The sequence below is a fragment of the Callorhinchus milii genome, unplaced genomic scaffold (genome assembly GCF_018977255.1).
Source record: "Callorhinchus milii isolate IMCB2004 unplaced genomic scaffold, IMCB_Cmil_1.0 Scaffold1, whole genome shotgun sequence".
NCBI classification, from domain to species: domain Eukaryota; kingdom Metazoa; phylum Chordata; class Chondrichthyes; order Chimaeriformes; family Callorhinchidae; genus Callorhinchus; species Callorhinchus milii.
The window spans coordinates 75,148,226-75,220,314 of record NW_024704742.1 but is presented as its reverse complement, the minus strand read 5'-3'; the positions used below and the strand labels follow the sequence as shown (position 1 = coordinate 75,220,314).

The 72,089-nt window shown below is 42.4% G+C and overlaps 1 protein-coding gene across 1 annotated transcript; it reads right to left on the bottom strand.

Moving 5' to 3' along the window:
* Positions 1 to 23,139: 23,139 nt before the first annotated feature.
* Positions 23,140 to 58,253, bottom strand: LOC103177732 (CXXC-type zinc finger protein 4). Its single transcript, XM_007892046.2, has 2 exons — positions 57,426 to 58,253; positions 23,140 to 25,245 (listed from the first exon to the last, which is right to left on the bottom strand). The coding sequence occupies exons 1-2, from the start codon at positions 58,251 to 58,253 to the stop codon at positions 25,198 to 25,200; spliced, it is 876 nt and encodes a 291-aa protein (XP_007890237.1). The 3' UTR covers positions 23,140 to 25,197.
* Between the last annotated feature and the right edge of the window lie 13,836 nt (positions 58,254 to 72,089).

The following is a 72,089-nucleotide window of genomic DNA, read 5'->3' as shown; positions in this document are numbered from 1 at the left end:
GGTTTTTAACACAACTATTCTTGTATTCAAAATTAAAAGCATTTCAAGAATACCTGTTCAAATAATGTTCCATTCCTGAATATAATTCATCAGCTACATTCTTTTTTGTGAAACAGACATTATTTTATTACTTTTGCTTGCTCATGCAGAGGCAAAGTTAGTGTGGAGATAAAGTCTAAGCATATTCAAGGCCAGGACAAATCATCTCTTAGCTGAGGGGCAAATGTAATTGACAAAGTCCTGCAAAGCATTTTGCACAACACTGCTTCAAGATAAACTGCAATCCATCTGAGGAAAGTGATGTGGTCAGTTGGTGGAAACGAGTTATAATAATAATCCTTGCATTTGATATAATGCTTTTCACGTCTTCTAGACATCCCAAAGCGCTTCACAGAATATACTGTAAAGTGAATTGACTGTATATTTGTGGGGAAACGCGGCAGCCAATTGCGCACAGCAATGTCCCACAAACAGTCGTAGATTGAAAATGACCAATTTATTATTGTTTTGTTTTTTTGGAGGGATTATTATTAGGCTCTGTGTGGAGTAAGGAAACTTGCCCAAGGTTTCGCCCTGCCTGGAATTGAACTCAGGTCTCTCACTTGCAAAGCGAGTGCTCTAACCACTGAGCTACAGTGCAATGATGCCATTAATCCATGTGAACCTGTCAAGTACAGAGATCAATTGGGCACTCCTCACACAATAGTGATCAGCAGAGCTGGACTGTATCCAAAATCCTACTTCACCCAATATTGGGGACATTGATCTAATACACCAATTCTGTTTTTCACTGCTCTTGTTTCCTGTTTGTTTTCACACAACACTGGCAAGATTGAGAATAATCTTACCATTTGCGAGTAAAGGACCAGTGATCATAAAGGCAATGGAGCTTCTTAGGGAAGGAGTAACGTTAGTTATATTTTTAAATTGAAAGAGTGCCCCACATTTTTAAACTCTGGTTCCAGTAAATAACTCCAAGTATGTCATGTCCACCCATGAGACCTCAGTTCCAAGGCATTCTCAAATTGGATCTGAGATTTCACAGGTTAATGAGGTGTAATTTAGTTTTTGGTCATTTAAAACCTATGCTTAGAATATCTAACCACATTAAGAGATCTACATATGTATGCACCTACAGATGGACATTTTCCTGCGTCTGGAATGGAAGTGGAGTTTGTCTGGAGAGAATTATACACAAGTTGTTTGGCAGGAGCCAAGGACCCCAGCGTATGTGCTGAGGTACTGCTGGAGATAAGCCCCATTTAACCAAATAAAACCACATAGCTTACCATTGAAAGCACTGTCTAATAAGCTTCATGCTGATTGCCCAGATAGCACCATCCAACCTGTTAGGGTTTGGGCTTGCAAGGTTAACTAACAAGAACCAGGTGGAAGGAATCGCTTCTCTCACTCTACCCCTCCTAGTACTGTTATGAGCCAGGCTGGTTGGTCTGTTATAGGCAGTGCCCCCTGATTCCAGTAATTAACTCTAAGTAGGTCATGTTCACCCATGAGACCTCAGTTCCAAGGCAATCCCAAGTACTGCAGGACTTGAGATTGCCTTGGAACTGTATTGCAGACCTGCGTGGCTTAGGAACCAGATACTCAAGACCAACACAGAGAATCAGCTTGATTCTAATATTTAGTTGCCATGCATGCCACTTTGGAAACAGCTCAGTCCTACTTACACCAGTGGGATGTATAAGAAGTTTCCTGCTTGAAGTGTATTAGCTTTTTTTCAATACATGTGGGATGCATGGAAATCTCTGTTTAGTCTTGATGTTGTTAAGTGTTTGATACACAGCCCTATCACGTCTTTGAGACATCACAAAGCGCTTCACAGAATATACTGTAAAGTGAATTGACTGTGTATTTTGTGGGTGAAACGTGGCAAGCCAACCACAGCAGTGTCTCACAAACAGTCGTGGATTGAATGATCAAATGTTTTTTAAAATGTGATCTGCTAATCGACTAATGTAAGTTTTTGCCCTGCCCGGGATTCGAACTCAGGTCTTTTCGCTTGCAAGGCGAGCGCGCTAAACACTACGATACGGAACTGCATAAATTATTGCCTTTGCAACAGTCACACCTTGGCCAAGGCTAGATAGAAAGGACTGCATTTCCTTCTTAGTAATGGGGACAAGCCATTTTTGTAGACCTCTGACCTTCCCTGAAATGGGTTGAATTTGCTGCTCCACACAATGTGGCTCAGATCATTACTTTCTGAATTTGCTCTTTCCAAGGGTACATCATCAAATCTGCCTTCTGCAGCACCAGGAGAATATCCCAAGTACTTGGTTTTGGATTTCCCCTTGCTGGGGTTTGCTGTTAGAATGGGCTGCCCTTAGGTAATCCAGAACCACAGCCACCTGGAGCAGTTGACAATCCCAGGTTGAACTATAGATCACAATGTCATCTAAACAGACTGCGGCATATCCTTGGTGGGGGTCCAACACCCAGTCTTTAAGGCATTTGAAGATTTCTGGAGCTCCATGGAGTCCAAAGAGCATTGTAATGAAGTGGGGTACAGTCCAAATGGGGTGGCAAATGCAATATTTTCTTTCGACTGGAATTTTCTTTCAAAGGAATTTGCCAATTTTGGTCAAGTCCAGCATCAAAATAAACTTAACAGATCCCAATTGGTCCAACCGGGGAACCATCGAATTTTGAAATTGCATTGACTTTCCGACAGTCAGTGCAAAATTGGATACTTCATCCGGTTTGGGCACCATGAGAATTGGGCCTTCAGACGCCTCAATGATTCCCAGCTCCAGCACACCTTGCAGCTCCTTCCTCACCTTACCCTACCCTGCTCCCGGGATCCGCTAAGGACGGGACTTCACCGTCACACCTGGTTCGGTGTCCACTGCATATTCTACCAGTTCAGTCCTCCAAAAACACATCTGGGTATCGGTATACCAATCAATCTTCCTGTGCTTTTTGGGCCCTGGTTATAATAATAATAATAATAATCCTTGCATTTGACATAGCGCTTTTCACGTCGGGAGGACATCCCAAAGCGCTTCACAGAACACACTGTAAAGTGAATTGACTGTATATTTGTGGGCGAACGCGGCAGCCAATTGCGCACAGCAATGTCCCACAAACAGTCGTAGATTGAAATTGACCAATTTATTATTGTTTTTGGTTTTGGAGGGATTATTATTAGGCTCTGTGTGGAGTAAGGAAACTTGCCCAAGGTTTCGCCCTGTGCCTCGAATTGAACTCAGGTCTCTCGCTTGCAAAGTGAGTGCTTAACCACTGAGCTACAGGACTCCACCTGTGTTACATAATAGTTACATTATTCCTCGTGGACACCAACACAGAGGAGTTCTAAACTGGGATTTGGGGCCATAAATCTACCTCCTGCTCTATAGGATGTACAAACAGGTTATCATGACTTCAATAGGTTTACGTGATAAATCTGTTTTTGTTTCCTTTTCCCTGGCTGGTACATTTCATAATCTACTCTTTCAGTACGACATACTATTTTGAAGGGCCGCTGACATTTAGCGGTAATTTACTCTGATGATGGGAGTAAGAGCAGTGCCCTGTCTCCAAGGCAGTACTCACATGGCTGAGCCCCTGATTATAATGCTGCTCTTGGGTTTGCTGTGTGTTCAACAGTTTTACTTGGTGAATTCCACAATAATATCTGGGCTTTCTCTGGGCTCTAGGACATACTGCAAGATATTTTCTGTGTGGGTAGGTTGTTCTTCACATGTTTCCTTAACCAAATTGAGTATTCCACGTGGCTGTGTGCCGTACAAGAGCTCAAAAGGAGAAAAGCCCTTGTAAGCCTTGGCACAGGGAACAGAAAGGGGAGGAGCTTGTCCCAATTTTGATTTTCCAATATTACAAATTTCCAAAGCATCCCCTTAAGATTGTATTAAACTGTTCTACCAGCCCATCCGTCTGTGGGTGATAGACCGAGGCCCGAATGGAGGTTATTTTAATCTTCTTAAGAATGGACTGTAGGAGGTCAGACATGAAATTTGTTACCGTGGTCCATCAGGATACCTTAAACCGAGGTTCCGTCTTCCTGTTCAGGTGAATGTTGAAGATCCCAAGGTACTATTCAAAAAGAGAAGGGAGTTTTTCCCAGTGTCATGGCTGTTTGTGGGAAATTGCTGTGCACAAATTAACTGCGTTGTTCAGCTACATAATACGGGTTACTATACTTCACAGTAGAATCCTGTGAAGCACTTTCAGACATTCTCTGACCTGAAAAACATTTATCAAATGCAAAGATGATTACTATTATGACAAACAAAGTGGGCTAAGGGTGGCAATGACTGAGATGTAACACAAATTGCAAGCACTAATATTTATTTAAGTATTCTTGTCACCGCTAAGGCATCTACAGTTTTAGACTTCTACACATCAAGAAGTTTCCCAGGAAACATGCTGGAAATTGCCAGATGCCTATTCAGAATGTCACACAGCATTTGTTCACAGCCGCTGCTGCACAGTGTCAGAGAACAACAGCTGGCAGCAGCAGCAGCTTGGAGATAGCAACATTTACATAAGTTGCTGGAAACCCCAGAGCGTCACTGACTGTACCCATGTGCCCAACTGAAACCCAGTGTTATTCTATTATTGGAAAGCATCTCATGTACAAACATATAAATAATCTGTGAGTACAGCAGAAGGATTTTTCATGAGTGTCCAGTAACAGGGAATTATTTAACAACAGCAACAACTTGCATTTATATAGAGCCCTTCATGCCGAACGCTTTCTTGGAGCGCTTAACAGTGGCAGAGCCTGTGCCGAGCCAGGGGAAGGGGGAAGGTGACCGTAGGCACGGTCGAAGAGGAAGGTCTTCCAAGCGCAACCTGAAAACGGGGAGCAAGGGGTCAAGGTGAAGGGATTGTGGGAGAAAGTTCCACAGCTTCAGGACATAGTGGCTGAAATCAAGGCTGCCAATGGTGGGGTGGTGGTTTTGGGGGACAAGAAGGAGGCTGGAGCCAGTCGAGCGGAGGCAGCTGGTAGTAGTATAGGGAGAGAGCAGGGTGGAGTGATAAAGGGGTGCTAGGGCGTGAAGAGATTTAAAAACAAGAGCGAGAATCTTGAAATCGATCCACTCTGTGACAGCTAGTTTGATAAGAACTGGGGTAATGGAGGTATGGAGTTTAGTGTGGGTGAGAATGTGGGTGGCAGAGTTTTGAATGAGTTGAAGTTTGTGAATAGTGGAACAGGGGAGACCAGCGAGGAAGGCATTTGAGTAGTTGAGATGAGAGGTAACGAAGACGCGTACAAGGGTTTTGGCTGCTTTTATTGTGAGATACGGACTGAGGTGGGCAATGTGACGGAGGTGGAATAAAGCAGTCCTGGTCAGGGAACAGATATAAGGTAGAAAGGAAAGCGGGGGTTCGAACCCGACGCCTAAGTTGCGCACAGGTTCGGTGAGTCTTAGGGAGAGATCGGGTCGAGTGAGGAGGTCTGAACCGCAGGAGAGAAGACGCTGACGGGAACCAAAGAATATTGCTTCCATCTTGTCAATGTTCAGCTTGATGGCTGCATCAGAATCGCTACGGGTGGAAGGTCGGAGGAAGAGACGGTCTGAGGATGAAAGGGCTTTTGTGAGGAACTCGGGCGGAAATGTTTTCCATGGGCGGATAAAGTCAATGGAAGGCTTGGAGAAGGTGAGGGGGATACAATAGGAGAGGGAGATGAAAAAGTGGTCAGAGGTGACCTTGTCCGTGATGGACAGACCAGAGATGTCTAGGCCATGGGTGATAATGAGATCAAGGGGATGGTCACAATTGTGGGTCAGGGAATTAATATGGAGGGTGAGGTTTATGGAGGAGAGGAGGGCAGTGAACTCAGAGGAGGTGGGCCAAAGGGAGTTGAGGTGAAGGTTAAAGTCACCTACGATGAACAGGTGTTCAGTGCAGAGGGTCAGAGATGAGAGGAGACAGGAGATATCAGTGAGGAAGGAGCCAGGAGGTTTGGGGAGCTGTAAATTAGGAGAATTTTGAGGGAGAGAGAGGAGGGTGAGGTGTTCAAATGAGGGGAAACAGCCAGAGGAACAGGGGAATAGACCAAGGGAGGTTTGAGAGATGAGGGCCACCCCACTGGTACAGAGGTTAGGGTGGGGAATGTGGTGGAAGTGTAGCCGGGGTGTGGGGGGCGAGGCTTCTATGAGGGGGATGGGGTCATCGAGGGACAGCCAGGTTTCAGTCAGCCCAGGAGTCCTGTAGCTCAACGGTTAGAGCACTTGCCTTGCAAGCGAGACACCTGGGGTCAGTTCCAGGCAGGGCGAAACCTTGGGCAAGTTTCCTTACTCCACACGCCTAATAATAATCCCTCCAAAACCAAAAACAATAATAAATTGGTCATTTTCAATCCACGGCTGTTTGTGGGACACTGCTGTGTGCATTTGGCTGCTGCGTTTCGCCCACAAATATACAGTCAATTCACTTTACAGCATATTCTGTGAAGTGCTTTGAGACGTCTAGATGACGTGAAAAGCGCTATATCAAATGCAAGGATTATTATTATTATTATTAAAAGCGCTATATCAAATGCATGGATTATTATTATTATTTATTATTAAAAGCGCTATATCAAATGCAAGGATTATTATTATTATTATATGCTCATCCAGGTTGAGGTCATGGATGGTGAGGGCTTTGTTTGAGAGGGAGCGGATCTTGTGGATGTCGGTGTGGGTAGAGGTGCTAATGGGAGAGGGTGGAGGGGCTGAGGGGGGGAGGGGTTTGGGGGTTTGCAGATTGTGGGAGGAAAATGGCCATGGGATTTTAGAGTGGAGGTGAGTTGGGAACCCCCACTGATTTATGTTTGTATGGAGGATTAGTAGAGAGAGAAAAAGGGGAGACAGAGGGAATCGTGGAAGAATATAATATCTATTCAAAGTGATAGCTATGTGGAAGTCTGTATCAAATACTGTGAGACAGAGAGGCTTTGAGTCTTCAGGTTGTGTTCCATCCATGGCATAAGTGGAGAGAAAGGAATTCATAGTGCAATTTCCTTGTTTCTCGCATCATATTAGGAGAGGAAATACTGAGTTTTTCAAGAATTAATTGTAGTATTAATAGCTCTGACAGCGAGAGCTATGCTTAAAATAAAGCTCTGTACTTTGAAACAAATGCTCGTTGTACCCCATGTGTTAAAATCACCCATCCATGTTGGGAACAAAATGTTGGTGAAGGTGTTAATAAATTAATATAGATAGCTGAATCAGCAGATGCACAAAAATGAACCAAATGTACTAGTTTTACTGTTCAAAGAAAGATCAACCAATTTTTTTTTAAAATGTGAAGGTTACTCTGAGTTTCTGTATAGTGCTGTTGGCCAATGTTACTCTTGGGAAATCATTGCTATAAATAGAAGGAAGTGATGGGAATGTCAAGGAATCCCCTACAGCAGACTTCACGTAGATAGGTTTCAGTTCAATAGAACCTGAACTCAGGATGTAAAGGCAGAATTAACTGTCACTTTGTTACCCTGTTAGCCTGAATACTGTATATTATTAATTGCCTGGATTCACAGACTCAGTGTAAGGAAGTTACTTTTTATAAATGAAACCAAGCCAAGAGGAACTGTGAAATAAGAGGAAGCACAAAGTGAGTATGCACATGGGCTGGTAAAAATCAATGAATTAGAAAGTAAGAATAGGAAATGCATGTACTCCATGGATATGATAGAAGTTGCCCAGAGGGAAGCTGAAAGAGATCTTGGGGTGTTAGTTGACTCTCTCACAATGTCATAACAGTGTGAGGAAACAATAAACAAGGCAAATAGGATGCTGATCACTCAACTGCTCCTCCTCTGCCCCCTACTGGTGGATATAGTCAATTTGTCCTCTTTATAAAAAATAACATTGGGAAACAGTTTGCAGAGTGTTCATTACATGTTCTGAATGTTAACACGACCAATGTGTCATTGAACATTGACAACTTTATTCCAAAAAACAATGTTCCACTAACGACTTACACAAGTTTAGCATTATAGTTTCGGTTTTATATCCTATACCTCTTTTTATAAAAACTAAGATTCTATTTTCTTTCTTGGTATCTTTCTCCATCTAGAAGTTTCAGGATTTATGGATGCTAACCTCTCCGTTTCTTCACTCTTACACAACTTTTAAAATGTTACCACCTAGCATATATTTGCTCTCCTTATTCTTCTTCATGTAATGCATGTAACGAATAAGGGTAGTTCCCGACCAAAATTTTGGAAGAGAGAGCTAAGGTTTAAATATATTGATTTTCAGTCTGAGATGCAGAAGTGCTCTTAAGAAAATGATAAGATCCTGCTTTTGAAGCTTCCATGAGTGTAGGTAGCCTAGAATGAGATTGATTAATTTATTTAAGTTGTTTTCTTGTAAAGTGGTATTTGAAGACCCCAATCCTGCATTTTTTTTGTATAAACTGGCATGCAAGAGTCGACTCTCAACCTCTAAAATCTTGCTAATTACTAATTCAAGGGTGTTTCTGCCCTTATCATTACAACTGTGTTATGCATTCACTCACAAGTTCAGTCAATAGACGACAGTAAATCCGTCAAAGCAGTTTGAGACAGTCTCCTGACATGAACAGTACTACATTAAATACCAGGATTATTATTTTTATTCGGAATGCCATGTTTGGTTGGTAAAAGTGATTAATTTTAACCCATGATTTGATGTCATTTCCATTTTCAGTTTGATTCTCAGAGATAGATGAGGATCAACTGAGTGCAGACAGGTCTTCAATATAGACATGATGGTCATTGCTTTCCTAGTGACATTTTGTCAACACATGTATCTGATGTGTAGAAGGACTGTTGTGGGTACCAGAAGGGATGATTCATGAAATTGAAGAGATACAAAATTTGTTTGCAGTGCAAAGGACATTTTGTTTATTAATAATCCTAGCAATTGAGAAAACACCTAAAAACTCCACAAAGGTCTTTACAGTAATTACTCCTAAGTGTAGTAAATAAATATTTGTATGTGAATACAGCAGCCAATTTAATCACAGTCAACTCCGTTCTCTATTCAGAGTTTGATGGGTTCTTTAACTTCCATCTGATTTTTTTTCTTTTTGTCAGCCGGGTGTCTGACCCATGCAGGAACCCATTCCCAGGCTTAAGAGTGTTCAAACCAAGCTGAGATTTCCATGCATCCCACCTACATATTGAAATCCCAGAGATAGATTGTTGGAATGGAATGCATCTCTCCCTGGAGGGACACATCTTGGTTACCTAATTCTGGAAAATATTACACGCAGATTTACAAGAACCAAGGCTTGGGGACTCCAGATTGTGTGTTGGAGACTGATGCAGTCTAACCAACTAAAACTGCATAGCTTGCCATTGATATTGTTGTCTGGCAAGTTTTTCCACTGCTTGTTCAGCTTGGACCACCCTAACCATTAGGACTTCGGCTTACAGGGTTAACTGGAGCTGATTGAGATGACTGCATGCGTTCAATGCCCTGCCGATGAGCCAGGCTGTGCTGTCATCAGCAGTGCCCTGGAACACTGCGGATCTACCGGACTCAGGATCCAGACTATCGAGACCACCACAGAGGGCTGGGTTGATTCCGACGTTCTGTTGCCAAGCATGTCACCTGGAATTTCGGAATCGAGCCAGACCTCCTCCACGAACAAACAGATGGAACCTTCATTTAATGTTTCATGCAAAGGTCAGCGCCACTGGCTGCCTCAACATGCAAGTATCAGCTTAAAATCTCTGATGTGGATTTAGGCCACAACCTTCTGATCCAGAGGCAAGAACGCAACCAACTGAGTTTATTTCAGGACACAACCTCTTTGCAGAACATTTAAGGCTAATAATCAGTTTATAGCTGTTTTGCAAGACTGCAATTTTGAATATATGTTGCACTCGTAGATTATCACGAAACATGATTATTTTCAGTCTGTGTGCGTGGTTGTGTGGTTTTTGCTCTAAGGAAAGCATCTTACCTTTTTTCACCTAATGAATAGTTACTGGGGTAATCTTTGCAGTTTAGTTTTAGTCTACAAATTAAGGCTATGCCAATAAGGAATGGTACATTTATCATATTGGATGGACATTGGAAGTAAAGGTTTATGGTTCAAAAAGCATCCTCATTAATGTGGATATCACGATCATCAGTGACCCAAAATATCCCCAAGTCACAAAATGGAGTCACTGATAGGTCAGACACTTTTTATCTTAACAAATATAGGGTGGAAAATTCAGACAGCATAAAATCAACAAAATAATTTATTTGGGCCACAATTCGGGTGGAGAATTTACCAGCATTTGGAAAATAAGTCCATGGTATTTTCACAAAAATGATGAGCGAATTATATGCAAGTAAATTATAAAAACCCTGATCTTAAATTTCTTGAATCTCAACAGAGCAGGTTTTGTGATTTAATTATCCTAGTGTTCTGCAATCGGAGACCTGCTCTCTTAGCACAGAGGGAATAATACCATCTGCTTTTCCTGCTGTGTATCAGTGATTTCAGACATAAGGGCATTTCCCGCAGGAAATGTCAGCAGATATTGCGAAACTAAAAGAATCTGAATGATCCTGCAAAGCAGACCGTATTCTCTTGCTGACGGTGTCACTGTATTTCAGTAGGTCACATTGCAGATATAGTAGTTAAGATACAAAGTGGTATGACACAGTGAATATTTCTAACCACAATCAAGGAAGGTGGCATCCCACCATGTAATAATAATACTTTGGATATCATGCCTTTCACATCTGGAGGACAATTCAAGCATTTCACAGGATTTAATTACAGCACACCTCCAGCAATGCAGTGGAGTGTCAGCCTAGAGTGTATGAATTCCATGTGGGGCTTGAACCCCAAACCTTCTTACTCAGAGGCGAGAGTGCTAGCAACTGAGCCAGGCTGATGCTTGATTCATGACAAAAATAAGGTCCATAAAGCAATATTTGCAAATAGCATTTAATGTGACGTTTAAATGCAAACATGGCAAATTCGGAATAAACAACAACAATTTACACTTATATAGCCCCCATCCCCTCGCAGGCAGCGTCTCAGAGTGCTTGAGGCCTCTAATCAAAACAGTCAATGATTTTTGCGGCTTTGCCAGCTTGAAATTTGCAACTCGTCATTTGCAAATCATGGCATGAGTCATTAATCTGAATTTACAATCAACAAAACAATTCAAGATGAAAATATTGCATTTTAAATCCCAATATGTAGACTTTTATAAGTCTTCAGTTTATACCAGTTTACTTTCACCTGTTTATTGATATTATTGTAGGCATCTCAGAAGTACATGCAGTTTTTACACATGAATCCATCTGTGGTGGGGATAAACCTTGTCACTGCTTTTTATGGTTATTGTTGCTCAACCTACGTGTAAAGGAGCATTTTTTTTCATGTGTGACTCGGGAAAAGGGTGCCACAATCAAGGGAGCTAACAAGGGCTGCAAACCATATCAATTCCCTTAAAATGATCCTGCCTTTTACCAATGTATGCGCTGTTCTGTGGAAATTGTGCTTATTTTTCTGATATAAACAATATCATAGAAATATATATGTTATTTAAATATAATTTTAAATGATTAATATTTCAACATTTATTTGTGATTTTTCCTTTCAACTCATTTCAAAATTTGTCAACGCTCCATGTGTTTTAATCCCTTGAGTAAATTTCTAGTAAAATGTTTGATTGTGGATTGTTGGAGGGAAAAATGAAAAATGACTAAATTGAATGCCTAATCGCAGGAGGCAAAACTGCCAGCAAATATCAATATCAGGTGCAGAGTAATAGCCAAATCTTTAACGTTTGGAAATATGTGTGCGAATCTCACAAGCATAGCTATGGAGGAACGTGCACCTACATTCCATGCTGTAGCTGTCCAAAGCTAATCTTTATTCACTCCATGACCTCGACACACTGATCCTTGCTAAATTAAAACATTCCCGAGGGGCTTTCACTGCTGCTTTGTGTCAAGAATCAATATGTATGAAGCTTATGGCCTGGAATTACAAATAGGTCTCTGCACGCAGCGCTCTTCAATATATGCTTGAGAGTGTTAGTGCCAGCTTGCTGCCAATCAAACAAACAAGCTGCAGTCTTAAGGCAGTGCACTAATAGAGTCTCATATATCGTAGGTATCTAGACAGGGATAAACTCAGTGATAGCAGTAAAATAATTTTATACATGTTAGAGCAATTCTGGTTTGTCACTCTAAAAGATGTCTATATTTTCTAAATATAGAAATATATAAGAAAAGACACTGACCGTTTATCTGGCTTGTTCCAAAGTTTAAACAAAAAAGCTCCATATACTGCAATATTCTTGTTCTCTAATTCTCAATTGAATTCTAATTTCAACGTTCTAATTTCCTCTTGAATTTGCCTTCCATTACTTCCACATATTCATCACTTCCTCTGTAAAATATTTCAATCTTGTTACCTTTCCTTTTCTGAGTTTGAGTCTGTGTCTCCTCGTTCTCATTTTTTTAAAACCATATGAAGCATATTATTAGATTTGGTTTAACTATGTCCTTTAGGACTTTGAATAATTCAGAAGATCTCCCCCGAGTCTTCCCTTTTCACTATAAACATTCCCAGCTTCTGCAGCCTATCTTCATAACTCAGGTGTTTAATTACAGCTATCAATCTAGGTGACCTTTGTTGTACCCCCTTCCAATGCCAAGATATTTAATGTAATACTGCCACTAAAATTGAACGCAGTGCTTCAGGTGGGATACATTAGTGCCCTGTAGATCTTCAGTATCACTTCCGGTGATGTATGTTTTCTCTCTTTAACTGTCACCCCAAAATCTTGTTTAACTTATTTAATGCGCACACTGTACTGATGGTTTCAGTAATCTATCCACTTGTATCCCAAATCCTGTTTTTGTATCATGGCTTGTATACCATTTAGTTTGCATTACCTGTGCTGAAGAACTAATAGCTGGGATGGTCCTAGCTGTGCAATAATAATAATAACCCTTGAATTTGGTATAACCACTTTCATGTCAGGGAGACATTCCAAAGCCCTTCATAGGATACATGGGAAGTGCAGTGAAGCCAGGACACCTGGAGAAATTCCTTCTCTTTTTGAATTGGGATGTCTTCCTGACGTGAAAGGCATTATACAAATGCAAATTGTTGTTGTTGTTTGTTGTTGAAACCACAACCTTCTAATTCAGAGGCGAGAGCGCTACCACTGAGCTGGGCTAACACATGGCCTTGACGCTTGTGTCTAATAACTTTTGAAATAGTATTCACTAATTATCTGTCTCCCAAAATCCCAACTCCCAAATCTTTCCTGATCCCTCTGTTTTACCTTATTACTTGTCGGAGTTTACATAACTTGTTTACTACCTTCACTTCCAAAAATTATTTTCTGGCTAGATCTTTAGAAGACTTGCATTCATGTCAGGAGGATTTGTCAACATGCCTCACAGGATTTACTGTAAAGTAAAGAGACTGTTTATTTAGAATGTGAGTACAGTAGCCATTTTGCTCAATACAACTTCTCACAAACAGCCATGTGGGGATTTGTGACCAGGACATCAGGAGAAACTCCCTTCTGCTTTTCAAGTAATGTCATGGGATCGTTAACATCACCTGAGACATGAGCCATTAAACCTCAAAGTGCTTCACAGAATTACTATAAAGTAATTTGATTGTATATTTTATATTTTGTGAACGAAACGCGGAAGTCAATTGCACACCACAGTGTCCCACAAACAGTCTTGGATTGAGTGACAAAATAATAATTATTATTTATTTATTAATTTTTGAAGGGATTATTACTCCCAGAAAATGAACTGCTAATTGACAAACAAATGGGTTCCTACTTACTGCTTATTGCTAGGTAAACAGAAGCATGTGGAGTAAGGAAATTTCAATCCAAACAAGTTATAGATTGGTCACATAATTTGGGAAATATATTAAAATGAGGTTTGTCTAAGGTTTCGCCCTGCCAAGGAATTGAACCCGGGTCCTCTCAATTGTGAAGTGAATGCTCTAACCATTACTCTACAGGACTTCATGTAACAGGCAAACGCTTTCCAGAGACGAAGTTCGGATGGGACTCCAGTGCAGTGTCCCTGGTTGCTCTGGCTCCAGTCATCGGTTTTCCCCACACAGGCTGGCGGCCCACCATCGAGGAAAGTGCGTTTAACATCCATGGATCCAAGCGCAGAGCAACACAGGAGAGGGGAATGGCGTCAAGAGAAGGAGGCTGCTGAATGGACCAGTCGCTTTGCTGGCACCAAAACAAGAGGCAAGAAGAGGTCAATTATGAAGTTCAATAGGGAATGTCTACTTTGTTACTGAACCTGGTTCATGTGTTTATCATTTGTTTTTCTTGTGGCTTTCCTGCTGTCCATCCACTCATCCTTCAACCCAACACAACTAGTGAGCAGCCTATGACCTTGAGGTTAAGTGAATCTTTTAAGTTGGATGTCAGCCACCATCCTTCCCACAGAGGAGTAGGAGGAAACCTAGATGATGAGACCCAGAAGAATAGTAATTATATCCTCCTCTCGGCCCTGAATAACAATTCAACACTTCATCGAGTACTACAACTGTACAGTTCCACGCAGATTAAAGCACCTCAGAGAGCAAGATAGATGACGAGACAACACACATTGGAGGAGCACTTAGCACTAAAAAGTTTTAGAGGAAGGAGAATGGAAAATGTGACTGCTTGGCAAAGCACCTTTGAGGGGATGTTTTGAGATGCAGGGGTACATTGCTAGGGTGAGTGAATGTGTGAGGAGACCAGGCCATTGAACTCCACCCCTCATCTTCCCCCTTAACCCTGGGAATACACACATTCAGGAGGCAAGCCCTCTTTCTCTCTCATGTATGTATCAAAAACATTGAGTTAAACTAATGAGCTCACAAAGGATTTGGGAGTTAGAAAGAGGAAACACAGCATATTGCTCTGCTGGTAGTAACATTGACAACGTAATGAATAATACAGTTATTTTTTGCCAGGTAAATGAATGTTTGCAACACCAAACGGTAGTCCTCAGATTTCTTTCTATGTTTTATGTTTCCAAATCTTCCATTGGTAACTACGCCAAGATCTGTGGTCTCCACCATCATAGTTTACATTGTTTCAAACAACTGTATATACACAGTGCTGATGTTGCTCTAAAAATGGTGCAAATTCCTACATTAAGAGAGTTGTCCCAGAACAAGTGGGAATGCCAGGTCCTTTCCATGGCATTGACTTTTTTTGTTTTGGTCAGCTGGGTGTCTGACACAAACCCATTGCCATGCTTAAGAGTATTAAATGAGAATTCAATGCATCCCAACTACACATGGAAATCCCAGAGATAGATTGTTGGAATGGAATGCACACTCTCTGCCTGGAGGGATGCATTCTGCTTACCTAATTCCGGAAACTATTAGGCGCAGGTTGGCAAGAGTCAAGGCTTGGGGACCCCAGAGTGTGCGTTGGGGTAACTGCTGGAGTCTAATCAGCTAAAATTGCATATCGATGTCTGGCAAGCTTTCCCGCTGCTTGTCCAGCTAGGACCACCCAACCTGATAGGGCTTTGGCTTGCAGGGTTAACAGGAGCTGAGTGGAATGATTCCCTGCCTCCAGTCATAGGTTTGCTCCTCCAGGTCCTGCGGATTGAGCCAGGCTGGCTACGCTGTCATCAGCAGTGCCCCGGAATACTGCGGACGTGCCTGGTTCAGCAACTGGATTACCGGGACCACCACAGAGGACTGGCTCGATTCTGACATTCCGTTGTCAGTCATGTCACCTTGGAGCCAGTTCAGCTCCAAGGAGACCTCGCTTACCTCCACCTCAAGGAGGATAGATGGCATTGAAAGCACCAGCATATCCCCAAAGAATTTGTGCAAACAGCCCACAGGAATATTGCATGTAAGTTTCCCACCTCATCTTAATATATTTCTCAAATTATGTGGCCAATCTATAACTTGTTTGCATTGTAATGCTTGGAATTTCTATCCCATTACCGTAAAACTGAAAATCTTGCAAAAATATTAAATTCAGTCTTAATTTAGAAGCCAGTTTCCTGCAGTTCTTTTTGGCAGCTGGATGGAACAATTAACATCAAGTCAAGCCTTTAATTTGAGTCGCCTATAATCAATTCCCTTTTTCACGGAAAGTTCCTTATTGCTATTCATTGTTTTCCACCACCAAATTGCATGGCAAAGTTTCAATTTCATGCTGCACCCAAGAAACTGCTGCTGATAGTGGAGGAGGTTTATCAGTCTTCCCATCCTTAAAAAGATGTGTAATATTCACCTACAAAATACATTATGATGTACATTGAGGAGTCCTGTAGCTCAGTGGTTAGAGCGCTTACCTTGCAAGTGAGAGACCTGGGTTAGATTCCCGGCAGGGTGAAATGTTGGGCAAATTTCCTTACTCCACACTCCTCTGTTTACCTAGCAGTAAGTAGGAACGCGATTGTTAGTCGATTGGCGGATCGTTTTTCCAGGGGTAATAATCCCTCTGAAAAAAAAAATTGGTCATTGAATCCACGACTGTTTGAGGAACACTGCTGTGTGAAAATGTCTGCTACATATTTTCCACACAATATACAATCAATTCACTTTACAGTATATTCTGTGAAGCATTTGAGACGTCTCGAAGACGTGTTAAGGCGCAAATGTAAAGATTATAATTATTATCATTAAATCATGTGCAGCACTTTAAAATGTTTCAACGATGTGAGCTATATCAAATGCAAGGATAATCATTATTTACTATTAACATAGCAATATACAAGACTAGAAAAGACCATTGCAAACATTCGAGACAGTTTCCAAGTAAAATAATGTAATTCTGCATGAATTCTATCTCTCACTCAATGTCCCTCAATCGATGTCTTTGTCAAATAGATATCTAATTCCTTCTTGATTTGCTAACACAATCTGCCACTACTGCTTCCTTGGCTAATCTATTTCACATATTTACCACTCTCTGCATGACATAATTAAGTCTGAACAGTCTATTTTGCCTTCCCTTTCTGAGGGAGTCTTCCCTTTTAAAAACTTATACTTCATCACAATCATAAAGGATTCAAGTGAAGAAGGTATTTCATTAAATTATCTGAAATAAAACATCTGTATTTCAGTACCTTAGAACATCTGCATGACGTGAAAAGTGCTTTTGTTGTATTTGAACTGCATGACCATGATACCACTATTTTAATACAGAAACATTAGACAACGGGTTACACTTTTCAGACAAAGACAAAATACTGCAGATGCTGAAAATCTGAAATAAAAATAGAAAGGTCAGTTCTGACAAAAGGTTATCGACCTGAAACATTAACTCACTTTCCTCTCTCCATAGATGCTGCATGAACTGCTGAGTGTTCCCGGTGACATCTGTTTTTATTACACCTTTCAGACATTTGTTTATCATCGGGAATAATGGAGAAAAGAGGAAGGGAAGTTGAGTAGCATTATTAATTAAAGAGTTAAAGGCCACAGAAAAAGAGGACATATTATAGGGTTGTATTTAGCTGAACTTGTTCCAAGGTCATATGTTTGGCATTGGAATGTCAGAATCCAGTCAATCTTCTGTGGTGGTCTCGATAATCCAGTTCCTGAGCCAGGTGGGTCCACAGTAATCCAGGACACTACTCCATTTCAGTGGCAGGACTTGGAAGGGCAGACCAGTCATTGGGAGCAGGATTCTTCACACTCAACTCCTATGAACATGGCAAACCAAAGCCCTCACTGGCATCATGGTTCTCGCTGGATAAGCAGTGGGAAAGCTTGCCAGGCAGTCCTACCAATGGCAAGCTTTGTGGATTTAGTTGGTTAGACTCCAGTAGGACCCCAGCGCACACTCTGGTATCTTGCAACCTGTGCCTAATACCTTTCCGGATTTAGGTAAGTATCCGTCTCTCCGGGGAGAACGTGCGTATTCCATTCCAATAAATATGTAGCGAATTTCCACACATAAGTAGAATGCATGGAATGAGAATCAGCTAACCCTCTGTAGCGGTCTTGATAGTCCAGTTCCTGAGCCAGGCAGGTGAGCAGTATTCCAGGGCACTGCTGATGACAGCACAGCCAGCCTGGCTCATCAGCAGAACTTCCGTTCTAATAAATATATTGGTCATTTCCACGTATAGGTGGGATGCATAGAACTCTGTCTGGTTTGGATACTTTTAAGCAATGTGATGCATTTCCACATGCCATTCCACTTGGCTGACCAAAAGAAAATTCAGATTGGGTTAATCTGGGCAGAAGATAGAAATGAAAGGTTTGGCAACAATATTTTGAGTGCAATGTTAACGTACCAATAGTCCAAAGGAAACCAAGGGATAGATATATAGACAGTTAAATGGCAGTAATAAATTAACAATATGGGTCTTCCATTTTTTAAAATTTTCATCACTGACACAGAAACAGAATGGTTCTGTGCAAATCTGCTGATGATTCTAAATTGGATGATTGGCAAATGATTGCATCAGTCTCCAAAATGACACTGAGTACCCGAGAAATGGCTGGACAAATAGTAGATGCAATTTAACACTGATAAATGGGAAATAGAATAAGGGTTCTAATCTAAGATGAAGGGTAAAACACTCAGTGGAGTTGAGGAGCAGAGGGATCTTGGTGTTCAAATACATAAATTACTAAAAGCAGGATTGGAGTTCAAAAATCAAAGCAAGAAGGAAAATGGGATTTATAAATCATGTCATTGAATGTAAAAGTAACAACAATAACAAAATTACATTTGTAAAGCGCCTTTCATGTCAGGAGGATGTCCCAAGGCGCTGGACAGACAGAGTTATGGACCTGAGCTGAGGGTCGGGGTTGGGGAGGGGGAGGGCAAGGAGGGAAGCAGGGAGATCGAAAGCATGGTCAAGGAGGAGGGTCTTAAGGTGGGTCTTGAAGGTGGCGAAGGAGGGGGCGAGACGGAGGGACTGCGGGATGGAGTTCTAATATTCACTGATAGTGGGGTGAGCAAGGCGGGGGACGTGAAGCAGGCTGAGCTGAGAGAGTGAACAGGATGGTAGGGGATTAGGAGGTTGCTGAGGTAGAGGAGAGCAAGACCGTGAAGGGCTTTGAAGGTGAGGACCAGGATCTTGAACTGTATCCTCTGTGTGATGGGAAGCCAGTGGAATTGGGCAAGGATGGAGTTGATAGGGTCGCGGAGCCGAGGGCGGGAGAGGACATGGGCTGCAGAGTTCTGGATGCTCTGCAGTCTATGGAGGGAGGCGTTGGGGAGGCTGACAAGCAGTGAGTTTGCATAGTCGAGCCTCGATGTAATGAAAGCATGCATGAGGGTTTTGGTGGCCTGCGGTGTGAGACAATGTCGGAGCCGGGCGACGTTGCGTAGGTGGGGGAAGGCAAAGCAGGTCATGGTGCAGATGTGGGGTAGAAAGGATAGGTGAAGGTCAAACAATTGTTATTATAGTACACTCCTGATAACAAGACCCTGGCTTAACCTATGAATAACACTTAAGTCACCAGACTGTCAATATCCTGGCTACTTCCATGCAAAATATTAATTCGGGACTCTGCTTTACTTGTCACTCCACCTAACACATAATTAGTTGCATTCTAGAAATTCTTGTAAGTACTAACAATGTAAAATTGATCACATTACTAGTCCTATAAGATGGCGTCTTGCATCGCAGAGGGCCTCCCACCCACCCTGTGACTGATGTGGGTGGTTGGTAGAGGTTGGGTGGACATGCTCAGATACATCGTAGAGGCCTATGGTTTATTGGAGGACTTGTTTATTAATGTGCCTCCAGCTCCTCCTCACAACCTATCCTATGACATGATAGGGCTGGAGGCCACGGTGAGACCTTGCAATAGACCAGAGGCATCTGCAACAGCATGCGCATCCAAACTCTGTCAAGCGCCCGCACCAATTACAGCGCTCCCTTGTGGCCCTGGAGGACCTATGGCTAACTAGTCATTCCGGATTACTAGTCGCTGAGATAATTAACAAATGACGAAGGGAGAGATTAAAAAGAATTTCTTCACTCAATGTGAAATCCATTACCACAAACATCTCTGGAATTTCCATGTAAAGGTGGGATGCATGGAACTCTCAGTTTGGATTAGATGCTCTAAAGCATGATATTTTGTTTGGTGGAGTGACAAGTAAAGCAGAGTCCCGAATTAATATTTTGTTTCCGCATGATAGGTTTCCGCATTTGTCAGACACCCGGTTGACCAAAAAAAATTGATTACCAAAAGTGATTGTTGAGGTTGGATTGCTGGAACAATTCAGAAGGGAACAGGATAAGCACCTTAGCAGTAAGAATATTAAGAAATATGGAGATAAAGGGGAAAGTGGGATTAATAATAAGGGGAAAATACAGGTTGCTGTGGCACAGATATGATGGGTAGAATGGCTTTTTTCTGTACCTTAAAGGTCTATGATTGTTTGTATGATTGCACAACTTTGTATATTTGTGCAACAAAATCCAAGGTGACATATCCTGAAACCCATGATTATAAGATCAATCATTGATTGGTGCTGTGTCTGCATAGCACAAAGCCTGATGACAGTCCTGGCTCTTAGTTAAAGGTACATGCAGCACTTTAGCAAGCCGATATTTGCCTTTCCGAAAGATACACATTTATTGGGTAGGGCGAAATGTTGGGCAAGTTTCCTTACTCCACTCATCTCTGTTTACCTAGCAGTAAATAGGAACCTGGCTGGCAGTCGATTGGACTAATAGTCACTTTCCCTTCAAAATAAATAAATAATAATAATAATTCGGTCACTCAATCCATAACTGTTTGAGGGACACTGCTTTACACAATTGGCTGCTGTGTTTTAGCCATAAAATATACAGTCAATTTACTTTACAGTATATTCTGTGAAGCGCTTTGAGATGTCTTAAAGCCTTGATAAGGTTCTATATCAAATGCAAGGTTTATTATTAGTATTTATTTAAAGAGATTTTTTAACTGAAATTTGTAGGAAGGAATATCATCCTATTTTAATATTGCTTTAGTAAATACTTTATTTTCCATGACAAGCAGATCCCGAAAGTTAATGATCTATTAACAACTTCTGATCAAAACACTACTACCAACAAACTATGACTTATTGTAAGGCAAAATGTAGTTTGACCCTTTGTTGGTGGTTTGAACTCTCTAGTTTTCTCAGTCAATTAAAAAGTGTTCACGTGAAAGAGACCCAGAGCAGTCATTGAAAGCAAACAGTATGTACACAAAGTGCATGAAGTCAATATATTATCTGTGCAACATGGATGCCTCTAATTCACAGGATCAAGTTAAACTAATTATCTACAGAAGAAAATAAAAATATTATTTTTAACAGGACAAAATCAGCCTCATATACAGAAGATGCTTTATGCTATTTGAATCAAAAACTTGAATCTATTTGATAAAATATTTGAAACTGAATATAACACAACTCATGCCATATATACAGTAGTTGGATGTTTTTGTGCTAATGTGAATTTAAAAAAAAGTTTTTCATTTGATATGTTGGGTAGCCAGACTACTTAATTCACAAATTTGATAGCCCGTCAAAATGAGTGATATAAATGAGTCTATCTTTCTGTTCATTCTCTATAGTCACACTTCAAGATGGTAATGGTCCAAACCTAGAAAAGACGTGATAGATTACAAAATTTACTGAATCTGCTTTGATTCAGCTCACACTACAGAAGGTTTTTACCATGAGATAAGAGTAAATATTCACCATCGCGTGTTAAGAATCGGCAGCCAACCAATCTCTGAATGTCTGAGATTCAAAAACCTACCTAATTGGTAAGTAGCTATTGGGAATTTCAACTTCAGGATGAAACAAGTTAATTATGATAAGACATGAGGAAGTAATTTCCTAATCCACCGCTTGGAGAAGAAAAGGACACTGCATTCACTTGGAAGGGAGAGAGCTCCACAGATTTAGTTTTTTTTTTAAACGGAAACAAATGTAATCTTCACAGATCTATGAAGTTAGCATTTCGCGCTCAGTGCTGTGTTGGGTACCAACCTGATACGTTTAGCTCTCATTTACAGCAAAGAAAAACAACTTGCATTTATATAGCACCCTTCACGTAGGGTAGTGTCCCGGAGAGTTTCACAGTGGTGGAGTCTGACAATGAGCCAAGGGAAGAGGGAGGGGGGAGGTGACCATAAGCACAATTGAAAAGGAAGATCTTTGGGCAGGATTTGAATGTGGAGAGGGAGGGGGCAAGGCGGAGGGATCGAAGGAGAGAGTTCCAGAGTTTTGGGATGTAGTGGATGAACATAGTGGTTGCATGGCCACCGATGGTGGAGTGGAGGATACAAGCCGAGTAAGGCAGCGGGTGGTGGAGTGAGGGGTAAGCAGGTCAGATAGATAGGGAGGTGCAAGGGATTTAAGTGATTTGGAAACGAGTGAGAGGATCTTGAAATCTATCCTTTTGGGAGCCAATGGAGCCTGGCAAGAACTGGAGTCATGGGGGTACAGAGTTTTGTGCAGGTGAGTATCTGGGCGGCAGAGTTTTGAATTAATTGGATTTTGTGTATGGTGGAGCTGGGGAGAGAACACACAACAACAACAACAAGATTGCATTTATAGACCGCCTTTCACGTCGGGAGGACGTCCCAAGGCGATGGACAGCTGGGTCGGGACCTGAGCAGGGGGGAAATGGTCAGGGTGAGGGGAGGGAAGGGAGGGAGCGAGGATGGGGTAGAGAGTCGAGAGGGGAGCTGAAGGCACGGTTAAAGAGAACATATCAAGTAAATTTAACCTGTGCAGCATTGTTAACAAGAAGTCGTGCCGAGGCACTCCCAGATTTTGGGACTCCCTCACTTCCTAAATCACATCAGCGATTGACCCAATTACATCTATGATTGGTCCTGTCATTATTTATTCTTTTCCTTTTCATTGACTGCAAAGCCAATATATAAAGCTGAGTTTCCAGCCAAAGTAAAATACTTTTGAATGAAAAAATTCTCTTGCCTCTAACAGTAGCAGTTGATAGAAAGACACTGAAAAATAAATGATTAATTTCTAAATTGTAAATGAATAAAAGAAAGTAGGCAGTAAGTTGTAAAATTAAGGCTAAAATTAAAAATAGGATGTAGAGAGAATAGAGAAAGATAAAGCGTTGACACAGTGAGCAAAGATAAAGGTTTATAGAGGCTTTATTATGAATTTAACTTTTTTTTGTGGTATGAGATTTTATATTAAAGTAATACAGCTAATCCTTATGTTTGAGTTACTTTATTGCTGTAATGTTAGCAGAAAATGTACACAACCAGTCAACCAAGAGATAGGAGTCTCTGTAGACCTGTTGGCAGTGTGAGGGTTAATTTGGTCCAGTTTCATCAGCTGTTAGATAACAGTAGCACAGAGAATAGTGATTAAAAGATTTAAATGGACACACATATCTAACTTAATCTTGGGTCTGATTATTTCATTGTACTACTCTTTATTCAGCTGCATGTCAAAACTACACACAAACCGATTACAAAAATAATTTTAGTTCAATAAACAAATACTACACAAACCTTCTGGCCCTAACTGAATAGGCCAGTACCTGCTACTAACCCACATGTAGCAACAAGTGACTTAAGCTAAAAGCAAGATTAAAAAGAAGTTCCAGTATAACATGCAACTTGCATCATAACTTGAACTGCAACATGCATCCATAGTTTATACACACTGCAAGAAAAGGACACCTCGGGCCGGTTAAAATCACTAGTCTGAATCTTCTACTCCAACATAACAGTTACCAGTTATCCAAAATAACATGCTTGGTAACTTATTTTAGTGAGATGCAAGAAATTAAATCAAAGAGATCACACAAATAAATCCAATTAAAAATATATTAAACAATAACATGGGTGCTTTGGTTTTATTTCTCTAATTAGTACAATTATTAAGAAATATTAAGGTATTTTCTTTTAATTATTTTTTTATGCTCATCAAATGTTAAGGATATGAGGAATGAAGACATCTGTTACCAAAAATCTAGCATAATTTACTCCTTGGATACAGATGCAGTGAAATGCCCTCTCTGCCCCCAAATGTGTTTTAACTCAGCATTCCTCCTTGCAGCTATGCATCATTTCCAATACCTATACCATTCCGTGTTGCCTCATTTAATTGCTAATTTAGTGTTGATTTGCAGGCAAATTTCAGATTAACCTGTGAACCACAACCCACTAGAAACTGGGTTGAGACTTCAAACTCATTTAACATTGGACCCTCTCAGTTGGGAGAGAGAGACTTTCATTCTATCCATTGAGGTTAAATTGGAACATGAATTTCAGAGGAAGTCACCCACTCCCTGTGTATTTTAACAATTTGTCACAGAGGTAAGTAATTAAGTAGGCACAGTAAATGGTCTTCAAAGTGCTTTCACAATGGACTTGTACATATATAATGAAGCAACATTTATAGAACAGTAACATTGGCTACTGATGTAATCTGAAGTCTCATGAGGCCATGTGTTTAAGAACAGCTTGCTCTGTAATGGCAAGATAGTAGATATGGAATTTTGGAAGGATGATACCAAATGGGCAAAGGGACTTCTTTATCCAATCCTTTCTCATGTTCTGTAAAGCTCAGATTACACCATTGGATTCTGTTGGCTGTAATGCACCTCTGCCCAAACAGAACCCATGATTAAAAAATAGTTATGGGAAGTACAGGCCAAGGTGCTGACATTGTGTGAATATAAGAACTTATTGATACCAGAGCCTCGGATGTATTCACAAACACCCCATCTCCAACGGGCAGACCTAGTCATTTACCTATAACTGTACTCAGTCAGGCCACCAGTGTTTTGAGGAAACCGAATAACATTGTAGCTGCCAAATTCTGTCAGTTTGTATAAATACATCAAAGGGTTGCTTTTTTTTACTGGATTTAACTACTTACAACAAAAAAGGTTATATTGTTTACTACAGGTCATGCTCATTATTTACACAATTACAACTCTAGGTTATTGCTTCATTCCCTCTTTCATATTGAGTTTTCTCGAACATTAGTCACAACCCTCAATGCAACATAATGATTGTCCAGTTCTATTCATTGCATGTTACAAGCTTCNTTTTTTTATATACAGTTCACCCTTAATACCAATACACAATTTTGACATGAAAACAAAACAGCTCCAAAGATACAAAATCCACTACTAGGAAAAACAAAGAAACCATTGGAATGGAACTTGCTCCTTGTGTCAGGAATCCATGCAGCAACATTCTCTGTTCATGAGGCAAATCACACTTCATGGGGTTGGATGAGGTGTAGAATCACTCCTAAAAGAACCATCTGAATGCCTCTCCTCCACCAGGGATTATTACCTTCTGTAAAAGTAAATGGAAGAAAAAGAAACAATATTAATTAGCACTGTATGAAGGCAAAAGAAACCCAATGAAAGTCATACTAAAAACTGTTTTAGATTGGTGCTTTTCAAGTCTCATTTTACCCCTTCTTGTTTTTCTCTATTTCCTAATTGTAGGCCTAAAATGACCACATAAGATAACAGTGTGCATTTATATAATTCCCTTTACGTAGGATAAGGTCTTGGAGTGCTTCACAAGTGCTTTGTGTTGAACAACGAGCAAGGGAAGGTAACTATAGGCAAGAGTAAAGAGGTGGGTTTTCTAGGTGGGATTTAAAGATGGAGGGGACTGGAAGAAGGGGTAGAGGGGGTGATGTTCCAGAGGGTGGGGCATCATTTCTGAAAGCTCCGCTGCCATGGTAAAAGCAGAGATGGTGGCGGACGTGCAGAGGAGTGGAAAAGTTGAAGACCACAGGTAGGGAGTGCTAGAACATGAAGTGATATATATTTGAGGCTGAGCACCTTGAAATCATCCTTTGGGAGATAGGGAGATGGTGTAGCCTAGTGAGGACTGGGGAGGTGAGCATTCAGAATTTGGTGCAAGTGAGAATGTGAGTGATGGAGGTTTGTATGAGCTGGAGCTGGCTCATGATGGAAGTCGTGAGACTGGAGAGGAATGTGTTTCAGAAACCGAGTCAGGGAGTTACAGAAGCATCAATGAGGTTTTAGCAGTGTTCTGCGTGAGACAGGTATAGAGGTGGGTGATGTGGTGATAATGAAGAAAAGCAGTCTTGGACAGAGACCGAATGTTAGAAAGAGGAAAATTAAACAGAATGCAGTTCTAAAATAGGACCAGCTTTCACATGAAGACTAAATTTAAGAATTTTCAATTAATCTTCAAAATCTTACAATTTAGGGAAAATAGGCTTATTGACTAAGACTATGATGATTTTTAGGCCTCGTAAGATGCATTGGCTTATAATCTTGCTGGGCAATGTTGCCAGTGTCTGTATGGACACTGTCTGAATTCCAGTACAGCCTCAGTCATGACCATCTGGACCCAGAAGCTTGGCCTTCACCAGGTGTCAGCCTGGTTCCATTGGTAGCACTCTTCTCTTTGATCCAGAATGTTATGGATTCAAGCCCTACAATGGGACTTTGAACTTGGTAGGTTGACACTGGAATGCAGTACTGGGGGTGTGCTGCATTGTTTGAGATGCCGTCCTTCAGACGAGATGTTAAACTGAGGTCACGTTAGCCTGTTCAAATGGACATTAAAAATCCTGTGTCACTATTCAAAAAGAGTTTATCCCAGGGTCCTGGCCAACAATCCCCCACATAAAATTAGTCATTCACTTCATAGCTGTCTGTGGGACATTGCTGCACTGCATTTGCCTACAGATACACAATCACTTTGCTTTACAGAAGTCCTGTGAAACAATTTGAGGCATCTCAAGCTCGTGATAAGATGCTTTACCAAATCTGAGGATTATGATATTATTGTCATCTATACATTACTCCAGCTTCTCTCATTGGCATCCATTTCCCAGTGAAGTCAGCATTTATTTATGGCCAACATGTCAAGGCAGCAGTTATCATTGCACTGAAGTTGTTGAAACTGCCTCAGAATCTCACTGTGGTAGTATCTTCTAATTGGCCCTGGTACCACCATCAAATATTGACCATTCCAGAGCCTAGCACCAGAGTGCGTGATGGAGTAATCGCTGGAGTTTAACCAGCTAAAACCACATAGATTGCCATTGATATTCCTGATTTCCTGCTGCTTGGCTAGCTTGGACTACTCGCTCTGTTAGGGCTTTGGCTTGCAGGATTAACAGGAGCTGAGTGATCCATTGGGGGATGATCCCCTGCCCCTGGACTACCTGGACAGTCACAGAAGGCTGGCCGGATTCCGACATTCTGTTACCAAGCATGTGACCTTGGAGCCAGACCAACTCCAAGGAGACCCCACTTACCTCTCCCGCCCCCACACCCCCCTCTCCCACCCCACCCCCAGGAGGATAGTCACAGGTTGGTCATTCAACATCAAACAAGCGTGGGTTCAGGCCTCACTAGGTGGAGGCAGGTACCTTTGAGCTTCTTGGTGGGCAACACAGCTCAGCATGAAATGTGTGAGAGCATTGCCACCATCTTTCTTAAAGTGACAACACTTTGGAGATACTAGTGCTACTGAATACTGCCCATAAAAGTAAAATGTCACCCTGCAAACAATTCTAACAATTCTCTTGACATTGTCAGTTTGTCTCTCTCTTGTCTCAGAGTCAGAAGGGAGTGGGTTCAAGCACGATCTCACAACTTTGAATTCACAGTGTAATTTGGTACTCCAGATCTGCATCACCAGTGCTAATATTATTTCTTCTTGAAGTTGATTTCTTATCCTCCTTTCTCTGATCTGTGCGCTTTACACTGGTACACACGAAACTTATTTGCCCATAAAATATACAATCCATTCACTTTACCATATATTCTGTGAAGCTCTTGGAGACATCTCGAAGACGTGATAAGGTGCTATATTAAATGCAAAGATTATTATATTATTATCTATTTCCCTGTCACTCACCCCTGCTTGTCACCTGTACTTTGGCTTCTTAAATACCTGGGTGACCGTATTTCAATACAGCCAGTGACCATGTTTCACACAGTAATAAATCTCACTGCCAGACCTGCATCTCTTCTACTCATTTGCAAAATAAACCTTCTCTTTGACGCTTCTCTATTTTTGGTTTGATTTTACTTTATTTTCAAATATGTCTTTATTCAGTCAATATTTTTAAACATTCCAAGTTTAATGCATAACATTTGGCTGAGAAATCGGGGTTAACAACTGGTTCTGAGTTGTTCTGTTCTGAGCTCCTCCTTTTCCACCCACCTCACCATCTGCCAGCTCATTTATCAAGCAGTTTCCCTCCCTTGATATGTTAGTGACATATTGCAAACTGCCGCTTTCCAGCCCCTGCAGTATGGAATCACTGCTGTGTTAAACTCCCTGCTGTTCAGTGAACAACTGCAGTGTGAATCTAAATATAGCTTCAACCTAGAAGTGCAAAAAACATACATCTGTTAGACTGGCCTCTAATGTGACACTTGAGGGTCCAAAGTAATACCCAGGACATTTGTACTTGTATTTCAAAACAATCTCACAATTCAGAAAAAAAAGTTCAGATGAATCTGTATTTGGGCTTCAATTTATCCGTTTATTTGAGCTTCCATTAGAAATTATTGATCTTAGCACTCTTTAGAGTTAAGGTAATAAATTCAACCACCTTTCTAGACATTAAAAGCACAGACGCACTGCCCTTCGTGGGTTATGTGTACTCTCCTGGCAGTAGTAGTACAGCTGAAGGACTTTCTGATAATAGCAGCTCATCAATCTGCCCCAACCCAAATCCCCTCTTTCCACAGGCCACAGTGACAGCAATCATGCCCCACGTGTCTCAGCAGCTTGGAGTTTCCCAGGCATTTACTGTACAACTTGTGATCATTCCAGCAGAGATGTAAAGATAAATTCCCAAAATGAAGTTAAAAAGTGCCTGTGACATTTTGTAAATTATTTTACTTTCCTGTCACAAAAGATCAGATCAGTCTATTTGATCTCATTCTTACAGAATACTCACCCTGCCACCTTCCCATGATAGCATCAAACTGCTACCAGGTGCCACACACAAAATTATCCATAAATGTAAAATATGACCTAAGACAAATATTGTTAGAGGAAGACTAAGTGGAGAGGATAGAAGGAATTTCTTCAATCAGAGACTTACCAGCAAGATAATTACTTTGAAACTAATTATCACATGTCGTTCTCAAAACTAAATCATAAATAAATTGGTTCATTCACTTCATGTCTATGATGGGCAACACTATTGTGGGCAAATAGACTGCTGCCTTTCACCTACAAAATACATAGTTACTACAGTGAAGAAGTTAGAACCATTAGTGGGCGGGCCTTCAGCCACTCTGCCCCCAGCCGTTGGAACTCCATCCCGGAGTCCCTCCACCTCCCTCCCTCCCTTGCCTCCTTCAAGACCTGTCTCAAGGCCCTCTGTTTTGACGGTGCCATTGGTCACCCTTCTGCCCCCCTGCTCTCCATCCTCCCCGATCCTGACCCCCAGCTCGGGTCTGAAACACTGATTGTCCTGCGCCTTGGGACGTCCTCCCGATGTGAAAGACTCTATACAAATGTCATTTTATTGTTGTTGTTGAAGAACTTTGAGACATCCTCTCAACTTGAAAATACTATATCGAATGTAATACAATATAATTTACATGTATGTTGAGTCTTTCACGTTGCAAAGACATCTGAAAGCACTTTACACAGTTATAATTATAGTATTATAAATATAGCATACGTTATCATTAAGGGATATGAGAGATAGAGAGCTGGAAAGTAGAATTAATAAAAAAAACCTTAAAAAAGTATCAGTGACAAGCTGTGTTGTAAAGGTCTTCCCACCATACTGAAGACAGAAGTCTTTTGAATAATAATTATAATCCTTGCATTTGATACAGCACCTTATATGCTGTCAAGACATCTCAAAGCGCTTCACAAGATATATTATATTTTATGGGTGAAACGCAGGAGTCAGTTGTGCACAGCAATGTCCCACAACTAGCCAGGGAGCAAGTGACCAATTTTATTTGGGGGATTTATTGGCCAGGACATTGGGAAATGCACCCTTCTCTTTTCGAATGGTGCCATGAAATCTTTAATGTCCACCTGAACAAGCATATGGGACCTCGGTTTAACTTCTCATCTGAAGGACAGTACCTCCTACAATGTAGCACTGCATTGGAGTATCAGCTTAGACTATGTGATTCCAAGTCCGACTTAGAGGCAAGAATGCTATCACTGAGCCAGGGTGACACTGAATAACTGGTGAGGAAGCTCTGAAGCTTGGGACTATAACATCTTCCATGACACCAAAATCTACTTGTCCTCCTCCAGCTGTGACTCCAAATCTGCTCATGTCCTGTCAGCTTGTTTGACAGACATCAAGGCCTAGATGAGCACAAATTTCCTGCAGCTGAATGTCGGCAAGACATAAGCCATATTCATTGGCTCCCGTCAACATTTTCTCTCCTGCAGGTCTGAACTCCTCAATCTCCCTGGGCTCTCCCTCAGACTCAATGAACCTGTGTGCAATTTAGGTATCAGGTTCAATCCCCAGTTTTCCTTTCTGTCCCACATTCCGTTCCCTGACCAGGACCACTATTTTCCACCTCCATCACATTGCCCGCTTCCATCCGTATCTCACAACAAAAGCAGCCAAAACCCTCGTCCATACCTTCGGCACTTTGCAGCTGAACTATTCTAATGCCCTCCTCGCTGATCTCCCCAGCTCCACAATACACAAAATACAACTAATTCATAACTCTGCCACTTGGATTCCCACTTCACAAAATTCCATATCCCCATCACACCAGTCCTTGCCAGGCTCAAATTTACTGAACGGATCGATTTCAATAATCTCCCACTCGTTTTCAAATCCTTTCATGCCCTTGCACCTCCCTACATGTGAGTGGGATCACAGCTGACCAGATGGCTTCCTGCGTGGTGCACACATGCACAAGAGGCAAGCTAGATCTCTTTCAGCTTCTCCGTTGGCAACTCAATCTATGTAGTCAATTCCTCAAAAAGACTTACCCTTTCTGAACCCATGTTGGCTGTCAATGATTGATTAGTTTTTACAAAGGTAATCATCCACTTGTTTTCTGATGATTCACTCCATATTTTTTATTATTATTGAGATCAGGCAAATAGGTCTATAACAACAACAACAAAATTACATTTGTATAGCACCTTTTTTTCACAATGGTTTCCAAGCCAACCTCCTCATCCACCTCTCCTCACTTATCCACCTCCACGTGACTACACTCTCCTGGTTTTTCCTACTTGACCCACCACATTCACTGTGTCTCTTCTAATGGTTTCTCCTCTTGCCCTCATGCACTCAGCAGCAGGGTACTTCAAGGATCTATCTTCAGTCCCCTTTTTCTCATTTGCATACTTCCTCTTTGTAACATTGTTTACAGTCATGGGATTAACTTCCACAATCTACGTTTTCTCACCTCCAGTTCTTACTTTCCAATTTCCTGAGTTTATCCCTCAAATTCACCAAACCAGTGCGTAGCTTAGGCGTTTGGTTCAATCCTCAGCTATCCTTCCAATGAAGCCCTTCAAGATGTGCGAGGAGATTATGGACTTCTTTTCATCTGAAATACATAACATCCGCCAGGCAGCCTCATCCACCTGCCTCTTGTCACCCACCACCACGCCCTGTCTGTCCCCCCTCACCCTCCCCATCATCTACTCCTACCACCACCCACATCCTACATTCCTTCCTCCCCATCTCTCCCTTCTCCCTCTCACCCACCATCACCTCCATGAAACCCACCACCTGCTGCCTCCCCACCAATTTGCTGGTCAACCAGCTCCCCCTCCTCTTCCCACTACTGGCTGACGTCATCAATCTCTCTCCTCCGGATTAGTCCCTGCCCCCCTCAAAACTGCTGTCATCACCCCCCTTCTCAAAAAACCTTCCCTAGATCTCTCAAAACCCAGCCACTACCATTCTACTTCTAACCTGCCCTTCCTCACAAAAGTCCTAAAACGCGTTGTTGCCAATCAACTTCGCGCACACCTCTCCTCCCACTCCCTCTTCGAATCACTCCAGTCCGGTTTCCGCCCTGCCCACAGTACAGAGACTGCGCTTGTGAAAGTCACAAATGACATGCTCTCTATCTGTGACCAGGGCTCCCTCTGCCTCCTTGCCCTCCTGGACCTCTCCATGGCGTTCGACACAGTCGATCACGCCATCCTCCTCCACCGCCTTTCCTCCATCATCCACCTCAGTGGGACCGCACTCGCCTGGTTCGAGTCCTACCTCACAAACCGCCAGCAGTACATCTGCACAAACAGCTTCTCCTCCCTCTCTCACCCGATCACCTGTGAGGTACCCTAAGGATCCATTCTTGGCCCCCTCCTCTTTCTGATCTATATGCTGCCTCTTGGGGATGTCGTCCGCAGACATGGGGTACATTTCCACATGTACGCGGATGCACCCAACTCTATTTTTCCACCTCCCTTTGCGAACCCCAGTCCCCTGATGTTCTGTCAGCCTGCCTGTCAGATCGCAGGGGCTGGATGAGCACAAATTTCCTTCAGCTGAACGTTGACAAGACAGAAGCCATAGTCTTTGGCTCTCGTCAATATCTAAAATCTTATGGCTCTCACCTCCTCCACCTACCCGACCTCCCCCTAAAACTCTCCGAACCCGTACGCAACCTAGGCATTAGGTTCGACCCCCAATTCCTCCCCCACATCTGGTCCCTCACCAGCACTGCTTTCTTCCATCTCTGACGCATCGCTCGTCTCCGCCAATACCTCACTCCGAAAGCCGCTCAAACCCTGGTCCATGCCTTTGTCACCTCTCGGCTGGACTATTCTAATGCCCTCCTCGCCGGTCTCCCCTCCATTACCATCCATGAAATCCAGATTATTCAAAACTCTGCCGCCCGCATTCTCACCCGCACCAAACTCCACTCCCCGATCACCCCAGTCCTTGCCAGACTGCACTGGCTGCCTGTCCCACAGAGGATCGACTTCAAGATCCTCACCCTTGTACTGTACCCTCCACTCCTCTGCACCCCCCTACCTCTCTGACCTCCTCTTTCCTCAAAACAGTATCCATTGCCTTCATTCCTCCGGGTCTGGCCTTCTCCTCATCCCCCGAGTCCTCCATTCCACCCTCAACGGCCATGCCTTCAGCCACTATGCCCCGAGGCTCTGGAACTCCCTTCCTCACTCCCTTCACCTTGCTCCCTCTCTTCATATTTTCAGGTCTCTGCTGAAGACCTTTCTTTTCAACCGCGCCTTTGGTCACCTTTCTTCCCCTCCCCCTGGCTCGACCCTGGGATCCGTTACTGTGAAGCGCTCTGAGACGCAGTACGACGTGGAGGGCACTATATAAATCCAAGTTGTTGTTGTTGTTAATCATACATTCATTATACATGGACAAGTTGTTGCTAATTGAAATTGCATACTTACTGAAGTAAGAAAAACACCGTGATAAGTATTTTTAATGTCATGGAGTAAACGTCTTGCTCAGTGTCCGTATGTTTAATGATTGTATTTTTTTTCTGCTGAAATGTACATGGCATTAACCTTGTACCGAAAATGGAATAGATCCAGCCGGGGTAGAATATTTCATAAATTGCTAAGTATAATAATTACTCAGATCTTCAGTGATGCAGTGCTTCTCGAGAGCACAGAGGTAAAGGTATGCAGTTGTTCTTTGTAGACGATATGTGGAGAACACTCCTACCTATATGCAGGATTTTATTGGCACGTTATAGGTCAAATGAAGGGAATGGGCCAAATAGATCATCCTTACACTGTGCAAGTACATGTTGTCTCTTGATAGTACCCGTGCTAATGGAGACAAAGCCATTTTTCACTGTTGTCAGTGCAATTCTTTTCTCCATCCATCAATGAATCTTTGTGTGGGCATGTGCATTAGTCTTGCCAAAAGGAAATAGCCGAAGCTTTAGCACATACTGATTAACTTTCCAAACAATGTAGGTGGGTAACACCAGCTCAAAGAATTTACCTGGTGTGCAATCTGGGTTTTGTGATCACTGCTGCCAAGTTACTCATAGTCATAACAATATCAGGTAAACATACTATGGGTCAACTCGAAACACCACTGGAGTCAACCGGCTATATTGTAACTAGATTTAATATTGTTGCACACACATTAACACATATATAATTTTTAAATGGTTCTTTCCTAATTTGTTAAATTAATAATTTAATCCCGTAAAAAGTGAAAACACAGCTATTTGCAATGAACCCGAGTGAGAATTGCAATGTTTCTTAATAGATAGGATGTAATAATTAACACATTGTATCTGTTATGAAACACCACAATTTGTAATCTATTGCTAAAGACTGTCTGTGGGTATGACCACACCTTTCCCCAACCTTAGTACAATGATTGGGCCCAATACGGGTTTTAAAATTTCGGCACTACCATTTTTGTTCCCGCTAACAACCACTGTCATTGCCGACCGATCAGTCTGAGGCAAGCTGGTATCCCATGAAATGGCAGAGCAACTCCATGGTTGGCTAGAAGAATGCAGCTGCCATTGAGACAAGAAAAATGGCAAATATTTTTTGCATCATTGAAGCTAAAATCTTTGAATCGCATCAAGTGCAGACATTGTGCCAAAATCAGGGCAAGGGCTGCTTAACACTCACCAGTACTGTGCCATCTGTTAATAAACAATACAATTTTCACCCTCTGTTTCTCAAAATGCTGCAAATCAAATAATCTCAAAACATTCTGAGCAATTCTCTGAGCAAACCTTCTTTTCAGACATCCCAAAGTTTCTTTCTTGATAAGCACTGGATAATGTTACTTTCTCAATGTTGCAGCCAAGAGATTTCTTGATATGATGCCAAAATATTACAAAGTCCTTTTCAGCTTGAGGATAATCTGATGACTGGAGATAAGGAAATTATACTTCTGAATCACTAGGAAAAATCTACCTCCACGCACATCCAGTCCTCTGTGAGAAGGGTCACCCTTTAAATGAGGCATTAAACTGAGGACCTCAAGAGCTAAAAATCCCATGAATTAATCCTTTAAATTGTTAAATGATTGTTAAATTATGATTTGTGGGCGTTTCGCATGAGGGGTACTATATAAATGCAAGTTGTTGTACCTGCTGTCCCACGTTTAGTCATTAATGTATTTCAAACCAGATCCCTCTGCCTCTCCAAACTGAATGTTTCATCCTTCAAACTATGCCTCTACTCTATATTCTTTTTTCTGAAATTCATACCTCACATTTAACTTTGTTAAACTGTAGCTGCCATTCCTCTAGTCGATCAAGGTCCTAGAGTTCAATGAAAATCTTCTCAGAATTTGCCAATTCACACATTTAGTAACATCAATACACTTGGACATATCCTCTCCTAGGTCGATGTCCAAGTCATTGATTGTTACAGAAGGCAAACCTTTTGGGATTTTTTCAATAAAAATTGCTACAATTTGAATAGAACCACAACAAAATGACATTTGTAAAGCCATCTTTCATGTCGGGAGGATGTCCCAAGGCGCTGTTACGGACAGAGTTATGAACTCGAGCTGGAGGTAGGGGTGGGGGAGGGTGGAGGGCAGAGGGGAAGCAGAGAGATCGAAAGCAGGGTCGAAGAGGATGGTCTTGAAGGTGGAGAGGGAGGATGCGAGACGGACGGGCTGCGGGATGGAGTTTCAGAGGGTGGGGGCAGAGTGGCGGAAGGCCCACCCGCCACTGTCTGCAGTGTTGCTAAAATATGGTTGATGTCAAGAGGCAATCATGTCTCTCCAGTCCCTCCCTAAACTGGCGTTTATAAAAAGTGAATAAGTGACAGCTGGATATTCAACTTCAGAACCATCACAATCATGCTCAATTTGATCCTCACTCTGCATCCACAAATGCACACCAGAAACTTTATTTCTAGGTTTCTAGTGTGAACATGTTTTTATAAGCGTTAATAAAAGGAGAAGAAAGTGAGAATCACTTTTCACTTACAATTCACTTACTCAAGCAGCAAAACACTCAATTCCCTAATGGAAGGAGGCGAGTTGGAGGATATAACAACTTGTCACTCAAATGTATTGGAGTCAGCTGGGTGCTTTTCATCTGTTCAAAGGCATATTTTACAAGGCCGCTCAATCACGAGGGAGGGAACTCAGGTATCTCCGTTCAGCTGCACTTCCTGATGGCAAGCCATGGATCATCACTGATAGCCATAACGTTAACTAATATAGCATTGTTCACATACAATAAAATCTCATAGTTACGGATCATGGAGCTCTACCCCTTCAGTCCAAGGCATAAATGGAACCAGTGGAGAAATATGGTTAAAACTAATTGAAGAGAGGCTGAACCATTTGGTACACAACATGTTGTTCAGCTTTTAATTCCCACATGTGGTCTAACTCCAAGACTGCCTTTGGAACTTGTATTACATCTGTATAGAGCCTCTCACATTGGGAGGATGTCACAAGGCGCTGGACAATCAATATTTCGGACCCGAGCTGGGGGTCGGGGAGGGTGTAGGGCAGTGGGGGAAGGAGGGTGATCAAAGGCACAGTTGAAGAGGAGGGTCTTGAGGCGGGTCTTGAAGGAGGCAAGGGAGGGGCCGAGGTGGAGGGACTGCAGATTGGAGTTTCAGATTATGGGGGCAGAGTGGCAGAAGGTCTGCCTACCAATGGCGGGGCGGATGAGGCAGGGGACGTGAAGCAGGCCAGAGCCTGCTTACCCGAGGGAGTGGGCAGGATGGTAGGGGATTAGGTGGGGGAAGCAAGGCCATGGAGAGCTTTGAAGGTGAGGACCAGAATCTTGAACTGTATCCTCTGTTTGATGGGAAGCCAGTGAACTCGGGCGAGGATGGGAGTGATGGGGTCGCGGAGCCTTGTGCAGGAGAGGACATGGGCTGCAGAGTTCTGGATGATCTGTAGCCTATGGAGGGAGGAGTTGGGGAGGCAGAGAGTTTGCATAGTGAAGCCTGGATGTGATGAATGCGTGTATGAGGGTTTCGGCGGCCCACGGAGACAGGGGTGGAGCCGGGTGATTTTGCAGAGGTGGGGGAAGGCAGAGTGGGTCATGGCATGGATGTGGGGTAGACAGGATAACTGAGGGTCAAAGAAGACGCCAAGGTTCCAGACAGGCATAGTAAGTGGAGTGTGTATCCTATGATGGTGATGCTGTCATTGCTTGAGGTGTGGAGGTGCTGACGGGAGTCAATCAGGTCTTGTTGACGTTCAACTGAAGAAAGTTAGCTCTCATCCAGGATTTTGTGTCTGTCAATGGTCCTGGAGTCGAGGGTGGAGGCAGAGAGATAGAGTTGGGTGTCATCCGTATACATGTGGAAGTTGATCCCATGTCTATAGATGATGTTACGAAGGGGGAGCAAATAGCTATTGAAGAGGAGGGGACGAAGTACAGAGCCCTGAGGAACGCCGCAGGAGACGGTGTGGAGACGAGAGGAGAAGCCACTTGCGGAGATGAAGTGGAGATGGTGTGAGAGGTACGATCTAAACCAGTCAAGTACAGAGCCGTGAAGATTGAGATGAGAGGAGAGGTAGTGGAGGAGGATAAAGTGGTCAACGGTATCGATTCCGGTGCCTTAGTTCACTCCTGGACATTGACTGCTTACACCCTTTTCTTATCCCTATGCTGTCTTCCCCTCAAAGTTAGATTTTTCTAATGTTTCTGACCTTCCTGACTTTCCTAGTCTTCAGAAACTTCAAATGATCCAGATTTCTGAAACGTGAATTATTTCCCACAGGAGACTCTGCACACCCAATCTATATCCTCAGTTTTTCTGACTTCGGTTTTTGCTCACTTCCACTCCCTTTGCTCCACCTTTAGTGACCGAGCTTTCAGACACCAGACTCCTGTTCCTCTGGAAGTCTCTGCCAAAACCACTTCTGCTCAATACCTCTCCCATGGCTTAAAAAACTTTGAAAGCATATCTCTTTCACTGTGTCTTTGATCAGCATCTTGGAATCTCTATTTTCCTGCTTGCCAATATATTTACCATGCACTTTGAGATGTTCCTTTAAATGAAGACCAAGAGCTCCCATTTGTACTGTGTATAGTGTCAGGCTGCTCAGTAGGTAACAATCTCACCTCTGAGTCTGAAGGTTGTGGGTTGAAGCCCCACATTGGGACTTTGAAGTCATATAGTCTAGGCTTCACTCCAATGCAGTGCTGGGGATGCATCGCATTGATGTAGGTTCTTTCCTTCAGATGAGATATTAAACCGAGCTACCTTCTGCCTGTTCAGGTGGATATTATAGACATTATTCATAAAGAGGAGGGTGTTTCGCTTAGTGTCCCGGTCAATAATCCCCCAAATAAAATTGGCTGTTTGTGAGACATTGCTGTGTGCAATTGGCTGCGGCAGTCACCATAAAATACTTCAGTTCACAGTAAATCCTGTGAAGCACTTTGAGATGGCATCCCAACATGAAAGGTGCTATATCGAATTAGAGGATTATTAGTATTATTATCAAGTCTGTTGTTGATTCTAAATGTGGATGGACAGAAACCCATAAAATAAGACCACAATATTCGATGCAGATAATGCCACAAAATAAAAACAAAGATAATTTTTTTCATGGTCTATTTTCTGCATTGGAAACACATGAAAATCTACGGCAGAGGATTGGAAAGATTCAAATTAAATTGGGAATTATTTTGGAACATCAGAAAAACTGAAGTGTTTTCTGTCCAAGTTAAAGGTAATCAAAAAATACCATTAAAAATATTCACAGGATAGCACCAAGCAGCCAGCAACAAATGTGAATGTTTCAGATGCCAGATTATACATTTAGGCATTGAGAATGCACCTTGAAACACATTATGTGTTTACAACACTGAGAGACCAGCATTAGGAGGCTTTCTGAGCATACGATGTGTGCATCAATTGATAGCAAAGTAACGTGCGCACATACAGAAATATATTTTTATAAAAAAGACTCAATTGAGTTTTTTTCAGAGAAAATCAAGATTTACCTATCATCTTTACCAAAAGAGTATAGTGAAAATCAATTAGAAAGGATTTCAAACATCCCTATCTAATATTCATATGATCAAATCTACTGTTTTTAAACCAAGGTTTAACCAACCAATTCAGTTACCAGATTACTGCAACTACAAACCAACGCTAACATCTAATGATGAACAACAGAATATGTTTATTGTAAAACTTCTTAAACTGCAGCCAAGAGCTCAAGAAGGCAATCTGCTCTAAAATACATTTTCTTGTGATCGTCATTTTATAAGTAAATAATAATAATCCTTGCATTTGATATAGCAATTTATCACATCTTTGAGCTGTCTCAAAGTGCTTTACAGAATATACTGTAAAGTCATGGATTGAGTGACCAAATTATTATTTTTAAAAAAATTTTTTTTGATGGGTTTATTTACCCTGGAAAATCGTCCTCCAATCGACCAACAACCAGGTTCCTACTTATTGCTCTAACCACTACACGACTCCACATGTTATCTCCACATTTTGAGCTTGTTAAGTTTGATTCCAGTGGAGAGCTTCATCAGTAGTGATGCTGCCTGTACTTTGCCAACATTTCTTCCCACACTTGCTATTTATCCTCTAATTGTTCTCCTTACTGGTATCTTGGAACCTTGCACCACCCACAGCTGAGGAGGCGGTAGGGATTTCCGAGGCCTCTTTGCTCACGCTTGGCTGTCAGGAGGTTTCTATTGTTCAATTTTTAATTTTTACACTTCTTTAATGTACATCACCATTTATTTTACCTTAATATTTCGCAGATCTTTTAGGTTTTTAGCAATCTTTTTGACTATAATAATGGTTGACTTCAGGTTGCCATGGACATCACTTTCTGTGTGAAGTGCATATATGCTCAGACAGTCAGTGCAATAATGTCACGCCCTGTGCAGCACATAGGAGTTGCCCTTAGTAGTAACCTTACAACCTATAAAATCAGCCATTTTTATAGATTAAAAACTATTTTTAAAAAAATTGTTTAATAGGAGTGCATTTTCCTTAATTTGGAGAAAATTGGAAATCCTGTGAATTCTCATTTTTATAGAATAAAATCGAAAGCTGTTGAGGCTATCCATAAGAGCGTTCTCCCCACCTCAGCGGGCTCTGGCCTGCTTCATGTCCCCCACCTCGCCCGCCCTACCATTGGTGCGCGGGCTTTCAGCCACTCTGCCCCCACCCTCTGGAGCTCCATCTCATAGTACTTCCACCTCGTCCATTCCTTTGCCTCCTTCAAGACCCGTCTCTAGACTGTCCTCTTCGACTGTGCCTTCGATCACCCTACTTGCTCCCCTGCTCTCCATCTTCCCCAATCCCGACACCTAGCTTGTGTCCGAAACACAGATTGTCCAGCACCTTGGGACATCTTCCTGACGTGAAAGGCGCTATACAAATGTAATTTTGTTGTTGGGGAAGGTCCTTACAAGATCGATTTCTGATCCCTGAAGCCACTCTGCCTCATCCCCTCCCTCCCTATTTTTCATAACCCATCCAAAAACCTCTCTCCTTGAATACACTTTCAGGCACTTCCCACTTATCTCACCTAAGCCTCCCTCTGCTATGGCTACCATTCCACCTTTGCAAAGTGGTTTGAGATATTTGTCTATGTGAAAGCCAAATATACGTACAAGACTTTGTTATTCTTGTTACAATCATCCCAATAAACTGTTTTTGGCAGATAAGGAATGTTTCTGTTCAACTGAAGCAGGTCTTTCTTGACCTCATCTTTCTCCTCCTCATCCTATGCAGGTGTCAGACTGCTCGACCTGCAAACTGTTTTGGGTAACATTATGTTGAATCATACATGACCCAAGTTTGCTAATTTCACCCAGTTTTGTGTATTTAACATTAAACTCTATAAAGTCAGGCGTTTGAATAGGTTTTTTTTCAGCAACAAAATGTACAGTATATTCTGTGAACCGCTTTGAAATGTCTCAACAACGTGATAAGGTGCTGTATCAAATGCACGGTTTATTATTGTTATTGTCAGAATTCTACAATCTTTCCAGTGCCCTAGACTGTTCTATTATCTAAAGAATGTGATAAACAATAATCTAATAATCATTGCATTTTGATATAGTGCCTTTCATGTCAGGAAACGTCCCAAGGCTCGTCACAGTAAAGTGAAGTGACTGTACATTTTGTAGGCAAACATGGCATCCAATTCTCACGCAGCAATGAAGTTCCACAAACAGCCATGAACTCAATGATCAATTTTATCTGAGAATTATTACTGGCGAAAACTCCCATCTCTTTTCGAATAGTGACGTGGGACCTTCAAAGTCCACCTGAACAAGCAGCCAGGGCCTCAGTTTACGTCTCTTCTAAAGGACAGCACCTCCAACAGAGCAACACACACGCAGCACTGCATTGGAGCATCAGACTGGACTATGATTTCAAAGTCCTGCCATGGAGCTTCAATCCCCTACCTTCTAATTCGGAAATGAGAGTGAGTCAGGGTGACACCTCTACTGCAAGCAATGCAATAAAACAATACCATTTTCAATTTTCAACAATACTATTTTTTCTGTTACTTGTGACATCTTCACTGGGAAGGGCTGATAACTAATAACACGCTGTCCAGATTTATTAATTTATTCAAGACTCTTCCTTTGAGACTTTAAAAAAACAAGAAATCTACATATACAATCTTTTTCTTAAGAAAGTCCTGTATTCTTGCTTTCTTCCTGCCTCACTGGATTTTAGTAATAATAATTTGTGCATATGATATAGCGCCTTACCATGTCTTCGAGATGTGTCAAAGGGCTTCACAGAATATACTATAAAGTGATTTGACTGTATATTTTGTGGGCAAAACAACTTTCCAATTAAATATCTTCCTTTGATGTATAACAGATCATCTCTCTTTCCCTCTCCCTCTCACAGAAACTCTTACGCACCACACTCACTCTTTACACATGCTCACACATACAATCTTTATACACCTCTCATATACACACTCACATATTCACACATACTCAATCTTACACACAAATACAAAGTAAAGATCAGCACGACAGAATTAGCCAGCCTAATTTTTAGAGAGCTGTACTATGCAATAAAGGCCAGGCTACCCACTGTTCCATATCCACAACACCTCTGCATTTTAAGATGTTAAATGTCCAGTTAATCAGGTGAAATGGAAATCAGCCTAGATTCTTCCAATTATCTGATCTGTTTAAGGGAAAGGAATTATCCTCTTTTCAAATGATGCCTGTGGAGCATGACCTGGCGAGCAGCCAATTCCTTCAATATCTGCAGCTTTGATGAGTCTTCCTTAAGAGTTTATGTGTCAGAATTTTAAAGTGCCCCCACCCAAGGCTTCCCACTCAAAGTCCCTGATTTGCGGTGGAAAAGCCTGTATTATCTGCATACTGCACCTCTGCAACTCCTTCATGCCTTTGTTTGCAACAGGAATAAGTTAATGCATCTTAGCAGTCAGCTATTGCAGGATGTGAGAAACAGATTTTAGCAGGCAGTGGGACAAGCTTTCACAGCCTTTTTTCCTACCTGCTTAAAGTGAAGGGAATATTTTCTGTCCAAATACACCAAATCACAACAACAAATGACATTTATATACTACCTTTCACGTCGGGAGGACATCCCAAGACACTGGGTTACACCTCAGCCAGGCTGAATTAGCACTGCTCATGCAGACCTACCATCTCAACTCATTTCCTCTGCCAGGCTGCCTTTCATTACTGACTGGGGAAGCAGACATTGCCCCCACTCACTATTTACTTCAATTGTTATTGACTAGCTTAGCACCTGATTCAGCGTCATGAGACTTTGGGAATATCACAGCATAATGTATTTTCTCAGGTTAGAATGTCTTTGCATTGGATTACAGGCCAGTTCCAAGTACCTTCCCCACTGAGGCTATAGAAACTTAAAGTGGCAGAGAAAGCATAGTTGCAATAATAGTGTGGATGTAAAAAAAGAGTTATCTACAGTAAACTCCTGATACACGCCAAGGGAAAAGAGCACAACGACTATTTATCCAGTGTTGAATTAAGCATAGATCCTCCAGAGCCACAAGGGGGCGATGTGGCCAGGAAGACCGTCACCAACACACATTGTGCCTTAGTGGAAGAGGGATCACCTCCAGCCCAATTGATGCAATATACTGTAAATCACAAATTTATGTCTGAGGCACACTATTGCTTTTTTCCTCCATTACTAGAACTTTTTTAAAAACAAATTATCAGGACAGAAATAGTTTACTTTTCAAACTCCATCCTCTTTAGGTTTGTTCTTTGAAAACATTTTATATTATTTTTGACACAGCAAGTTGTTCCTAATTGGAATGCATTGTCTGAAAGGATGGTGGAAGCCGATTCAAAAACAACTTTTAAGATAGAAATAGATAATTATTTGGGGAGGACAAGTTTGCAGGGTTATGGGGAGAGCACGTGGGAATGGGATTGATTCAGATAAGTTATTTCAAAGAGCCGGCATAGACACGATGGGCCAAATGACCTCCTTCTGTGCTATATTATTCTATGATTCTATGAATTCCCAGTACTCCACTTTATGACAGTCAAGAGGTGGATGAGAGGCTGTGAGTAGCAGATTGGGTTGCCAGTCAGTCAGCAGGTGGGCTGTGGGTGATGCCCGGCCTTTTATTATTAGTCTGGTTGTCAGTCAGGGTCAGGGAATGGGATGAGGGGCTGTGCATGAGGCAGACAGGAGAGCTAATATTTTGCAGTTGCATGTACAGTACAGGTAAGATACCATACCGCAAGAGTTCGGTTCAGCTCCTGGCGATTTATCTGAGCAATTTTATATTGAGTGCAATTATGAGAATATCTAGTATGTGACTATTTATGTAATAATTGGATGAATAAATTAGAATCCCTTATCAACATTTTGCGTGGCGTGCAGTCAGGATATTGGTACATTTTTTTTAAGTGGTAGTGACTACTTAAACCAATGTATTATTATCCAGAGTTTACTGCAATTCACATGAATTACTTACAATTACTTATTGATCAGTCGTATAGAATAATTTCCAATTGTTTTGGAAGTATTCTCACCAAAAGTTTTAAAAATCTGTTTATTTATTTACAGAACCTGAGTAAGCAATGATGCCGATACCATTTATCGACTATTTAACCATGTGGCGGCTGTTTTTATTTCACAATTTAATTAAATTGAATAAATCCTGACGAATCTGGGAACAAATTTCATGTCTGATCTCCTACAATCCATTCTAAAGGAGCTTAAAATAACCTCCATTCGGGCTTCGGTCTATCACCCATAGACGGATGGGCTGGTAGAACAGTTTAATACAATGCTTAAGGGGATGCTTTGGAAATTTGTAATATGGGAAAATCAAAATTGGGACAAGCTCCTCCCCTTTCTGTTCCCTGTGCCAAGGCTTACAAGGGCTTTTCTCCTTTTGAGCTCTTGTACGGCACACAGCCACGTGGAATACTTGATTTGGTTAAGGAAACATGTGAAGAACAACCTACCCACACAGAAAATATCTTGCAGTACGTCCTAGAGCCCAGAGAAAGCCCAGATATTATTGTGGAATTCACTAAAAAAAACTGCTGAACACACAGCAAACCCAAGAACAGCATTATAATCAGGGGCTCAGCCATGTGAGTACTGCCTTGGAGACAGGGCACTGCTCTTACTCCCATCATCAGAGTAAATTACCGCTAAATGTCAGGAGCCCTTCAAAATAGTATGTCGTACTGAAAGAGTAGATTATGAAATGTACCAGCCAGGGAAAAAGAAACAGAAACAGATTTATCACGTAAACCTATTGAAGTCATGATAACCTGTTTGTACATCCTATAGAGCAGGAGGTAGATTTATGGCCCCAAATCCCAGTTTAGAACTCCTCTGTGTTGGTGTCCACGGGGAATAATGTAACCAGGGCCCAAAAAGCACAGGAAGATTGATTGGTATACCGATACCTGAATGTGTTTTTGGAGAGACTGACCTGGTAGAATATGTGGTGGACACCGAACCAGGTGTGACGGTGAAGTCCCATCCTTAGCGGATCCAGGGAGCAAGGTAGGGTAAGGTGAGGAAGGAGCTGCAAGGTGTGCTGGAGCTGGGAATCATTGAGGCGTCTGAATGTGAGTGGTGTAGCCCAATTCTCATGGTGCCCAAACCGGATGAAGCATCCAATTTTGCACTGACTGTCGGAAAGTCAATGCAATTTCGAAATTTGATGCATATCCGATTCCTGGGTGAATGAGTTGTTGGACCAAAATTGGAGTCTGGCAAATTTATTTTGATGCTGGTCTTAACCAAAGGCAAATTCCTTTGGCCGAGCAGTCAAAAGAAAAGATTTCGCTGAAACCTGCTTTAGTTTAGTTTATGCTGACACTTCAATATAGTGCTGGGCAGGCGTTGGATTTTCAGAGGCACTGTCCTTCAGATGAGATGTTAAACTGAGATCTGTTTGTCCAGGTGCTTATTAAAGATCTCATGGCACTATTCAAAAAGAGAAGAGAATTTCTCCCGGTGTTCTGGCCAACAATCCTCCAAATAAAATTATTCACTGAAGAAGAGCCTTGGGGTACATTCAAGCTCACTACATAAGCCCAATACATCTCAGGGTATGGACTCAACATAGTGGTATATCCATTTGCAGCCAAATAACTCCAAACTGGTTGAAGGAAAGACTAAAGTCGCTCTTCAGATCCAAGCGATTAGTTGCATGCATCCACTATATCATGCTAACATAGTGACAAACAATAGCTGAGAAAGTGCTATTTCTCGCATTATTTGGAGGAGCAGTTTTCATAGTAGCAACATTCTTAATAATGTATTGTTCAATAATTTCCCAATGCACAAGATGATAAGATAAGATGGTTTGGATTAAGATGACCCTTCGACCCAGCTAATCTCATTTTTCCAGAACACCCACACTACCATTCCCCATCAGAACATCTTATCACAGCACAGCATCAAACTGCCATCGTCCTGGTCTCAACCACCCTTCCTGTTGGCAACATGTTCCTCTAAAGAAAGAAAAACTTCCAGCTTTCTGTCTTGAAAGTGCCCTTTACAACTGTAAACCTATGTCCCCTTGTTCTATTGTCTTGGTGTATCTTAACATTTATTTACGCTTACTTTTTCAAAACTATTTAAAATTTTCTGTCATATTTCACTGATCCTTGCTTGGCTTCTCAAAGTTGTTTTAGCTGTGACGCTGTCAATGTTGCATATTAATTTAAGGAAGTTGAGTTTTATCACTTGAACTTCCATTTCTAAACTCCCACAGAATAAACATGTGTTAAAGAGTTCACTGCTCTGGGGATTGAATCCTGCATGAGCTCATCTGAGATAAGAGCTGCTGTCTGAGCTCATCAGAGATAAATGGTAGAGCATGTGCACTTGGTTGCTTGACCTCAAAGAGACATACATTTATCGATATGATGAACAAAGTTGTACTCTTAAAGATATATGCTCTATATTGCAAGTTCTTTGCAAACATACATGTCTGTTTCTTCTAAGATGAGGTTTAGAATGTCCATGCCAGACCTAACAGCCATCAAGTTTTCAAAGATACGGAAATCGTAAAGTTATGCTTGGCCACAAATAACCAGTTAACAAGGCCTGATTAAGTTTTGATAGTGATCCAAAATTACAATTGAATACAAAATGTTACTAAATGTGTAGCATGATCAGCAGATAAATTATAGTAATTACAACCCAATTTAAACTGGCAACTACACAACTATACATGGGTGAAGTGTGCCCAACTGCATGCACTTGAGCTAAACATTGCTGAGCTTGAGCAGCAGTTGAGGACTTTCTGTCACATATGGCAGGCTGAGTGGTTTCTGAACTGCATCCTCCAGGAGATGGCTACCCCACAGATTGAGGAAGGAAAATGGGTGACTGTCCACAGGAGAAAGAAAATATACAACAACAACAAAATTACATTTGTGTCGTGCTTTTCAAGTTGGGAATACCTCCCACGCCATTGGACTGTCAGTGTTTTCAACCCGAGCTGGGGGTCGGGATCGGGGAGGGTTGAGGGCAGGGGGGGAAAGAGGATGATCGAAGGCACAGTCAAAGAGGAGGGTTTTGAGCTGGGTCTTGAAGGAAGCAAGGGAGGGGGCAAGGCAGAAGGACTGCGGAAGGAAGGAGGGAAAAACAGTGCAGGGATCCACGAGGAAATTTGCTGCATCAAACAGATACCCAGTACAGAGTACCTATGACAAAGACAGCACCCTACCGGTTAGAGCTGTGGTTTGAAGGTTAACAAGAGCTGAGTGGGACGATTTCCTGTCCCCAGTGACTGGTCTGCCCTTCCAAGTTCTGCCGATGAGCCAGGCTGGCTGGGCTGTCATCAGCAGTGCCCTGGAATACTGCGGACCCGTCTGGTCAGGAACCGGACTAGAGACCGCCACAGAGGGCTGACTCGATTCCGAAATTCTGTTGCCAAGCATGTCTCCTTGGAGCCAGTTCAGCTCCAAGGAGACGCTGCTTATCCCTAACACTAATGTTAATAACCACTTGGAAAGACATGGGTTGATTAAAGAACCGAGCCAGCTGAGTGAAGGTGGCTCTAAATAGAGTTTCTTGTGAATAACCTGGAAAATAGATGAAGGTAATGCTGTGGATGTAGTACATATGGATTTTCAGAAAGCTTTTAATAAGGTGCTGCATTTGAGGCTTATTAAAAAAATTACGGCTCATGGTATTAATAGAAAGTTGGTTAAAGGATGGGAAAAAGAGGATGGGAGTACAGGGTTGTTATTTCCAATGGAGAGATATAAATAGTGATGTCTTCCAGAAGTTAGTGTTAGGACCACTGCTCTTCACCATTGATATAAATGGATTCTGTATAAGGGGCACAATTTCTAAGTTTGCAAAAGACACGAAAATAGCTAATAATGAAGAAAATTGTAAATAACTTCAGGGACACACTGACAGATTAGTTGATTGGGCAGAGAAATGGCAAATGGAATTTAATGCAGACAAATGTAATATTCATTTTGGTGAAGAGAACAAGTATATATTAGGCGGTAAAATATTAAAAGGTGTGAAAGAGCAATGGGACCTGGGGGTTAATGTACATAAATCCTTAAAGGTTTGAAGGCAGATGGATAATGCTCTTTAAAAAATGGAATCTTAGGTTTTATAAATAGTGGTGTAAAATGTAAAAACAAAGAGGTAATGCAAAATATATAAATTGTTAGTGAGACTGCAGTTAGAATATTGTGTCCAGTATTGCACACATAATTACCCCACTTCAGGAAATATGTCAAGCTGACAGAAGGGGTGCTGAAGAGATTTACTAGGATGATACCAGGGATGAACAGTTTGGCTTATGAGCAGAGACTAGAGGAACTGGGACTTTTTGTGCTGGAACAAAGAAAGTTGAACGTGACCTGATAGAAAATTAAGAATTATTAAGCGCAGAGTAGTTAGGATATGAAATGCCCTGCTGGGAGTAGTAGTTGAGGCAGAATCTATATTGGCCTTCAAGAGGGAACAAATACCTTTAAAAGAGTCAGCTACAGGGATATGAGGAAAGGGCAGGTAAATAGGACTGAAAAGATTTCTCTTGAGGGAGACAGTACAGACACAAAAGGCCAAATAGCCTTCTTCTATGCTATACATTTCTATGGTTCTCTGGTTCTAGAAATTTAGGAGACAAATCACCTGGATGTGAAATAAGATCTTTAATAACATAACAATTCAAGGACAGAGAAAAATCCGTTCAGCACTTCAAGCCCACACCTTCTAGAGACCATCTTTCATTTTGCCACACTCCCTGTTTCCTAGAAAGTAGTCCTTAATCCCAGTAAGAGATCCTTGATCCTTGAGGGAGCGAGGGAAGGAGATAGGTAAGGAGAAAGAACTTCCACCTGAACAAGAAAATGTGTCATCTAAAGGTAGGCATAGCTGTCCATATAGCGAGCAGCAGCAGAAGAAGAAAGATAAAATGATCACATTGAAAAAAATCTCCAAGAAACTTGGAGTGAAGAACCCCTGATTAATGTTCCTCCTCATTAAGTTACAACCAACTGCACAGGTCACCACATTCAAATACAGAAAGTGGAAGCTGTAAAAGTCCTTTAAGCCACTAATACAACAAGGATTAGTCATAAGTTATACAGCGCTCTTCATGCAGATAGCATCTGTGAGCATTTAACAACATAGTTTTTCGCTGAGCTGGAAAGTGAGAGAAGATGACCAAGGGCACGGTCAAAGAGAAAAGTATTCAGGTGTAATTTTAAGTCAGGTAAAGAGGGGCAAGACGGAGGGATTGAGGCTGGAGTTCTAAGATTCGGGGTTGAAAGCACGGCCACCAATTGTGAAGTGGAGGGGACAAAGGGCGGTCAGCAGAACTGAACCAGCTGAGCAAAAGTGGCAGATAGAGGAGTGGGGTGTGAACAGATTGGAGAGGTAGGGAGGTGCCAGGACATGAAGAGATTTGAAAGTGAAAGTGAGGGTCTTGAAGTCAATCTGTTTGGCAAGAGAGAGCCAGTGGAGCCTTGCAAGAACTGGGATGATGGGAATGCGGAGCCTGGGGTATTTTGAATCATTTGGACCTTGTTAATAGAGAACGGTGAGAAGTGCATTGGAACAATCGAGGATGAATGTGATAAAACAACAACAACCACTTGCATTTATATAGCTCCCTTCACGCAGGGTAGCATCCCGGATTGCTTCACAGTGAAGGAGTCTGACAACAAACCAAGAGAGAGGGGAGGTGACCGTAAGCACGATCAAAAAGGAAAGTATTTAGGTGGGATTTGAAGGTGGGGAGGGACAAAAACATGAATGAGAGTTATAGCAGTGTTTGAAGTAAGATAGAGATGAAGACGGACAATATGGCAAAGGTGGAGGAAGGTGGTCCTGGTCAGGGACTGGATGTGAGGTAGGAAGAATAAATGAGGATCAAACCTAATGGCAAGTTATAGCCAAACTTGTTACTCTGTTAAACAATCAGACTTGTGTCAGCTGAAACTCTGTGGACTTTGAAACATGTTAACATAGGAACATAGGAGCAGAGGAACATAGGAATAGCAGTAGGCCACTCAACCCTTCGAGCCTGTTCCGTCATTTAATTAGATCAAGGCTGATCTATACCTCAACTAATCCCTTCAATTCCAATTTCCCGCTTTTTCCCATATCCCTTAATACCTTGACCTACCAAAAATCTATCAACCTCACTCTTGAAGGTGTGGATGGATTCAGCATCCACGGCCTTTTGGGAGAGAAAATTCCAGATTTCTACCACCCTTTGAGTGAAAAAATGCCTCCTGATTTCACTCTTAAATGTCCTGGTTTTAATTTTAAGACTATGCCCCTTGTTTTGGATTTCCCCACCAGAGGAAATAGCTTCTCTCTATCTACCCTATCAAATCCCTTTACCATCTTAAATACCTCAATCAAATCACCCCTCAACCTTCTAAACTCAAGGGAATACAATCCAAGTTTACGCAGCCTTTCCTCGTAACTTAACCCTTTTCGGCCCAGTAACATTCTGGTGAACCTGCGCTGCACCCCCTCCAGGGCCAATATATCCTTCCTGAGGTGTGGTGCCCAAAACTGAACGCAGTTCTCTAGATGGGGTCTGACTAACACTATATGCAGCTGAAGCATCATTTCTTCCCTTTTGTACTCCAGACCTCTTGAGATAAAGGCCAACATTCCATTTGCCTTTTTGATTACTTTTTGCATCCGGGAACTAGTTTTTAGTGATTTGTGGATATGGACACCCAAATCTCTTTGCTCGTCCACAGTTCTTAATTTCTCCCCATTAAGAAAATATTCTGCTTTATCTTTTTTTGGACCATAGTGGATGACCTCATACTTCCCTACACTGAACTCCATCTGCCACAGCTTTGCCCACTCACTTAATCTGTCTAAGTCCCTTTGTAACTTCTTACTCCCATCTATACAACTTACTGAGTCTCCAAGCTTAGTGTTATCTGCAAATAGGGATATAAAACTTTCTATTCCTTCATCCAAGTCATTTATACATATGCAAATAGCTGAGGTCCCAGTACAGACCCCTGGGGATCACCACTTGTCATATCCCGCCAATCAGACAACGTTCCCGTTATCCCTACTCTCTGTTTCCTGCCTCCCAACCAATTACCAAGCCATGTCACAACATTACCTCCGACTCCATGCACTTCCATTTTCACTAGTAATCTTTTGTATGTGTAAGATCATAAAGGTTTCCTGTGAAGCTACCATATTTCTAATTTAGTCTTTTTTCTTGTTGCATGATGGGAAATGTTGGAATGTGTAAATTTTCTGGATTTGGATAATTATTATTATCCTTGAATGCAATTCATTTTCAATTATCAGTGTCAGTCATCAAGGAAGATCTTCTCCTGAAGCTTAACTCATCCAAGCAAAGAGGATTGTTAACCGAATAGATTGACCTCACCCTGGAGTCTGACAAAAATGAAGGCAGAAGCAGAACTTTCTTTCACCTACGACAACTTGGTCTTGGACTTTAATGGTTTCAACCACACATTTTTTTCTTGATCGATATGAATTGCTCACACATTTTTTCTTGTGGATAAAGGGATTAAGGGATATGGGAATAAGGTGGGTAGGTGGAGTTAGAATAGATCAGCCATGATCTTATTGAATGGAGGGGCAGGCTAGAGGGGCCAAATGGCCTATTCCTGCTCCTAATTCTTATGTTCTTACATTTACATTTATCAACATGCTATTATTTAGCTCATTACTCAGTTGAACTGGATCATTTTAAATGCTTCTAATTTCTCTTATACAGAACCAGGATTACTCTGTTATTAAATACCTTGGTAGATCTAGTTGTTTAGAACTCTCCTCTAGGCCTGCAGTTACTGGACGTATGGCACAGTTCGGGCTTGGAACAGGCAGGCCAGCTTCTGGCATGTGCCACATGTGATATGCAGCTAACTAAAAAAGCTTCTGGTGCATGCTCCTGCATGCCACGTGGTCTGCCCCAATTCATTCATTCCTGCAGTTTCTTCATAACAGCTCCTTTATTCTCACTATATTTTAGAGTGTTATAATAATATAATTAATCCTTACATTTGGTATGGTGCCTTTCACATTGGGAGGACAGCCCAAAGCATTTCATAGGATTTACTGGAAAGTGGACTGGAGCGTTTTGTGGGTGAACGCAGTAGTCCAATTGCGCACAGCAATGTCCCACAAACAGCCATGAAACGAATAAACAATTTGGGGATTGTTGGCCCGGGCACTTCTCTTTTCTGGGTTAATGTCTCATCCAAAGGATGGCACCTCCAACAATGCAACACCCTGCCTGCACTACACTGGAGTATCAACTTTAGTGAACATGTGAGTTCATTTCCTGACTTGTGGCTTGAATCCACAACCTTCTGACTCAGAGGTGAGAGTGCTACCACTGAGGCAGGCTGGCAGATAAAATAACTAAACTGACTGGATACAACTGAACTGCAGTCTTTACCTGACAAGAAGGATGTGAAGACTTCATTTTACACCTCTACCACTTCCTGATCCTCCAGGCTATTATCTGCAATCTGCCCTTCTATTGTTCACCTGATTTTAATCCTATTCCAATCCTCAGTACTTTCTATTTGCTTTGTGGATCTGAGCTCCTGGGAATGCAGCAGAGAATCTTCCTCCAGCCAATTTGTGAAGTCAAGGATGAGGCATCGAGGTGGATTTGTGGCAAACACTGCAAGCAGTTGCAGGGAGGGAGGGCTCCAGCCTATAGTGACCTATCGCTGAGCACCCTGGATGCAGAGTTGGCTTCATGATGGGCATATCTATTTGCTAACGTGAGGATTTGGATTGAGCAGCTGGTGCTGAGTAAGGCTGGTATATGGCATTAAACTTAGAACTCAAGAGCACCAAGGTGGCTTGCACATCACAAGCTGTCCTGTGAAGATCCTCACACCACACTGAAAACATGTCCATTAAATAGCTGATGAAGAATCTCTGAGGCTTGGGACAATAGCTGCTGGAATGCATTACCTGGAGCCCATGTTTGTGAACACATGTTCATATATATAGGATTTGGAATCCAAATTGATTGGTTTGCAGAGAGGTAAGCAGTTGCTGCTCACCTTCAACACCTAGTGGAACTACCATTCAGTGAGTAAGGATGTGTGTCTGAGCTGTGAATAGGAAGATGGTGGCAATGCTCTCACACATTTCATGAAAAATATAGCTCAAAATAGAGCTATCCCAAATTCAAAACAAAAGTCTGGCAGGATTGCTGGTGAGCCAGAGGAGATAAATAGGGAGTTTGCTACATACTGTTCTCAGCTGCATGAGTCAGAAGCTGAGGAAAAGCCAAAGAGATGGCAAACTCTGAACTCGCTTTCCTTTTCGTCACTTGCACAAGATTAAGCAAATGTTTATAATCTCTCAAATCACAAGGAACTCTACATAGTTATGAGGGATCTTCAGTCTGGGAAGATTTTAGGAACAGATATCTTTCCACCCAAGTTCTGCAAACTCCTTTTCCTTCCTGTGCTTGTCCCCTTCCTATTAAAGCTGCACCACCTGAAGTGGGTAGACTTCGCAACAGTTTAAATTTTTTGGTCAGCTGGGTGTCTGACATGTGCAGAAACCCATCACTATGCTTAAGAGTATCCAAATGAAACTGGGAGTTCCATGCATCCCACCTACACATGGAAATTACTAGCCTGTACCTAATTCTAGAGAACATTAGGCGAGCAAAAGGCTGGCATTAGGGACATCAGATTGTGCATTGGGGTACTGCTGGTGTCTAACCAGCTAAACCCGCACAGCTTGCCATCAAACACTCTATCTGCAAGCTTTCCCGTTGCTTTTCTAGCTGGGACTAGCTGACCCATTAGACATTTGGCTTTTAGGGTTGCCGGGAGCTGAGTGGGAAGAATCCCTGCCCCAGGGACTGGTCTGCCCCTCCAAGTCCTAATGATGAGGCAGGCTAACTGGTCTGTCTTCAGCAGTGCCGTGGAATACTCCGGTCCCACCTGACTCAGGAACCGGACTACCAAGACTAACTCAGAGGGTTGACTCGATTCTGACATTCCTTTGTCAAATATGTCACCTCGGAGCCAGTTCAGTTCAAAGGAAAGCCCACCTCCTCCCCCGAGGAGGATAGTGATGGCAGCATTAATCTTATTAATTCAGAAATCTGGCAAAAAATATATATTTAACGTTCACCCGAACAAGGACCTTGGTTTAACATTGTATTCCAAATGATGGCCCCACCAACAGCCCTGGCGTGTCCCTCCCAGATTTGTTAAAGGAGCCATCATTTGGATGCTCTCCCAGCCCAGTCCTGGAGTACCAACCTACATTGTGAATTCAAAATTGTGAGATCGTGCTTGAACCCACACGCTTCTGACTCCGAGACAAGAGAGAGACTAACTGACAATGTCAAGAGAATTGCTAGAATTGTTTGCAGTGTGACATTTTACTTTCATGGGCAGTATTCAGTAGCACTAGTATCTCCAAAGTGTTGTCACTTTAAGGAAGATGGTGGCAATGCTCTCACACATTTCATGCTGAGCTGTGTTGCCCACCAAGAAGCTCACAGGGAGTTCCTAGTACCTGCCATCCACTTAGTGAGGCCTCAAACCTACAACTGTCAGATGTCAAATGACCAATTGGTGACTTTCTTCTGGTTGTAGGAGAGGGGGGTTGGGGTGGTGGTATATAAGTGGAGTTTTGTTGGAGCTGCATTGGCTCAATTCTTGAGCCAGGGATTCCACATTAAGACACTGCTGATAACAGACCAGCCACGCTGGTTCTTGTCAGCCTGCGGCAAATACTCGCCGTAATTAGGTAAGCAGGATGCATCCCTCCACGGAGAGAGCGCACATTCCTTTCCAATAAATGGGCATTTACATTTGTCAGTAGGATGTGTTTGGAACTCTCAGTCTGGTTTGGATTCTCCTAAGCATGGTGATGGTTTTGTGCATGTGTCAGATACCCGGCAGAATAAAAAGATAATGTCCTTGACTTTATCATCTTTAAGTTATTTTGACTCCATCATTCAATTATGTGTTCTTCCAGAAGGTTGTCAGTCTATGGAATGATTTGCTGGGGGTGGCTGTTAGAGCAGAGATTATTGGGAACATTTAACAGTCAATTAGACAAATACATTCAGAGGAAAGGTATCAGAGGATGCAAGGGAGAGCACCAAACTTGGGAATTTTCCTGCGTCTGTGTGGACTGTTTGGCAAGCTTTATACCTCCTGTCCAAACCCTGATTGGTAGGGCTTTGGCTTGCAGGGGTAACAGGAGCTAAATGGGAAGAATCCCTGCCCTCAGTTGGGATTGTCTTCTTGGAAGAGAAAACATGAAAAAATGGGTTGATAAGTTTCTCTTATGTTGTACATTTCTAAGTGTGTTAGCCGGGTTCAGTGGTAGCACTCTCACCTCTGAGTCGAAACATTGTTGGTTAAGGTGCTCAGAGATGTATATCTCTATGTCACAATAAGGTGCTATATCAAATGCAAGGATTATTAATATTATTATTATGGCTGTATACCAATGCTAATATTTTCACTGGCTGCATGTACATCTAACGTTGTATTCCAAATGCTCCTTTCACTAAGATAAATATATTGGCACATATGCACAATCCATATTACTGTGTACAGTCAACATTTTATTTTCTCGTAGAAATACTTTAAAAAAAATGTGGTCACTCAATCCATGACTGTTTGTGGGACACTGCTGTGCACAATTGGCTGCCATGTTTCAGTCACAAAATGTACAGTCAATTCACTTTACAGTATATTATGTGAAGCGCTTTGAGACATCTATCTCAAAGACGTGATAAGGCACTATATCAAATGCAAGGATTATTATATTATTATCAATATTTTATCACCATTTGTATGATTTTTAAAGCACTGTCCTCAGCTACTTCATAAAGAGGCACAACTATGCGCTGACCTACATTCCCCTAAAGTATTTCCTCCTACTTTCTATCTTAAATGACACTATCCTCCTAAGGGGTAGGTAAAGCAAGGTCTGCTGAGCTGAGCTGGCTGCAAGGTGACATGTTTGGTAATGGAATATCACAATCAAGTCAATCCTCTGTGTCAGTAGTGGCAGTCTGGGTAGTCCGGTTCCTGAGACAGACAGGTCTGCAGTACTCCAGAACACTGCTGATGGCAGACCAGCCAGAGTGACTCATTGCCAGGACTTGGAGGGCAGACCAGGCAAGAATTCTTTGTATTTAGCCCTGTTGATCCTGCAAGCCAAAGCCGTAATGGGTAGGATGATCCCAGCTGGACAAGCAGGGGGAAGCTTGCCAGACATGTACAATCCATTCCAGACGAGGAAATTTGAACCCGCATACATAAATGGTGGGCGAAAATATTCTTTTGGCGGGGGGGAAGGCGGGAGGGCTGAGTAAACCTTAATACTGCTGCGCTCAGGAACATTTCAAGTCATTCAGAATTGTGTGATTTATAGTTAGAGCCCTGTATTTTGGGCACATACGAAATAACACTAAATAAAACAAAAAGCAACATATAAAACAAAAATGAAACAAAATACATGATTATAAAACAAACAGGAATAAAGTTAAAAATTAAAGTTAAAAGGTCGGTCCCCTTTAAGATAGGCAAGCCTTTGGCTTGTCTGACAGCTTCATTGACCAGTATTTTTTGGCAAGGACACCTTGACGAGCAGCCCACTGGACTGAAAGTGGGCAGGTACCGCCGTTGAGTTGGGAGAGGGGCAAGAAAGGGGCTGTGGGTGCCACGGATTGGGGCTGCTTGGAGAGCTAGCCTTGGTCCTCCTCAGGGCTCAAGGTTTTTCCTTCCCAGCTCCCCTTGAATCTCTTCTTCATGTCAAATCTCCCTCAGCAAAAGCAATGGAAGGAAGCCAGGACCTGTTTGAATGGGGAGACATTACACTGCAAGGCTGCTGGCTTTGGCTGTTGGCCAGTGTATAGTGCACATTTTATGCCAAAACTAGAGCAAAGTGGTGAGCTGGTAGATAGATTGAAGGGTGGGACTGAGCCCCTCTCGCCCTCGCCGCCCACCCACCGCCTATGCCCATGGGTGGGATTCAAATATGGAACTCTCAATCTGGTTGTGAATACTAATAACCATGGTGATGGACTTCTGCATGTGTCAGACCCCAGCTAACCAAAACAAAAGATTCCCAATTAACCTCTCTGCAGCCATAACTCACCTCTGACTGAGTAAATACTGTTCAGAGGAACAACCCCCTGCCCACATTCTACTGTGTTGCCTTTAAATGGAGGAATATACACATAATATTTAAAAGGGCGAAGGATGGATCAGGGCTTGCAAATGACTGGTGGCTTTGCCATTCATAGACTTACTGGTCTGAACCACCTCTTGCACTTCATGACAACTATTCATTCTTCAGAGAGCATATTTACCTGCTACTTGTTTGTTGTTCCATCAAAGGAAAGGTGAACGACTGCTGCTTAAGTGAACCAATATTTTGATTCCCAGATTACACTAAATTCTCGAATTAATTTGAGACGATCAAAAGGATTAACCGTCTTAAGGACAGTGTTTTAAAACCTGAAGGTGCTATTAACCGAGGGACAGGCACGCTCTGAGCTGGGAGCAGATTTGCACAGAGGAGATGAAAATAAATGATGCCCAAAACGGTTAAGCTCACTGTACCTCGAGTGAAGTGCCGGGTTTCTTCTTTAACTCCTCGCATTTCCGTAATTTACAGATTTGGTGGCCAGTTTTACGGTTCCTGCAGCTGCTGCATTCTCCACAGTTGATCAGCCTCCTGCAGGGAGCGCACACCCCGCACCTTTTCCTTTTCTTTTTGGCAGGGTGGCCGCAGCCTCCCGTGGCATTGTGCAGAGGGCAATCTGTCAGGTTGGCGATCTGAAAGGCACTGTCTGACATCGCTGCGAGAGCTGCAGGGGAATGCAGGGCTGTCATGATGATGATCCCCGGAGGTAATGATATGCCCCCTAGAGCTGGAAATGCAGAGAAAGCCCCAACACGTTCCCGGAGAGCCATTATCTCAGCGTCGGAAGAAGTGCACTTAGGCTCATTCGGGCAATCTCCTGCTGACGTCTTGCTGGGTTCAGGAGATGAGGGAGCGACTGGATCATTATGCACTATTTGCAAAGTCTCTGGCAGTCTGTCAATCTTGTCTGCCCCCTGGGAGTCATTTATATGCATGTGGGTCTTATTAGAATTTATTGCGGCTGATTTCCTTCCCAGGAGCACGGCAGTGTCATTATTCCAAAGTGATCCACCTAGTCTGGCATTAGGAAACAGAGACGTGGTTGTTGGTGAAATCTTTGCTGTCTGCTTCGGTGAGAGGTTTGTTTTGCTGCGGTTTGCAGAGAGCCTGTAGCTTTCATTGTCTGAGTCTGAATCCACCACGACGATGCTAGGCTCATCCTTTTCCTTACCGTTCTGGTGGAAAGCAGCGGGCTGTTCCTTGCAAGCATTCCCAGTGCAAACAGGACTGCTTTCACCAGACATTGCTGTGCCCCAAACAAAGTGTAAAGCACAGTGATAAACAGCAGCGTGACAGAGCTCGCACTGAGTCAGGGACCTTCCCTTCAGCTTTCGTGCACAACACAATACTGCTGTTGCTAATCAAGCAGATCTGGTCAGATTTTCAGTTTATTACATCCTCTTTCTCATTTTCTTATTAAAGTCAAGCAAGCTTCTGGTACCACTGAAACAAAACACACACAATATAATGTTAAAATTGAAAGTAAGCATTAACTGAATGCGTGAGACAGACAATATGGCTCACCATTGTCCATTCATGCACTCAGCAAAAGCGTTTGAATCGCTGGCAATTCCCAAACATCCTGTTACTCGGTAAATTAACTTCATTTATTTCAAATATGTTCTATTTCAGATAGCCTCATAGCTCTAATAGATTTGTCCAAGAAAATCACGAGTTGGATGTGAGCTGCAACCTCATTTGAACTGACCTGATTCAATGTTCCCCCCTCCCCCAGATTCTTGGCTGGACTGCTTATAAACCCTGAGCAACTGTGCTGTGCTGCCTCTGCAGAGGAGGGTGGGAGATATAAAGCTGGTGGACATGCTGTATAAAGCTGCTGATGGTGAAAACAGCATATGTGGCAACATTCCCATCACTGGGACCTAAGGTGTGGAAGTGCACTTCCTACTGGCCAAATAACGAGTAAAAAACACACGGGAAACAGCTGCAAGGTGAACAAAAGCAAAGCAGAAGTGGGAGCATGGAATTCAATTCCATGTAATCAGACATTTGGAGTAACACCTTTATCATGCTCTTAAGTTTATATAGCTTTGCATACTCCATGTAAACAGAGGATAATTTATACGTTAAATAAAAGGGGAGAGAAGTGGAAAGGGACACAGCAGCAAATCAAAACATAACCCCCCAAATTCTTCCAATATCACAACAATAAAGAGGTAATCAGGGAAGACATTAAGATCCTGGGGAATTCAAATGGGGTTGAAAACAAGAATACACATGAGATAGCAAACAGATTAAATGACTACTTCCTGGAGATTTTTAACCAGGGTGGACATTAAAAACATACTCCCCAACAGCCAGCAAACATTGTTGGAGCTCCAGGACTTTAATAAAAGTGAGGGTGGGATAGTGGATATGAGTTTAAAACTAACAAATCCCAGGGGTACTTAGGGAGACAAGTCAGGAGATTTGTGCAGGACCGACATATTATGAAGGAGTTAATCAGGACTGGGGAGGTTCCAATAAATTAGATTGAAATGTTGTTCTCATATTCAAGAAGGCTGACAAAACTAAACCTGTCAAATATAGACCCATTAGCCTGACCTCAATAATAGGAAAAATAATGGCTTTAATCATCAGAAAGGCAGTGGAAGATTACCTATATAAAATAATCTAATGAAGAGGAAATACACGTACTGAATGAACGGCTTCTCCTCCCGCTCTCACCCGGTTGCCTGCGGGGTACCCCAAGGGTCCATCCTTGGCCCCCTCCTCGTTCTGATCTATATGTTCCCTCTTGGGGATGTCATCCGCAGACATGGGGTACATTTCCACATGTACGCAGACGACACCCAGCTCTATTTTTCCACCTCTCTTTGCGACCCCCAGTCCCCTGATGTTCTGCCAGTCTGCCTGTCAGATCTCAAGGGCTGGATAAGCCCAAATTTCTTTCAGCTGAACGTTGACAAGACAGAAGCCATACTCTTTGGCTCTCATCAACATCTAAAATCTCACGGCTCTCACCTCCACCACCTACCCGACCTACCCCTAAAACTCTCCGAACCCTTACGCAACCTAGGGTCAGGTTCAACCCCAATTATCCTTCCTTCCCCACATCCGGTGCACCTCCAATGCATTGCCTTCCTCCGCCAATATCTCTCTCCGAAAGCCGCTGAAACCCTAGTCCATGCCTTTGTCACCTCTTGGCTGGACTATTCTAATGCCCTCCTCGCCGGTCTCCCATCCACTACCATCCATAAAATCCAGATCACCTCAGTCCTTGCCAGATTGCACTGGCTGCCTGTCCCAGAGAGGATCGACTTCAAGAAGGCAGAAGCAGAACTGTCCTTCACCCACGACAACTTGGTCTTGGACTTTAATGGTTTCAACCGCGCATTTTTTTCTTTATCGATTTCAAGATCCTCACCCTTGTATTCAAGTCCCTGCACTCTTCTGCACCTCCCTATCTCTCTGAACTCCTCTCTCCTCAAAACAATACCCGTTTACTTTGTTCCTCCGGGTCTGGCCTCCTCCTCGTCCCCTGAGTCCCCCGCTCCACCCTCGGCAGCCGTGCCTTCAGCCACTATGCCCCGAGGCTCTGGAATTCGCTTCCTCACTCCCTTTCTCTCGTTCCCTCCCTTCCCATTTTCAGGTCTCGGCTGAAGACCTTTCTTTTCGACTGCGCCTTTGGTCACCTTTCTCCCCCTCCTCCTGGCTCGGTGCCAGGATCCGTTATTGTGAGGCGCTCTGAGACGCCGTCTGGCGTGGAGGGCGCTATATAAATCCAAGTTGTTGTTGTTGTTGAATGGGATAGAACTTGCCAAGGGAGAAACTGAAAGAGTTCTAGTTTACTTGTAGCTCATTGTGTCAAAACAATGTGAAGCAGCAATAAGCAAGGCAAATAAGATGCTGGGCTATATTGGTCTGGATGNAAAAAGGCCCTTCGGCACATTGAATCTCATCCCTCCAGAACACCCACCATCCCATCCCATCCCTGCATTAAGCTGCTTTTTAAATGTGCCTAGTGTTTTAACTTCTCCCATCCTTCCTGGTAACCTGTTCCAGTTGTTGATTGTCCTCTGAGTAAAGAAAAGCTTCCTGGTATCTGTCCTGAAATTGCCCTTTACAGCTCTAAACCTATGTTCTTATGCTCTACGGTCTTGTTGCATCCTGAGTGGGTTTACTTTTTCAATCCCATTTATAATGTTACACACCTCAATGAGACTCTGGCCCCCTGCTTGCCCCTCGTCCCCTCTGCTCGACCATCAACAGTCATGCTTTCGAAACTTTGGAACTCTTTCCCTCAATTCCTCCATCTTGCCCCCTCCTTCCCCTCTTTCAGATCATGGCTGACGACCTTCCTCTTTGACCGTGCTTCGGTCACCCCTCCATCTCCACAGATCGGCTTCAGGCTCTGCCACTGTTAGGAGCTCTGAGACACTACCCAACATGAAGGGCATTATATAAATGCAAGTTTTTGTTGTTGTTGTCCCCTCTGAATCATCTTTGCTCAAGACTGAAGAACTTTACAGCTTGTCTAATCATTACTCATAGCTCATTCCTCTAAAGCTGGGGATCATCCTCGTTGCTCTCCAATACACTGCCTCGAGAGTTTGGGCAGCTACTGTTATGTTGCAGAGTCCAGGACTGGATGCAGTATTCAAGGTTGGGTCTGACCAGAGCATTGTACAGCCTGAATAAGATATTTAGGGATTTAAATTCAACTGATTTATCAATATAACCATTGTATCACTTTAATTATCCTAACATAGACTGGGAAGAAAACAGTGTAAAGGGCACGGAGTGGGTAGAATTCCTAAAATGTGTACAGGAGAGCTTTCATGATCAGTATGTTTCCAGACCAACGAGGAAGGAAGCAGTGCTGGATCTAGTCCTGGGGAATGAAGTGGGGCAAGCAGAGTGGGTTACAGTGGGAGAGCATCTGGATAACCATGATCACAATATCACCAGGTTTAGAGTACTTATGGAAAGGGATAAGGAACAACAAAGGTGAAGATACCCAACTGGATGATGGCTACTTTCAGAGACTAAGGAAATTGGGATTAAAATGAAACAGAAAAAGGAGACTTACTATAAATGTCAGATTCAAAATACACTGGAGAATCATACAGAATACAGAAAGTGCAGAGGAGAACTAAAAAAGGAAATAAGAGGGGCAAAGAGAGCATATGAGAAAAGATTAGCAGGGAACATAAAAGGTCTCCTATAAACATATAAAGAGTAGAACGATGGTCAAAGGAAGGGTGGGGCTGATTAGGGACCAAAAAGGAAAACTTATTGTGGAGGCAGAGGGCATGGCTGAGGTATTGAATGAATACTTTGCATCTGTCTTCACAAAAGAGGATGCTGCTAATGTCACAGTAAAGGAGGAGGGGGGTAGAGAAATTGGATAAGATAAAAATAGATAGAGAGGAGGTACTGAAAAGTTTACTTGTGCTCAAAGTAGAAAAGTCACCTGGTCCGGATGGGATGCATCCTAGGTTGCTGAGGGAAATTAGGTTGGAAATAGCAGAGGCTCTGGCCACAGTCTTTCAATCGTCCTTGGATATGGGAGTGATGCCTGAGGACTGGAGTGTTGCAAACGTTACACCCCTGTTCAAAAAAGGGGAGAGGGATAAACCTGATAACTACAGGCCAGTCAGCCTAACATCGGTGGTGGGGAGACTTCTAGAGACCATAATCGGGGACAAAATTAATCATCACTTGGAAAAACATAAGTTAATTAATGATAGTCAACACAATCACTACAGCTTACAGAAAACTATGAATCATTTTGGGATGTTTCGAAGTGATAAAGTGCTATATTAAATGCAAAGATTATTATCAGAAATAAAAGAAAAAGATAAATGTAGCCCATCAATACTAAACTGGTGCTAACTGATTTCCTGGAGCTATTTATTCTAATTCCAGTTCCCTGGTTTTTCCCCAAACCTATTTATATTCCTTTTCAAATGTTTATCCAAATCCCGTTTTAAACGTTGTTATGGTCTCAGTCTCAATAGCCTCTTCTGACAGATTCCATGTTGGAGTCCTGAAGTTTAGTTGTTAGAGCACTCGCCTCGCAAGCGAGAGACCTGGATTTGATTCCCGAGCAGGGTGAAATGATGGGCAAGTTCCCTTACCCAATATGCCACTGTTTACCTAGCAGTAAGTAGCAACTTGGTTTTTAGTTGATTGGCAGATCGCTTTTCTGGGGGTAATAACCCCTTCAAAATTAAAAAAAATTATAATTTGGTCACTCAATCCACGACTAAACAGGGACACTGCTTTGCCCAATTGACTGCCTTGTTTCGCCCACAAAATATACAGTCAATTCACTTTAAAGTGTATTCTGTGAAGCACTTTGAGACATCTTGAAGACATGGTAAGGCGCTATATCAAATGCAAGGAATATTTTTATTATGTTTTAATAACCCTCTGCATGAAAAAATCTCAGCTCCCTTTGATTTCTCCAGTGACAAATGTGAGTTATCTTCATTACCAATTTTCTAACTGGTAAACTACTTATCCTCTCGAAACATTTACAAACTCTAAAGAGCGCTATTAAATTCTCTCTTAATCATCGATGTTCCAGTGAAAAATGTCTCAATTGATCAAGTCTATCCCCATAACTAAACCTTCATTCCCAGTACCATGTGTATGATCATAGATTATATGTCTGATGTTCTCTGTGCAATGGAACTTAAAATGAAGCACTGTTGCCACTGAAACATATGTATCAAAGCCATGGTGCCATGTTTTTGACAGCTGTTGCCATTGCTAAATAGGAGGATATTCATGGGGTTATAAATGCAGGGTTAACTATAATCAAGCCATATGGCTCATGCCCTGTAGTGCTGTGAGTACTTCTTCAGCAATTGGGTGGAGGGGGGGGGTTAAAGTTAGTAACTAAAATCTGAACTTAAACGCTTATATTTTTATTAAGCATTAACTTTAACGCAGATCACAGGAACAGAGATAAAATACAGCTGTTCTTCAATAATGTTACTCTCAAACTGGATTAGAAATGCTGAAAATCAGCAGCAGCTCAATCAGCATCTGGAATAGTTTAATTGGTTGACATTTTGGCCAGGACCCTTCACCACAGACATTATCCTATCACACTTGCAGATATTTCTAGTGTTTCTGCTCTCAATTCATTTCAGGCTTCCACATTGTGCGGTTCTTTCTTTTATTTCTACAAATCTTACCATTCTTCATTTCCTTTCGACAAACACTCACACTTGGTTATGCAAAGCGCACACATTCCCTGGGCTATTCACAACATTGCACAAAATTTTCAGCACTTTTGGCACAGGTTATACAACCATTACCATTATTCCCTCAACTCTGGATCAGAAAATTCTCATACAACATTTTCAAAACTATTTATTTCCACTACTTTGTTTTTGTTATAAAAAGCTGCTTGCCATAAAGGTCTCAAGTACCATGACCTCAGTGAAATAGAATATCAGCAGTTCCAGTGGTAATGGGAATGACCCAAATATAATGTGAGTACCTCACAGCACAAATTCAAATGGAATACATTTTCTAGCAATATAGTGGTTTCAAAACACCTGGTACATTTCTGATATTTTATACCATAAAGTTACCACCCACCACCGCCTTTCATATTACAATGTTTTGGGTAAGTTTACTGTAGCTTGTTCACAATAGCACCTGGATTCCATTACTAAACTGATTTATTCTCTTGTCTACTTGCACCATGTTTCAGCTCTCTGCACACCATGAAAAAAGGATTTCATTTCTTGTTGTCTTTTGAACAATAAATTGACATAAAGAATGTAATTGTCAAGGATTGTTTCCTTGTTGAAAAGGTCTCCTTTATTTATGGCATTTAAAGACTTTAGGTTCTAAAATGTGCTTGTACATACTGGATCAAATAAAAAATATATCTGATTTGTACACTAAGATTATTAAAGGGAGATAAGTGGAGTAGCAAGTTAGTGTATAAATCTATATTTACAATGATCCAATTTCCCTAGCACTGCCCATTTGGTAAGTTATATTTATTATTCAATAGACCATCAGGGAACTTTTTAATCTCTGAATTCAAACTTTAAAATATTTTCTTGGTTTGAAGCCATATGTGTTCCACTGAATTGATTCTGTTAATCTATCTATACTGCAGATTTTCAAGTTGAATCTATGACCTATTAAACATGGAGAAGAAAACAAAAGTGATTAGAAGTATCATACTTTTAAGATTCTTCAGTTAGTGATAGTGATAGTGTGGCATCTGAAAATCATTGAGAGCAACAGGAATGTTGTATTAAAATAAGAGTAGGAACACTGCCTTTTCATTTGGAGGGCACTGTAAGCTGGAACTGTTCTGTAAATAGAGAACAGATGAATTTTAGGAAATGCAGAAATTATCTACAGAATTAATTGAATTCTAAATAAAATGTTCTCTTCCTGCCCATTTCTCATTAATTCCTGCTGAGAGCAATGAACCCAAGAGTTGAATTCAACCAGTTCTTAAAGAAGTAGGACTATATGAATTTTGTTCTTTTTGCACCTAAGCTGAAACATAGGTTTCAGTAACATAATGAACAACAGTCTGTGTAAACTACAAAAAATGTATTAAAGCCTACATGACAATATTACTCTTTGGGTAAAATATGATAATATTGATTCCCAACACATTTACAGTTTCTACGGTCAATGTGAAAATGCTGACCCTCAATCTCTTTTCAATGAGCAGAGTGTATTTTACATAGAAATTTAATGCTAACCAGTCCTCTGGCTGGACACTTACCACTATTGCATACAGTTTGCCTTATAGTAAAGAGAGCAGCAGGAATCTGGTATTAAAATAAGAGTAGGAATACTGCCTTTCATTTGGAGAGCAATGCAAGCTGGAACTGTTCTGGAGAACTGTTTTGGGAGATTCATTAAATTTCTAATGCTTAGTTCATCCTGCTGGAAGCAAGTAGCAGTTCAAGCAGCAGAGTGAATCAGAGTGGGAAACAGGATTTATATTTCCTACTCCCAATTGCTCTCCCCAGGAGTTGAGCAGAGCTCAGCAGAATCTGACTAATTCGCTTCACAACATTTGCTCTGCTTGCATTTACCCTGCAGTCAGTCTCCTGGTGAAACTACTTACATCAAGGTTGGCTCCAGAATGGAATGATTCATAAATATTGTTTGTTTATTTATTTGCAGAGTGATTAAGCATGAATAAAGAATAAACAATCGTGTTTTCAATCCAGAAAAAATAGCCCAGAACTTACATGAGTTAAATAAAATGAGAAGTGTTTTGACCAATAACATTCAAAAACTCCTCAATCTCAGAGCACAACCCAACTCATTACTCCAGCAAATCAATTTCTCAAAATATACCAAAAATAACTTTGATTAAAAACAAAAATCTGCTTGGTTATTGTGGATCCAACACTATTTATTTCCTCCCCTCCTTGCTTCGCAGAGTGCAAATTAGGGATAGAGTGCCCGTTATTCCACAATGCTGCAGGTTTTCACCATTGGTTGTGCTTCTGGAAAGCAACATAATGGGTATAGGATAGTGCTCTTCTCATAGGATCAGGTCTTGGAGAACTTTACAGTGATGGACTCTGACACTGCGCAGTAACCATTGTGTGTCAGCTTGGCTCAGTGGTAGTACTCTTGCCTCTGAGTCAGAAGTAGGTTACAACTCCGCCTTGGGACTTGAACTCACATAGTCTAGGTTGACCCTTCAATGCAACGCTAATGATGTGTTGCATTGTTAGAGGTGGTGTCCTTCAGATTAAACGTTAAACTGAGGTCCCATCTGCCTCTTCAGGTGGACATTAAAGATCCCATGGCACTATTCGAAAAGACAATAGAGTTTCTCCCGGTATCCGAGACAACAATTCCCCCTCAAAATAAAATTGGACATTCACTTCATAGCTATTTGTGGGACATTGTTGTGTGTAAATTGACTGCCACATTTGCCCACAAAATACAATCCACTTCACAGTAAATCCTATGAGGCGCCTTGGGTCATTCCCCCGATGTGAAAGGCGCTATACCAAATGTAAGGATTATTATTATCATTGAAGAAGTAGGTTTTTGAAGACAGAGAGGTGTCAAGATGGAAGTGTAAAGGGAGGAAGATCCAAAGGTTAAGGGTGTAAAATTTTAAACTTCAGACAATGATCTTTAGTTGCTGCAGCACAGGACCCCGGATGTTGAGGAGCCCCAAAAAAGAGGGAGTCACAATGCTGGGGGCAATGGGAGTCCAGCACAGCTGTGGTAACCTTCTGACCTCCGGAGAGAATGAGATTTCTCTAGAGGTCAAAGTGCTTTAGTGCTTTTGCGCATGCGCAAAAGCAATAGGCTGGGCCAATAGAAAATCACGTTATGGGAGGTGTTGGGATGGCGGCAGTGGCACGGGCAGGAAACGGGCTTCACTCCTAGGGAGCTTTCTACCCACATCTGCACCATGACCTGCTCTGCTTTCCCCAGTCTTCACAACATCACTCGGCTCCACCACTGTCTCATACCGCAGGCGCCAAAACCGTCATATGTGCTTTCATTACACTATGCAAACTAATTCTTGTCAGTCTCCGCAACTCCTCCCTCCATAGGCTGCAGGTTATCCAGAACTCTTCAGCCTGCGTCTTCTCTTGCACCAGGCTCTGTGATCCTCTTACCCCCAACCTCACCTGACTCCGCTGGCTTCCCATCACACAGAGGATACAGTTCAAGATCCTGGTCCTCACCTTCAAAGCCCTCCCTGCCCTCCATTCTCCCTGACCCTGACCCCCAGCTTGCGTCCGTAAGTCTGTCCAGTGCCTTGGGACATCCTCCCGACGTGAAAGGCGCTTTACAAATGTAATTGTATTGTTGTTGTGACTACGGCCTCATACCTCTGTGAGATTGTCTGTACATGGTACTCTGTTTGTGAATATGTGTGACTCTGTGTGTGAGTGCGTGTGTCTCTCTGGGTATCTGTGTGCCATGGTAGGCCCGAGAGGCGCGAGGTAGACATTTCATGGAGACCTGCAATCAGGGCACTGTCGAGCATGGTGAGCAATGCTGGTGTTTGGTGGATCTTCAATGGTTTTGTCGGCAGTCACCAAGCAGTCACCATTCAGGCAGTGGTGGTGTTGTGTCTGTAGCGAGTCCTCAACAGACTGGCTACAGTTATTGGAACATGGCAGTTAACAATATGTGACGTCCCCAGGATGTCCCCACTAGGGAAAGTTCCTTAAAAAATGGCCTGACAACAACAACAACAAATGACACTTGCATAGCACTCTTCATATTGGAAAGACGTCCCAGGGAGCTGGACAGTCAGAGTTTTTTGGACCCAAGCTGGCAGTTGAGGTGGAGGGCAGGGGGTGGGGGTGGGAAGGTGGCGGAAGGCACAGTTAAAGAGGAAGATCTTCAGATGGGACTTGAAGGAGGAGGGAGGAGGGGTGGGTGGTGAGACGGGGCGATTGCAGGATATAGTTCCAGGGTGTGGGGAAGAGATGCTGAATGCCCAACCGCCAATGGTGGGGCGGGAAGTGCGGGGGACCTGAAGCAGGCCGGTGTCTGCCGAACGGAGGGAGCGGACAGGCTGATGTGGGGTTAGAAGGTCGGAGAGGTCAGGGAGATCAAGACTTGGAGGGCTTTGAAGGTGAGAACAAGGGTTTTGTACTCGATTCTCTTGAGGGATGGAAAGCCATAAAGAACGGGGATGATTGGTTCACAGAGTCTGGTGTGGGAGAGGACACAAGGTGCAGAGTTCTGAATAATCTGCAGCTTGTGGAGGGAAGAGTTGGGAAGTCCAGTGAGTGGGCAGCTGTTGTACTCAAGCCGGGACGTAATGAAAATGTGGATCAGGGTCTCGGTGGCCTGTGTTGAGAGGCTGGGGCAGAAGTGGGCAATGTTGCAGAGGCGGGAAAAGGTGGAGCGAGTCATGGCATGAGTGTGGGGTTTGAAGGATAGCTGAGTGTCGAAAACTTACACTGTACTTAACCGAGTTTTAACAAATAACAGTTGTGGGGGTCAGGGCTGCTCTGTCACATTGACAGCTGCTGGCTCTGCACAGGCAGAGGCCAGTGTGTTGGCTGGGTCCTCCTGGCCACAGCACCCCCAGTGGCCCCAGAGACCTCATGGCCACATTGTCACTCTGAATTGCCACTGAAGCTCTTTTCCCTTTGAGGATACATCAGGAGTGTACGGCATAACAAACAACAAGCTGTTTCTTTCTTTCTTACAAATGTAAACACATCCCTATACAATGGACAGCAATAAAATACAGACGGTAACAACTTACATTAATCATTACATTGCAATAATCCTTGCATTTTGATACAGCGCGGCGGAGACTGGCTATAACGCTGTTGCAGTGACAGAGATGCCTAGTGTAGACTGTAAGAGATGCCGAGTGTGTGGAGGGAGACTTTGAGAGAGACTGAGATAGATATAGACTGAGGAGAACTGGTGACAGATAAAGACTCGCTCCACAGTGCGCCGAGATAACAGCCGCAAATCCATCCTGCTCCGGCGGGGAATATCTATCTATCTCCTCGCTTTGACCTGTGAGGAAGGTCTTTGCTTTTCAGACAGACATGGCACCGTAAAAAGGTCTGTCAGCAGATAGGTCAGTGCCAGCAGATCAAAGGGTCACTGACTGACTGTCCACTGAGCTGGGGAGCTTCAGAGAGTATCCAATGCACACTCTGGCAGTGCCTCTGCTGTGCAGGAGGAACATGCAGCTCAACAAAACATGTCTTAAACATGCAGCTCAACAAAACATGTCTTAAACATGCAGCTCAACAAAACATGTCTTAAACATGCAGCTCAACAAAACACGTCTTAAACATGCAGCTCAACAAAACATGTCTTAAACATGCAGCTCAACAAAACATGTCTTAAACATGCAGCTCAACAAAACACGTCTTAAACATGCAGCTCAACAAAACACGTCTTAAACATGCAGCTCAACAAAACATGTCTTAAACATGCAGCTCAACAAAACACGTCTTAAACATGCAGCTCAACAAAACACGTCTTAAACATGCAGCTCAACAAAACATGTCTTAAACATGCAGCTCAACAAAACACGTCTTAAACATGCAGCTCAACAAAACATGTCTTAAACATGCAGCTCAACAAAACATGTCTTAAACATGCAGCTCAACAAAACATGTCTTACTTGGATTTCTAGCAAATCCATGGCGATTAATTCCAACAAAATCACTTACCTCTGACCAGGCGGAAAAATGCCAGAGCCAGTGTCACAAGGCTATCTCCCCCTCCATTCAGTCTGTCGGGCCGAGGAACATATACTGCACATTACCCACAACGTTTAAACACAAGTCACACGTTATCCAGATTTGCCAAAGTCGACAATCTTGTGTAAAGTGATGTGAGAATGAATGCAGGTGTGTCCCACACACCCTGTGCACAGTCTGTACACCGACCCCAGTTTCTCTCTGTCTCCACACAGTCTCTCTGTAAACATAAATCTGTACCTTTGTGCCCAACTCTCTATTGCCCTCTCTCTGGGTCTCACTCCCTCTCTATGTTTCTCTGTGTGTATCTCAATCTGTCTCCTCAGTCTCTCTCAAAGTCTGCGCTGTGTATCTCTCAGTACCTGTCTGTCAGTGTCTCAGTATTTCTCACAGTGTCACCCTGTGTCTATCTCCTTTTCTCTCTGTGTTTAATCTTTCTCTGTGTGTTATCTCTCTTTCTCTCAGTCCCCGAATCTCTGTGCCTCAGTCTTTCAATGTACAGTATGTCTCTCAGTCTCTCTCTCTCTATACACAATCTCTCTCTCTCTCTGTGCACAGTCTCTTTCACTCTATCTTTCATCGTATCCCTCTTTCTCATCCCTGTATCTCACTGTCTCTCGGGTTCCCTCTGTTTTATCTCTCTCTCGCTGTCCATTTGTATCTCTCTGCATATGTACTGTATCTCTCTCAGTCACTCAGTGTAATGTAGTTCTATCTCAGTTTCTCTCTGCTGTATATCTCTGTGTCTGTTTGTCTCAGTCTCTGCTGTACTTCTCCGAATCTCTCTGTTGTATCTCTTTCAGTCTCCCACTCCCTGTTATATCTCTCAGTCTCTATGCTGTATCTCTCTCAATCTCTCACTCCTTGTTATATCTCTCAGTCTCTCTGCTGTATCTCTCTCAGTCTCTCACTCCCTGTTATATCTCTCAGTCTCTCTGCTGTATCTCTCTCAGTCTCTCACTCCCTGTTATATCTCTCAGTCTCTCTCTGGTATTTCTGTATTTCTCTCAGTTTCTCTCTGTTGTATATTTCTTAGTCTCTCTCTTTTATATCTGTTTCATTCTCTCTGTTATACATTTCTCACCGTCTCTCTCTCTCTGATATATTTCTCTGTCTTTCTCAGTTATATCTCTCTGTTATATATATATAGCTCAGTCACTCTCTGTTATATCTTTCTCACTCTCTGTTATCTATCTCTCAGTCGCTCTGATATATATATCAGTCTCTCTCTGTTGTATCGCTCTCACTCTCTCTCTGTTGTTTCTCAAACCTGCCCATTCTGGCCAAAGTTTTGGAATGCATTACAAATCAATTTTGCTCACACCTCTCCCTCCACTCCCTACTCAAACCCCTCCAGTTTGTTTTTTGCCCTGCCCACAGCACAGAGACAGCATTTGTCTAAGTAACAAATGATGTCCTCTTTCTCTGTGACCAGGGCTCCCTCTGCCTCCTCATTCTATCCCAGGTGTTTGTAATACAGCAGGCTATTTCAGGAACTTTATTCTGAAATCATTGTCCCTTTCACTGTCCCTCTCACTGTCCTGACTGGTAAGAAGTGACCAAACCCAATTATCTGTGCTGAAGAATCTGAGCAGTGATACAGGAGGTTAAAGTAGGCATTGTGTACAGAACCTGTTTTAGTTCAAACTGTGAATGAGATTACCTGGCAATGCCCTGAGCCAAGTTTGTCAACAGATGATAAACATCCAGTCTTATACTTGAACAGAAACCTTTACCCAGAGAAATGTTGTCTACAATCAAAAATAACTATTTGGGTATGGTTTATGCATTGTGACCGAAAGCGCAGTCAAAGAGGAAGGTCTTGAGACAGGCATTGAAGGAGGCGAGGGAATAGGTGTGGCAAAGGAACTCTGGATGGAGTATCTAAAG

Excerpts from the sequence above, each read along its gene's own strand:
- LOC103177732 (XM_007892046.2), bottom strand. The coding sequence starts at position 58,253 with ATGTCTGGTGAAAGCAGTCCTGTTTGCACTGGGAATGCTTGCAAGGAA. Across the intron at positions 25,246-57,425 it reads AACCCGGCACTTCACTCGAG|AAGGTAATAATCCCTGGTGG; the intron begins GTACAGTGAGCT and ends TTACTTTTACAG.